This window comes from Protomyctophum bolini (assembly GCF_963924005.1).
Source record: "Protomyctophum bolini genome assembly, chromosome: 6".
NCBI classification, from domain to species: Eukaryota; Metazoa; Chordata; class Actinopteri; order Myctophiformes; family Myctophidae; genus Protomyctophum; species Protomyctophum bolini.
Genome location: NC_137867.1, coordinates 7368750 through 7430136, shown reverse-complemented (window position 1 = coordinate 7430136; position 61387 = coordinate 7368750). Strand labels below are relative to the sequence as shown.

General features: G+C 43.0%; 1 protein-coding gene across 1 annotated transcript; it reads left to right on the top strand.

The window, feature by feature from the left end:
• Positions 1-3915: 3915 nt before the first annotated feature.
• LOC308316864 (disabled homolog 2-interacting protein-like) lies at positions 3916-41274 on the top strand (the record flags this gene model as incomplete). The annotated part of the gene is made up of 18 exons (XM_080765652.1): positions 3916-3996; positions 5802-5974; positions 7308-7585; positions 9182-9390; positions 12270-12414; positions 12672-12816; positions 14639-14875; positions 18096-18285; positions 19099-19412; positions 20210-20301; positions 21922-22317; positions 24737-24862; positions 27633-27949; positions 28851-28958; positions 31236-31358; positions 35570-35649; positions 40651-40738; positions 41104-41274. Exons 1-18 carry the CDS (start codon positions 3931-3933, stop codon positions 41272-41274), a joined length of 3258 nt encoding a protein of 1085 aa, XP_080621778.1. The 5' UTR covers positions 3916-3930.
• Positions 41275-61387: the final 20113 nt, after the last annotated feature.

The window sequence follows — 61387 nt, the reverse complement described above, 5'->3', positions numbered from 1 at the left end:
CATAACGACTGTGCAATTGTACCATATAGCTTTGTAGCGAGCTTCCATGGTATTCGGTGAAGGAGTGAACCTCCATCAAGAACGCAATACTCACTTGCATGATCTCAGATCGCATGCGCTATAGTTGTGGCTTTATCAGCCTTGCGGAAGCCGTTTCTGTCTTCAAAAAGGGCAGGAGGGAAAGGACTGAGCTCGTAAAAAAAAAACACATAACCTCCTCCAATGACAGCTCTCCAGTCTGAAGACAATCGGGAAACGTTGAAACAGAAGTGTATAGAATCAATGGTTCGATCAGGAGCAACCTTGACAGTCCAAGGGTTTAGGGCTTTATCCTTTTCTACTGAATGAGAACGTGAATGCGGGCTGTCCAATCATTGCGTGCATGATGTTGCGTCCAACAAGGTCATAATCATGCACGTTCACTCCGTCCTCAGCGACAACACCAGTAAGAACGTTCCCATAGCTCAAGACTGTGAAAACATAGGCCTAATGAAACTGATTGAGATGGTGAAATCAGTCATCAGAAGGTATTATTGGCCCAGATTTGTATTGTTCTCAACGTTTTTCGCTGGGGACCCCCGAAAATGCTTTGGCCATGTCTCGCGACCCCCATCTCTTGTCGTCCGTTTATTCAGTGCGTTGTCGTTCGAAAATCCTACCCTGAAGCTGGGGTTGTCCAGTGTGAATCGGTGTGATTGCGTCACAGCTGTGGTCGTTCGTAAATAAGGCACACTGAACGCACTATGTGACGTCACCGCCCACCACACTAAAAAAAACTGACTACATTCCCGGTGCGCATAAATTGAGCTATTTTATGCTCCCGGCCGCCATTTCGGCCGCCACCTTGAAAATGACGCCTTTCTGGAAGGTGTATTTTCCTAGATGTTTTTTGTATATGTTCATATAAGCATGTCTAGAGGTACCAGAATCAAGTGAAAAATCGATTTGTATAATGTTTTTCTATTGAGCTATAGCCATTTTTAAGCTTGACCGGCTGCCATTTTGAACGCCATCTTGGAATTGACGCCTTTCCGGAACGTATATATTCATTATCTTTTAGTATGTCCTCAAGCATGTCCAGAGGTACCAAAATCAGTTGACAAATCCTTTGCAACATTTTCTCCAGTTTAGATATAGCCATTTTGGACGCCATCTTGAAAATTGCGGCTTTCTGGTACAGTAGGTAGATGTTGGTAGACTCTTAGGGCTGTATTTAGCGTGTCTTAAGTACCAGGTCTTATTCCCTAACTTGAGTAAACTAAAGACCTGGAGGCGTGATCAATGCCATTTGTCTATTCTGAGTGGCCAAAGAGCATTGATCACGCCTCCAGGTAAGACCTGGTACTTAAGACACGCAAAATACAGCCCTTAGTGTGTTATTTAGCATGCCCAATGCTACCGAAATCCATTGAAAACCCTTTTGTATATATTTTTTTGGGGGTCAAGAGCTTTTTTTCCACTAAATTGACTCACACAATAGGTGAGAGTATAGGAACGAAGATTGCTCGGTAGACAGAGAGCTTTGCCTTCTGGCTCAACTCTCTTTTCGTCACAACAGTGCGGTACAGATTTGGATGATAACACAACCTAAATATGGAATGTCATATTGCTTCTTTAATTAAAACCATGAAAATGAGTGTCCTTTTTGATCCCAATAAATAATATTGCTCTTGTCCTGTAAGCGTTTCAGCTATAGCCCGTTCACTGTCCCAACCCATGACTTATATTTCAGTCGGATACGTAACTCACAAATAGATTTAACCAATATTTATTATAGAATGAGAATACAAGTGTCAAATAATATTTGATCTTGGCATTCGGCTCTGCTACATTCTTCTCCCTGCTCGGCACAATTAAACACCATCATTAAACATTAAGAGCAGGGAGATAGATATACAATAACAACCCCCCCCCCCCCCCCCCCCGCATGGGGAACAGAAATAACAGAGCCCACCGGTGGTGCTGGGGTGGCAGTGGAAGAAAACATCACATAACAACCAGGAACCATGTGCAGAAAGAAGGCAGGAAGAGAGCATGCAGTCTAGGTGAGCTTGAACGCCCCGCCCAATTGGTCAGCTGACTGCCACATGACATGGGGGTTCTTGCAAACACTATTATGCGCCCTTGAGCATAGCATAAAGCCGCTCGAATATACAGTATCTGACTGAACTAACTCCGCAAGCTATACGTATCATCCATGGCACGTTTGGAGCCAATTGTGCTAATGGTGTGCCAACTTAATGACGCCTTCACATTAGTGTAAGTTGTGTTGGCTGGTTGTGAAATCCTTATTGAAACACCTTTTGAAGATTTTGTGTTTTCATCTATTATTGTGCCATGATATAGTTCTTGATAGTGGTTCTCATTTTCTGCGCTGAAGTCGTCTGTCTTTGCGGTTTCCTTTTAATTCTATATGTATTACCTCTTTTTTTAGGCTACTGTTCATCCCTAGACTTTCTAAATTTGCTTAATAAAAAAAAGGCCATTTCTTAGTCTAATGGATTAAAAAAAATGTCTGCATCAGGGTTCTGTTCTAACTTGAATCCTGACAGTTTTTACAGGGTTTTGATGAAGACGAGGAGGTCAAACAGCCTCAGGATTTGTCCACCGTTGCACAGTTAAAAGCAGAGATCTATAGTCAATGTACCTCAATGCTGTAACCAGTGGTGGAAAGTAACTAAGTACATTTACACAAGTACTGTATACTTGCTTTAGTTACAAAACCTATAGTAACCATGCACTTCAGCGCATACATTTTGGGCATATAAAAATAGCCAATCTACAAGCTCACGATGTGTCGCGATGTGACGCATAGTGAGCTTGTAGATCTGCTATATTTTCACAACACATATATAACTTTGAAAACAAAATGAGTACTTTTAATTTAAGTACATTAGCCTGGTTAACCACTCCCCCTTGAATACATTTCATTACCCTCGTATATAGTGTCTGACTAGTGGGTGTCTGACTAGTGGGTGTCTGACTAGTGGTTCTCTGACTAGTGGGTGTCTGACTAGTGGGTGTCTGACTAGTGGTTTTCTGACTAGTGGTTCTCTGACTAGTGGGTGTCTGACTAGTGGGTGTCTGACTAGTGGGTGTCTGACTAGTGGTTTTCTGACTAGTGGTTCTCTGACTAGTGGGTGTCTGACTAGTGGGTGTCTGACTAGTGGGTGTCTGACTAGTGGTTGTCTGACTAGTGGGTGACTGACTAGTGGGTGACTGACTAGTGGGTGTCTGACTAGTGGGTGTCTGACTAGTGGGTGTCTGACTAGTGGTTGTCTGGGTGTCTGACTAGTGGTTGTCTGACTAGTGGTTGTCTGACTAGTGGGTGTCTGACTAGTGGTTATTGTCTGACTAGTGGTTGTCTGACTAGTGGTTGTCTGACTAGTGGTTGTCTGACTAGTGGGTGTCTGACTAGTGGTTGTCTGACTAGTGGTTGTCTGACTAGTGGTTGTCTGACTAGTGGGTGTCTGACTAGTGGGTGTCTGACTAGTGGGTGTCTGACTAGTGGTTGTCTGACTAGTGGTTGTCTGACTAGTGGGTGTCTGACTAGTGGGTGTCTGACTAGTGGGTGTCTGACTAGTGGGTGTCTGACTAGTGGGTGTCTGACTAGTGGGTGTCTGACTAGTGGGTGTCTGTATTGCTTAGCAGGCAACAGTGCAACACTCTCTCTGTTTCTAGGTCAACAGTGCCACTTTAGCACGACAGACACAGGAAAGGACGGACATTGCTGTTCCTTGGAGTGGCTGCACCACTCAGAAAGTTCCTATCACAAAAACATTTGGTGATCCCCCCTGTATTTTTGTATTATTATTAATTTGAATGGTATTATTATTTATGATTATTAGGTGTGTGATGCATCGCTTGCAGTGCGCCAGCCAGGATTCATTGCTAAGCGCTCCGAGTGTGACATCATCATTGGACCTCAGAATGGACCAATCAGTGATCATTAAACCAGTCCATTCATCTCTACTGGGACAGGACTACTGCTTTGAGGTACACGCACGCACTGCACGATTTATTTGCAGTCTTGAATACAATTCCATTTAGTCACAGACTTTGCAATAAAATCTGAAATTGTCTATAAGTATATACTAGTTTTAATCGAATAAATCTACATTTAAATCTACAATCTAAATTTAGTCGACTATACAATGTATTTTTGGCAGGCCTTGATGGCGTCGTAATGTTTAATTTCAACCAGAAATAGCTGATCTATATATATATACAAGCTCATATTTAATCATAGTTTTATATATAGTCATCAATCATAGCTTTCATTTTTATCACATTTCCTGCCGTTGATGGAGATCTACATCAAGTCTAATCCAGATGATGGAGATGTGGTCTTCGTCTTTTCACTGGTTTATGATAGATCGCTCTCTTCGCCACTGTATGAAGGTTATGGGTTGCTATAAGCAACGGATGAACCAGAAGGGGACATTTCGCCTGCTATATCCATATTCCATATCCGCCTCTACGTTATCGGTTTTTAGAAAAATACATTTATCTCGGATTCTTTCCCCCGATTTGTGTTTTTGGTCGAAACAAGCTTTTTACTCAACGGCCCACAATAACCAAAGAACAGATATAATTGCGCTTACAAAATGTATTTTGCGGGTGAAAGAAAATACGATCGTCCGTCACTCAACACAGCGTTTGTTTATTTCCTATTCGCATCTCGGGAGCCATGGGCCTTCAAAATAAGGGTTTTCACTGGAAAAACGCTGGCAGTGGAGGAATAATTAATTAATTAATACCTTAGTTAAAGGACCACTTCACCACTTTTCAACCTATCTTCATAATAGGTCCCCGCTAATAATCATGAACAAATGGCGCTATTTCCTTTGTATACTCTGTCTGTGTCTCATAGAAGGGCTGTGGGCTGTTCAGAAAACCGTCTTCCAGTGACATCATCGATGGGAATACAAGCTAATAAAAAACTGCAGGCTTTCTAGTCCTGAAAAGTTGCGAAAATCGTTCTCACGATAATGAAAATCTAAAACATTTTGTAAAAAGAAAAAAGTTAAATAATAATAATTGTAAAATAATCTGTCACTGGAAGACGGTTTCTAAACCGCCCACAGCCCTCCTATGAGACACAGACTGAGTAGGAAAAAAAATCGTGGCATTTTATCATGATTATCAGTGGGGACCTATTATATGAAGATAGGTTGAAAAGTGGTGGGCAGGTGCTCAAGTGAAAAAAGGGCACCTTGTGCAGCACATTGTGGTGCTTTCGCTATGGAAAAATAGCAGATCTACAAGCTCATAACGAGCTTGTAGGTCTGCTATTTTTAAGTGGTGCAACCACTTCTACATCCAGCTTTGTCCGTGTACCTGTGTACGTATGTACGTGAATGAGCATGAGTGGTGTGTGCGCATGCGTGAAATTGGAACGAGAGAAGTATGTGACATTGCTGCCACCTGCTGGACGCAAATCAACTGCCTGTATAATGGGGGAGGTGGACGGCAGCGCGAATGCTCGATCCATAATAAAGCTAGTAGAAGTGTTTTATCAAGATTTGACCAATGTCACCATGGTCCACACACTACAAATCAAGAGCAAAATCGCCAAAAGGGCAAGTGTCTTATCTGGGGAACTACCCATAGATCCGAAGTCCCGTTAGTCCGAACATGCACTGCTCCCGTGCTTGCGGTTAGGTTTAGGTTTGCTCCCATGCTTGCGGTTAGGTTTAGGTTAGGGTTAGAGATAGGGATAGTAATTTCGGAACAATAAACCTTCTGACTAATGACACGGCACCCTTATCTGTGCACGCCACTGTGACCCTCCTGTACAGGTCACGACGACCACGGGCACCAAGTGTTTCTCATGCCGCTCGGCGGCGGAGCGGGACAAGTGGATGGAGAACCTGAGGCGAGCCGTACACCCCAACCGAGACAACAGCCGCAGGCTGGAGAACGTGCTCACCGTCTGGGTGGTGGAGGGCAAAGACCTGCCCGCCAAGAAAAGGTCTCGCTATATGAAGGCTCATACATATAGTCTGGATTTACGGTGGTGGTGGTGGTGGTGGGGTGACCACCGAACTACAACATGACGTTACTCTACCCTAGATAGCACTTCTATAGACTTAGATAGCATTTGAAACAGACTTATAGCATGTTATGTAGACAGCACTAGAATTGCATTGTATGTAGTATGTAGCAGTATAGCATAGTAGTATATATGTATAGTTTATGTATAAGTTTCATTATATAGATATTCCACTGTTACTTTCTTAGCTTACGCATGTTTCATGATAAATGTTTTTATGTGATGTATTCCCATGCTTTTGTTCTTGCTTAATGTAAGTCGCTCTGGATTAAGAGCGTCTGCTAAATGCCTAAATTGTAAATTGTAAATTGACGTCACGACGAGCCGCGGTGAAGAGAAAACCCCCGCCACCGCTCCCAGGCCTTAATCTCTCTGTTTTTTTTACTCACCACCGCTCTACGTTATATTTCAGCTCCGGGTGGTCAGCTCACCACCGGAGCGGTTGGTGGTCACCTCACCACCGAAAATCCAGACTATATGAATAGGCCTTAAATTTACTCTCTGGCCCCTTTTTCCCCCACCGGTTGGTTCCCAGTGGGAACCGGTTCAGTTCCCAAAAGGTTTTTATAATAGTCCATGAGCCAGCTCTCCAAAATTGAAACGTTAATTATGAATTGAGTATAGGCAAAACCATATACCTATATTAGATTGTTATCACCATGAGACTTCCCCAATTGAGAAGACGATGATTTATTGTATTACAAATTTTACATTTTTAAATAACGGTTCTCGAGTAACGTGGATTACAACATTACACAACTACACACACACACACACAGACTATTTGAAGAATATTTGGCAACGGACCCCCCCCCCCCCCCATCTGAAAATGTTGTGTGCCAGGGAAGAAGACGGGATTAGTGTTAACCCATTTTAGCAGATCTACAAGCTCATAGCGCGCGCTACGAGCTTGTAGTTCTGCTATTTTTGAAAAATCTAAGAACCGACCGCCTTTTTTTTTTTAGAATCTGATCTCAGGTCAGAATGGGTTAATCAGACCAGTGCATGTGTCCAGTGGAAACCTCGTATTAATGAATCTGATCTCGGGTCAGAATGGGTTAATCAGACCAGTGCATGTGTCCTCCAGCGGAAACCTCGTATAATGAATCTGATCTCGGGTCAGAATGGGTTAATCAGACCAGTGCATGTGTCCTCCAGCGGAAACCTCGTATAATGAATCTGATCTCGGGTCAGAACGGGTTATAATAAATACATGTGTGTGTGTGTGTGTATATACACGTTCTCCATATAGGTACTTCTGCGAGCTGTGCCTGGACCACACGCTGTACGCCCGGACCTCGTGCAAGCTGAAGACCGACGTGGTGTTCTGGGGCGAGCGCTTCGAGTTCGCCGGCCTGCCGCCCGTGGGCGCCATGACCTTCCACCTGTACAAGGACACGGACAACAGGAAGCGAAACAAGAAGGACAAGAGCAGCTACGTGGGCCTGGTCAACATCCCCGTCGCCACGGTGACCGGCAGGCAGCTCGTGGAGAAGTGGTACCCAGTAAGCACGCCCAGTACCCTTCGAGGTGTGTTGTGGTGCGCAGTACGTGTGATCGCAGCGCGCAGCACGCCGCTCGCGTGTGTGTGTATGTGTGTAATGTATGTATGTATGTATATATTGTGGAGTCGGAAACAACGGGACAGGAAACATCAGTTGCGTAGAGGAGTTTACTAATCTTTCCACATAAATACAATACAGATACTCTGTAGTGAGAACAACAACAACAACACAGTAACCCGGGCCGGAACCGGAAGCACTGAGTCCTCCATGTTTCCCCCGTGCTCTTTTAAAGGCACCATATACCCCTCGGGTGAATGTCTTTCCCAGTCTCTAGATGTGGGTCACCACAATATCGAGAAATGGGACATATTCAAGTAAAAGTGCCATTTAGTGTTATATAACTATAAAGTATAACGTGTTCCTTGACACTATATGTATATATTCTACAAAATGTCTTCTAAATCCTGAGAGTTTCCTAAAAAGAAAACTAAAAAAAACCTATGTTTCTTCTGTGTCAGAGCTTCTCAAACTATTTCATGTCAAGGATCACCCAGAATTGTATTATATTTGGCCTTGGATCACAATCTCAATTTATCAAGAAGCAAAGATTTGAGTTAAAAATGTTCGCTCTGAAAGAATATATGTTCCAAATTTGCGACACATTTTCACGATTAAGAAAGAAATAGCAGACCTATAAGCTTTGTAGATCTGCTGTTTTTAGCTAAAGTATAACCTAATGCTTAAAGGACAACTTTATTTATTTATTTATTTTCAACCAAGGTTCATGTCTAAGGTTGTAGAGAAAGTATAAGATGAGTGTTAATTGTCGTTCATTTGTTGCTTTCTTTCATTTTAGCGACTAGGACCCCAGAATTTATATCTGGCCAGTGTGGCCACAAAAGATCACGGGATCTATTGAATGTGCACAAACTGACACATTGAGGGCTGTATTTTGCGTGTCTTAGGTACCAGGTCTTATTACCTATCTTGAGTAAACTAAAGACCTGGAGGCGTGGTCAATGCCATTTAGGCTATTCTGAGTGGCCAAAGAGCATTGATCACGCCTCCAGGTCTTTAGTTTACTCAAGTTATATAGGGAATAAGACCTGGTACTTAAGACACGCAAAATACAGCCCTCATGAGAGCCTGCGACACACAGTATGGCATCCCCCTAGTCCTACCCGATCTACCTTCACACTCAGTAGATCCTGTGATCTTTTGTGGCCAGATGTAATTTCCTGGGGTCAAGTAGAACTATAGTAATTATTATTAATAAAGAAATCGTCGTCGAATTTTGTAAATGATTACGTATTTAGCCCCATGTTCAAATGCCCCAGCCCCCCCTGTCAAAAATAGCAAAGAAAAATCGCTAAAAACGAAAGAAAGCAGCAAATGAAAAAAAACAAACAACACTTTTACTTTGTCTAATAACAACCTAAAACATGAATCCCCGGTTGAAAAAAAAACGAAACTAAAGTTGTCCTCAACACCAAAAAGGGGTTCCCGCGGCCTCCGAGAATGGGCCGTTAAAGTAACATTAACCTTTTTTCCAGTAAACTAACTACAGTGATATAATTATACTTTACATTTTTTTACATACTTTATACATACATCTCGGCAGCCAAGTCCTCGGGCCCCACGGTACGCATCAAGAGCCGCTACCAGAGCGTGGTCATCCTGCCCATGGAGCGGTACAAGGAATTCGCCGAGTTCATCAGCGCCAACTACCTGCAGCTGTGCAACACGCTGGAGACGGCCGTCAGCCTGCGAGCCAAGGAGGAGCTGGCCCAGGCGCTGGTGCACATCCTGCACAGCACGGGCAAGGCCAAGGTCACTATATATATTGATGTGTTTATTATCCCATTCTGACCTGAGATCAGTTTCATACGAGGTTTCCGCTGGACACACACTCATGGTCTGATGAACCCATTCTGACCTGAGATCAGATTCTAAAAAAATGTCAGTCGTTCTTCGATTTTTCAAAAATAGCAGACCTGCAAGCTCGTAGCGCGCCACTCGGTGGCGCGCTATGAGCTTGTAGATCTGCTATTTTTCAATAACTAAAGCACAACATGATGCTAACACCAAAAGGGGTTCCCGCCCACTTCCTTCCTGGACTGCGTCAAGGACTGTCTAAAAAGGACGAGACGCCATGGTGCTCCATGGAAGGAAAGAAACATGCACAATGGGCTTTATTGGCGCATGTTTCTTTCCTTCCATGGAGCATCATGTGAGCAACATGGCGTCGCCCTTACGGTCTTCGCATCTCGACCTCTTTAGACAGTCCTTGGACTGCGTGTTGTCTCAGTAGGACAAGGCAAGCCATCCCCCTCTCCACAATGTTGGGTGAGTGCACCAAAGCATTATGGTCATTGTCAGGACCGTGCAGAGAGCACTGGGGGGGGGGGCAGGGGCTCAAACTCCAGAAAATGGCACTAAAGTGGTCTTTTTGTGGAGTCCGTCCCTTGTGCCATTTCATGTCATTGGACAGTAAAATAAGCAATAATATTGCTTATTTTACTGTCCAATGACAGTCTGAAACTAAAACTGACTGATGGCAGATTAAAAGATAATTCATTATGATAGTGGAATTATCCTTACTTGTCAAATGTTTGTCTTGACACACAAGCCCTTATTGCCCCCCACACAAGCCCTTATTGCCCCTCCACACAAGCCCTTATTGGCCCCCACACAAGCCCTTATTGCCCCCCCCACACAAGCCCTCATTGCCCCTCCACACAAGCCCTTATTGCCCCCCCACACAAGCCCTTATTGCCCCTCCACACAAGCCCTTATTGCCCCTCCACACAAGCCCTTATTGCCCCCCACACAAGCCCTTATTGCCCCCCACACAAGCCCTTATTGGCCCCCCACACAAGCCCTTATTGGCCCCCACACAAGCCCTTATTGGCCCCCACACAAGCCCTTATTGCCCCCCCACACAAGCCCTTATTGCCCCTCCACACAAGCCCTTATTGCCCCCCCACACAAGCCCTTATTGCCCCCCACACAAGCCCTTATTGCCCCCCACACAAGCCCTTATTGCCCCCCACACAAGCCCTTATTGGCCCCCACACAAGCCCTTATTGGCCCCCCACACAAGCCCTTATTGCCCCTCCACACAAGCCCTTATTGCCCCCCCACACAAGCCCTTATTGGCCCCCCACACAAGCCCTTATTGGCCCCCACACAAGCCCTTATTGCCCCCCCACACAAGCCCTTATTGCCCCTCCACACAAGCCCTTATTGCCCCCCCCCACACAAGCCCTTATTGCCCCTCCACACAAGCCCTTATTGGCCCCCCATATAAGCCCTTATTTGCCCCCCAAATAAGCCCTTATTTGCCCCCCAAATAAGCCCTTATTTGCCCCCCAAATAAACCCTTTTTGGCCCCCAAATAAGCCCTTATTTGCCCCCCAGATAAACCCTTATTTGCCCCCCATAACCATATAAGCCCTTATTTGCCCCCCAAATAAGCCCTTATTTGCCCCCCAAATAAACCCTTTTTGGCCCCCAAATAAGCCCTTATTTGCCCCCCAGATAAACCCTTATTTGCCCCCCATAACCATATAAGCCCTTATTTGCCCCCCATATAAGCCCTTATTTGCCCCCCAAATAAGCCCTTTTTGCCTCCCCCCCACATCCCCCCCCCCCCTGCACGTGCCTGGTCATTGTAGTATATTCCAGCAATCCAGTCAAACCCTATAGTCAAACTAACACACACTACATAATTTTTCTGGCCACAGGGTGCACATTTTAAACTGTGCTTTGAAGTGATGTGCAGTGCATGTGAGTTTCTACCAGCGGTGAAATGTCCCTAATTAACCATTAACTATGGTTAAGCGGAGTCCAGGGATAATCAATATGTCCGTTAGTCCGTACACGGTCCATTGCAAAGACTTGGCCTTGTCTGTGGCATGAGGAGAACCAATTACTGAATGCCAAGTCTCCAGGTTTTCTTCAGAATATGAATAGGATTTACTATGGCACATTAGGAATCCACTAGTACTTAGGTGTTCTCAGATGTTTTATTTTCCAGGAGTTACAGAACTGTTGTGGTCATTCAGGGCTATATCTCTTTGTGTTTCTTCTAGTAATATTATTGTCAACTCATTGTGTACATCAGTGGCACAACTAAGATGTCCACCACAAGCCAGCAAGGCGCTGATCCCTTGCGGAGTCCCTCAGGGCTCTATACTAATGAACTTTCTGCTATTTTCTGCAAAAGCTTTCCCCACAATATGGACGCTGGGGTTTAATATCACTGGTTTAGATTAGAACATTGGTTCTCCAGACATTTTCATGTCAAGGACCCCCAAATGTATATCTGGCTGTGGACCTCCATCTGAAAATATTGATATAAGCAGCCAGGGGCCCCCCAGACGAGGTTTGTGTTGTTAAAAATAATTATTCGCAAATAAACAGAAAAATCACACTCGTGTGAAGTGAGGGGCGTCCATATTTCTGTGGTTCGATCATGTCCGTAAAAAAAATGAATATATTTATATCAGTGAGATGACGTACGTCTTACCATAATTTGCCCTAAACAAATATTAAAGTCCATAGACTTGGGCTGGGGTTGGGACATGTATAATTACAAACCAGTCCAATTGGGTCCAGAAACTTGGCCGACTTATGCCGTAACTCCGGAAAGCCATGCAAAAAACACCCAAATATTGATTATGTTAATTTGACCCTGGGCTTTTCAGGACTTCCTGACTGACCTGATGATGTCAGAGGTGGATCGCTGTCGTGACAACGACCAGCTGATCTTCAGAGAAAACACGCTGGCGACAAAGAGCGTCGAGGAGTACCTGAAGCTGGTTGGACAGAAATACCTACAAGATGCACTGGGTAAACTGTCTGTCTGTCTGTCTGTCTGTCTGTCTGTCTGTCTGTCTGTCTGTCTGTCTGTCTGTCTGTCTGTCTGTCTGTCTGTCTGTCTGTCGTGAAGATATTGTCTGCAATCACGGTACGTGTATTATCGGATGTAATCAATGCTGTGTGTGTGTGTGTGTGTGTGTGTGTGTGTGTGTGTGTGTGTGTGTGTGTGTGTGTGTGTGTGTGTGCGTGTGTGCGTGTGTGCGCGTGTGCTAATGCCTGCCATATAGGTGAGTTCATCAAGGCGTTGTACGAGTCAGACGAGAACTGTGAGGTGGATCCTGGTCGCTGTTCCTCCTCGGAGCTTCCAGAGCATCAGGAGAACCTGAGAATGTGCTGCGAACTGGCCTTCTGCAAAATACTGGACTCCTACCGGTACCTTTACATAATATACATGACTGGCGCCTTCTGCAAAATACTGGACTCTTACCGTACCTTTACATAATATACATGACTGGCGCCTTCTGCAAAATACTGGACTCTTACCGGTACCTTTACATAATATACATGACTGGCCTTCTGCAAAATACTGGACTCCTACCGGTACCTTTGCATAATATACATGACTGGCCTTCTGCAAAATACTGGACTCCTACCGGTACCTTTACATAATATACATGACTGGCCTTCTGCAAAATACTGGACTCCTACCGGTACCTTTACATATAATATACATGACTGGCGCCTTCTGCAAAATACTGGACTCCTACCGGTACCTTTACATAATATACATGACTGGCCTTCTGTTTCTTTGAATGGTCAAGATCGATTGTGTTCCGTCTCGCATCAATCAATATTTCACATTCCTCAGCTCCGAGTTCTCCGAGACCTTTTGGTGAGATGAGGTACTGTACAACAGTGCCACATTTGCCCCTACTGGTACTCACAGTCACATAGTCATGTATACATATAGGTTAACACGGACATTGCTGTTCCTTGGAGTGGTTGCACCACTCAAAAACTAGAAGCCTCATTGGCCGCTGCAGGTCGCTCATTAGAGCGACCTGTATCGCGAGTCCCAGTGAGATACAGACGCCCCCCGAGCCTACTTTTGGTACTTCTACCTTTCTAGGACTATACAGGCATAGGCCTTGATCAATCCCGCAACAGAGACGCAGCTCTCATGGTAGATCCGCAGTTAGAACCAATGCTACTCAAGGGAGTCTTAGTCGACTACCAATCTCTTAAGTCGATTAATTAGCCGTTTCCGCGCCATTGCCGTCGAAATCCTAATTTTGATACTAACACTTAACGCTTTTATAGTTGCATTCGATCGAGCGACCCATAATGATACTCACGTTAGCCGGTTAGCTAGCTGTGTTGTTAGCACAGCACTGGATCGTTCATCTTAGATCGTCGTCGCCATAAGAATCCATTCTATCCGTTTCTTTCAATCGCCTGTATCTCCTATTCCTTGTCGTCCCAGATGGCATTTTTGGTCAAAACAGCGTTTCTTTGACGGCACATAGCCGGCGATGTGGAGCTCTCCAGTGCTCCGGCATAGATCCATCATGTAAACAAAGGTTGTCTCGGCAACGTCTAGCTGGCAGGGATAATCCACTTCCGGTCAAGTGAATTTGTGGCGTTTCAAAATAAGAGCTCGACTGGAAAAAATGCTGGCGTCTAATTTTTCAATATATGCTAGCGCTAAATGGGTTAATCAATGTTTTTTTTGGGGGTTTTTTTTTTACGATACGACCTAGAGATTGGGCTAATTTGTTGTATTAATTAACAAATAGTTTGAAAAAATATAGATAACATGATTTAGTGAGAGAGACCAGGCAAGTATAGGCTGTATGCTAAATCAGGCATTACGCATCCCCACAAACACAACTAGGCAGAACAGGAAACACTATAGGGCATCACTACATAATAAAAGTACAGAACAGAACAGAAAACATTAACCAAAACTATAGGAACAAGGACCACTACAGTGGGGTTCCTTTCCTTTTCGCCGGCCCAGTACCCATAGTTACCTCTAGGTATTTAAAAGTACCTGGGTACCTATGGAAGTCACACCTCTGATGGGTGTGGTTTAGTCTTAAGGGGTGTTTTCTTTTCACCCACTGTGTAATATAATAAACAGACAGTAGGTGGCAGTAGGGCAGTAGGACAGAGGCCAGTGCAGTATACAGCAGTATACACCACGGATTGTGACAGCATCTCTCCATGTCTTTCTCCTCCTTCCCACAACAAGGGTTTTTCCCAGGGAGCTCAAGGAGGTCTTCGCGTCGTGGCGCCACGAGTGCGGCCAGCGGGGGCGGCCGGACATCAGCGAGCGGCTGATCAGCGCGTCGCTCTTCCTGCGCTTCCTGTGTCCCGCCGTGATGTCGCCGTCGCTGTTCGAGCTGACGCGGGAGTTCCCCGACGACCGGACGGCGAGGACGCTCACGCTCATCGCCAAGGTCACGCAGAACCTCGCCAACTTCACCAAGTAAATTAACCCATTCTGACCTGAGATCAGATTCATACGAGGTTTCCACCGGACACACGCTGGTCTGATTATAACCCATTCTGACCTGAGATCAGATTCTAAAAAAAAATGTCAGTCGTTCTTCGATTTTTCAGACTATACAAGCTCGTAGCGCGCCACTCGGTGGCGCGCTATGAGCTTGTAGATCTGCTATTTTTCAAAAGCTAAAGCATGACATGATGCCGACACCAAAACGGGTTCCCGTTCAGAATGGGTTAAGGAGCAGACTGGTTGAAATTAAAATAACATTAAGCACATTTACTCAAGTACTGTACTTCACCCATTTAGGCCTGACATCGAAGAAAAAAAAACGAAAAAAAAAACGTTCGCTCTGAAAGAATATAATATTCAAAGATTTGTTATTGCCGCATTTTTTACGTTTTTTCAAAAATAGCAGACCTATACAAGCTCGTAGCGCGCCACTCTGTGGCTCGCAACGAGCTTGTAGATCTGCTATTTTTTCAATAGCTAAAGTATAACATGATGCTTTAGTTAAAACAACAAAAGGTGTTCCCGTCCAGAATGTGGTTAAAAGTACAATTTTGAGGTATTTGTATACAATTGTACTTTACTTGTGTATATTTCCAATTTCTAACCCTTTTTTCTTCTACTCCACTACGTCAAGGCAAGGCAAATATTGTACTTTTACTCCACTTACAATTATTTGAAACTAGTTACTTTGATTATTATTACAAAACATACATTAGCCGATCCACAAGCTCACAATTGTCGTAAATCAAGCTTGTAGATCGGCTATTTTCAAAATATTTGTATACGTTTGAAAACTTCAAATGGCACATTCTGCATATTAAACTATACTTCCTACTTTTACAGTACATTTTGATGCGAATCCTTTTGTACTAATTTACCCGAGTACATTTTGAATCCCGCACGTTTACTTGTAATATAACGGAGTATACTTCTACATTGCAGTAGAAGTTACTTTCACTAAAAGTAAAACATTTTAGCACCACTGTCTGGTAAAAGAGGGAGAGGGGGGGCACGCTTTTAGCAGCCTGTAGTAGGTCACGTTCCAAAAGTAGGGCAGCGAGGTATTATCAGTCATAAAACAGGTCTATCAAGCGCACAATGGCTGGGGGGGGGGGGGGGGTTCCCTCTTAAGGGGCGGGCCAGTGGCTACACGGATTAGTCACAGCTTTTAGAGTTATTTGGTAGAATATATTTTTCTCTTTCTTCCATTAGGGGGGGGGAGGAGGGGGGATTACTGAAGGCTGAATACATTAACATTACAAGTCTATTTCCTTTTGGATGCTGTAGTTCTAGTTTGGGGTTTCATTGTTTTTGTTTCACGTTGTTTCTATGCATTTTTGTTTCCGTTAACGAGATTGTGTTAAGGAGGAGTCCATAGAGTATATATGAATAGAGAGACGGCACCCAGAGGGAAACCCCGAGGCGAAATGGACATAGTGGCCGAATTTGGCATTGCAGCTCGAGCCATGCAGCGCTGGTCCGTTGACTATATCATTGCGCACGTTCATGTGATTGGGGCCATGACACGTGAACGAATGTTTCATACGTGCACGCGCACAAACGGCACAATGACAGTCAACGGCAGCGCGTTCATGTGTTTGGGGCAAATCCATCCCAGAATGCACTCTGTTCCTACCAGGAAGGAGGAGTGAAATCGCCTCATGCGCTTTTGAGCAACTTAATGCAAGTGGATGGGAGGAGAACTCGGGTGTCTTCTCTATTCATATATACTCTAAGATATAGTCTCGTGTTTGCCAGACTGTTGCCTCTCGCAATTTCGTCGCTTCCGTCATACAGTCTGGACTGGAGCAACGGGAGCTCTATCATGAGTTAGCCTGGGCACCATTTCATTTCGGGTATATGATGCGGGAGCGGGTGATATCGTTACGTCATGTTGCAGTATTGTTTTGTAGTCGACAGGCAGGAACAACAAACGGCAACTTCCTTTTCCCTCAAACCGACTCTTCTCAATAAAAGCTGCAGGCTACGAGAGCTTTTATTGTTATTCTTCCGGTTTGAGGGGAAAGGAAGTTGCCGTTTGTTGTTCCTGCCTGTCGACTACAAAACAATACTACAACATGACGTGACGATATCATCCGCTCCCGAGCGGATCATATACCCGAAATGAAACAGAGACCAGGCTTTCCTCCGAGGTGGAAAGCCTGGTGAGGCGAGGTTAATCATGAGTAAGCGATAAAGTGGAAGTGAATTAAGCCTCCTCCCCACTTACGTTTCGTCTTTGTAGTGACGCAAATGTATTATTCATTTTAGAAATCATCTAAGCATAATAGCTTGCTGCTTAGCAGAAATGGATATTAAAATATATTTTCATGAACGGAAATGGCAGCTTCCTTATTTTGGAAAATGAAAATGAAATGTAAAGATATTTTTAAAAATATCTTTTCCTGAACGGAAAATGGCAGCTTCCTTATTCGGTTTCGGGAGGCCCAGACTATAATTGCATTCAGACATTGTGGAACAATTGTCTGGCTATACGCAAGACCATGCTGTTCATGAATGCCTTTGTGCAGTGGTGTGCGTGCACAGACATTTAGAGGGGCAGGTGCTCAAATGAAAAAGGGCACCTTGTGCAGCGTGGAACCGGCTGGTTACCCATTTTGGGGCGGGAACCCATTTTGGTGTTAACATTATGATATGCTTTAGCTATATTGAAAAATAGCAGATCTACAAGCTCATAGCGCGCCACTCGGTGGCGCACTATGAGCTTGTAGGTCTGCTATTTTTTCCCCTTTTTTGAGTGGTGCAACCACTCCTACAAGCAGCAATGTCCGTGTACCTGTGTACCTGTTTACCTGTGTTTGTGTGCACGTGAGCACGAGTATGTTACTATTTATACCAGTAGGGGGCACCAGAAACAGAGAGAGGGGTATTGCTGTGGCTGCTAATGAGAGAGAGAGAGAGAGAGAGAGAGAGAGAGAGAGAGAGAGACAGAGAGAGAGGGGGGTGTGGGGGGGGGGGATTGCACCACTCAGTTCACACAGGTGTGATTTTTTAAGAGCACATTGCCAAAAGGGCAGGGGGTGCTCTAGCACCCCCTAGTGTCTATCTGTGCACGCCACTGGCTGCAAGACCATGCTGTTCACGGACAGCCTTTGTGTCTTTTTGAACAGGTTCGGTACCAAGGAGGAGTACATGCTGTTCACGGACGCCTTTGTGTCTTTTTGAACAGGTTCGGTACCAAGGAGGAGTACATGCTGTTCATGAACGACTTCGTGGAGCGCGAGTGGAGCAGCATGCAGCGCTTCCTGCAGGAGATCTCCAACCCGGAGAGCGTGAGCCACACGGCCGGCTTCGACGGCTACATTGACCTGGGCCGAGAGCTGTCCACGCTGCACACGCTGCTCACCGAAGTAGACCAGGTTGGTACAATAAGTGACATTGATCAAATCTTGATAAAAGAAACGCTTCTACTATATTATTTAGGCCCCCCCACAATCTATATATAATAGCTAAAGCATACCATAATGCTAACACCAAAATGGGTTTATAAGGCAACCAGCCGGTTCCACGCTGCACAAGGTGCCCTTTTTTTCATTTGAGCACCTGCCCCTCTAAATGTCTGTGCACGCCACTGACCCGGTACAGTGGTGAGCACTTGATAGTGGCCCCACTGGTACTCCCGTTGGTACCGTCTTTTTTTGTGGTATACCACTTTATTCTATGACTGTCCACGCTAGTGCACGCGCTGCTGACCGAATTAGACCGGGTATTAAGAACCAGTGGTGCAAAGCAGTGGTGTCGAGACCTCAAAAGAGAGATTTGCCCGGGACCCAAACTGCAGTGAAAACAGTCGATCTCTACAAGCTGCACAACCGGGGTTCTAAGCTTGTAGATCGGCTATTTCCCCCCCCTGTTTTCTAAATTATGGAATTTATTGTATTTTCATTTTATTTCTTGGGGAATATCTTTAATAAAATTAAACAAAATGCATGAAACAAAAAAAAATGAAGCGATGCATAACAATGGCCCCACGCGCGGCCCACAAAATGTGAAACTGTGATTTCAAGGTTATGTTTTAGGGTTGTAATTGTTCCTGATTCATATTAGTATGATGACACACACGCACACGCGCATGCGCACGCGCGCACACACACACACACACACACACACACACACACACACACACACACACTGTTAACCGTTGCATGCTCCCGTGTGTGTCGTTTTTCCAGATGTGTCTGTCCAAGCTCGGCCCTCTTCCTCGCGTGCTGCGGGAGGTATCCGCGGCGCTCGCCAACCCCGGGGGCGTGGTGGTGGTGGGCGGCGGCTTCGGCGCTGGGGGAGTGGCCAGTCCAGAGCTGCAGCAGCAGCAGGCCAATCCGATGATGATGATGAGCTCTCCGGAGGCGGCGCAGCATCAGCATCAGCGCTGCAGCAGCATGGCGTCTCCGCCCCCCCTGTCTCCGCCCCTCTCGCCTCCGCTGGTGGCCGCGTGCAGTCTCTCCATGGGCCTGCAGGGCGGCAGCATCATGGGCCTGGACTCCACGTTAGTTCAAAGTGTTCAACGGTTTCTTTTTGACCGTTTTTTTTTTTTTCGTTTTCAAGTTCTTACTGGGCGCGCCAGCCGCCACGTTAGCGTTCATGTCGTGCTGCCCGTACATTATACTGTAGTGATATAGCCCCGAGTGGCTTTAACCCATTCTGACCTGAGATCAGATTCATACGAGGTTTCCACATGGACACACACTGGTCTGATGAACCCATTCTGACCTGAGATCAGATTCTAAAAATGTCAGTCGTTCTTCGATTTTTCAAAAATAGCAGACCTACAAGCTCGTAGCGCGCCACTCGGTGGCGCGCTATGAGCTTGTATTTTTCAATAGCTAAAGCATAACATAATGCTAACACCAAAATGGGTTCCCGTTCAGAAGGTTAAAACGAGTCCTCATTTTCTGTCGACCCCAAAAAAGGGTTATAATGCTCATGCTATATAGCGGGGCAGTGGTGGGAAACACATAGTACTTGCGTGTGTTACTTACGTAAAAAAAAAGAAAGTACCAATACTGCAAATGTTTAAGAATGCTAATTCACTGTTGCTATAGTAAAAGTTTGGAATACAAAATGTACTTGAGTAAAAGCACAAAAGTATTGGTATCAAAATGTACTTGAAGTATACAAAAAACCTACTTAATTATTATCCACAATGTTGTCACATTATTATTATTATTATTATTATTATTCAGCTGCTGTACAGTAAAATCGACTAAATATCCAAAAATGGGTTGCATAATACAACTGCATTACTGTGTATGCGTGCATGTGTGTGTGCGTGCGTGCGTGCAGTTTGGTAGACTTCACCAGACTGCCGTCTCCGACCCCAGAGAACAAGGAGTTGTTCTTCGTCACTAAAGGATCCAGTCTACAGCCTGCAACAGGTAAAGAAATTGATTCACTCAAATATCGTGGATTTTTTTAATGCCGCTATTTTAAAATCTAATCGTGAAGTTAAAGATCGAAAGTTTAAGTGGCAGATGTATGAAAGCGTTTTATTTTATGTTCGTTTTTTCAGAATTATTTCTTTTTTTTTTCTTTTTCATGACAGTACTTATACTGACGTGTTATGGCTGCATTGAAGTGTATATGCTTGAACTTTTCAATTTCAACTTTTCAATTTGGTTTGGAATTGTTTTAAAATGTTGTAGTATTTATAAAGGCAACCAAGTAACTTAAGGGGGGGAAAAACAGAATGCCGGCACCCTATTACAGGGTTCCCCAATAGGCGGGCCGCGGGCCGCAAGCGCCCCCTTGTGGCCCATGGAAGAATTTCAAAAAATAAAAAAAATAAATGTTTTTTTTTTTTTTTTTTTTTTTTTTAAGTGTCCCAGATATAAATGGCATTAAATGGGGGTCAGTAGCCCATGCATGTCAAACTGGGCATCCTTTTCAAATGGGGTCTTGCCCTGAAAATGAATTTTCAGGGCAAGACCTCGACCTCGCGCGTGCGGACTCGGCCCCCAGCCTGGTACCCTATAGTCAAAATATGGCCCTTGAGGAAAATTAATTGGGGAACCCTTCCCTATTATATAGGGTGCCGATATGGGTATCTATAGAGAATCGGGAGGTAAGTGAATCGTACCACCCCTAGTACATTTTACTTAAGTATAGGCCTACTGTATACTTCTGTACAACTTTGAGGTATTTGTACTTTACTTTGGTATTTCCAATTTCCAATACTTTTACTTCTACTCCTACGTCTCGGATCCAAATATTGCACTTTTACTCCTACACTACATACGTTTATGTGAAATCTTTAGTTAGTACTATAGTAACTATTACAAATCATACAGTATCCACTAATACCACTATACATTTCAGCTATTTTCAAAGGAGTTTTATACCTTGATAAAACTTGAAACAATCTGCATGCAAGTACTTTTACTTAGTACAATAGTTGAATTGAATTCTGGACTTTCAGACTTTCACTTGTAATAGAGTATTTCTGTATTGCAATTATTGATACCTTTACTTAAAGATGGAGTGCCACGATTTTTTCCCACCCTAAAACATGATCATCAGGTATTATTACAATATAAGGGGGAAGAACTTTTTCCCAAAAGTGTTTTGTAAAATCATGCTTTTTGCTTTTATGTGGACACACCCACGTGACCCACCAGTTCATTAAGTATGCCTGGTTTGCCTGGTGGGTGGTGATGGGTGGTGATCCACCTGAACTGAAGCCGCACCCACAGCTGTATAGTTGTATGATAAAGGGGGAGGGGTTAGGGGAGGGGCTGATAATGTGATGTCACTATATTACTGTTTATTTCATTGGCCCGTTTGACTGTCAAGGGTTCAGCCTCCAGGAAGAAACCCTAAATACAAAGTGAATACACCATTGCACATAAAAACGACTCCAGGGTGTCTAATGAAGTACTGTCACCTCATAGACACGTGAAAAACTGGAAAAATTGTGGCAGTCCATCTTTAAGAAAAAAAAAACCGTTAACGCTGACCAATGGACATGGCCCGGTTGTCTGTATCCCATGGATCCACAGGCCTCCAGGATTCTCCGGCTCCAAGCTCCTCCTACTCGGAGGCCAACGAGAACGAATCAGAGTTGGCGGGCGGCGGCGGCGGCAGCCGGAGGGAGGGCCCAGTGGAGCTGACCAATGAGGACCTGCTGCAGGACTCCTCCCCTAACGAGGGCCCCGGGGACGACGGCCAATGGCAGCAGCGCAGCAGGACGGGGCTCCTCCCCCTGTCCTTCCAGAACCCCGTCTATCACATGACAGCCACGTCACCGCGGCAGCCCCAGCAGCAGACGCAGGACGCCACGCCCTCCGACGGCTCCGTGGGTAACCATGCCAACGCCGAGGAGAGAAACACCATGGCGGGCAAACCCACGTTCCTCACGCAGATGTCTGTCGCCCTGGGAGCGGGAGAGAGAGCAGGTAAACACCCCCTGGCACTCACCTCTTCGGACTCCACCTCACCCCCCTAGCGCTCACCTCTCCAGACTACACCTCACCCCCCTAGCACTCACCTCTCCGGACTCCACCTCACCCCCCTAGCACTCCCCTCTTCAGACTCCACCTCACCCCCCTAGCACTCACCTCTTTAGACTCCACCTCACCCCCCTAGCACTCACCTCTTCAGACTCCACCTCACCCCCTAGCACTCACCTCTTCAGAAGCCACCTCACCCCCCTAGCACTCACGTCTTCAGACTCCACCTCACCCCCTAGCACTCCCCTCTTCAGACTCCACCTCACCCCCCTAGCACTCACCTCTTTAGACTCCACCTCACCCCCCTAGCACTCACCTCTTCAGACTCCACCTCACCCCCTAGCACTCACCTCTTCAGAAGCCACCTCACCCCCCTAGCACTCACGTCTTCAGACTCCACCTCACCCCCTAGCACTCACCTCTCCAGACTCCACCTCACCCCCTAGCACTCACCTCTTCAGAAGCCACCTCACCCCCCTAGCACTCACGTCTTCAGACTCCACCTCACCCCCTAGCACTCACCTCTTCAGAAGCCACCTCACCCCCCTAGCACTCACGTCTTCAGACTCCACCTCACCCCCTAGCACTCACCTCTTCAGACTCCACCTCACCCCCTTAGCACTCACCTCTTCAGACACCACCTCACCCCCTTAGCACTCACCTCTTCAGACTCCACCTCACTCCCTAGCACTCACCTCTTCAGACTCCACCTCACCCCCCTAGCACTCACCTCTCCGGACTCCACCTCACCCCCCTAGCACTCACCTCTTCAGACTCCACCTCACCCCCCTAGCGCTCACCTCTTCAGACTCCACCTCACCCCCTAGCGCTCACCTCTTCAGACTCCACCTCACCCCCCTAGCACTCACCTCTCCGGACTCCACCTCACCCCCCTAGCACTCACCTCTTCAGACTCCACCTCACCCCCCTAGCACTCACCTCTTCAGACTCCACCTCACCCCCTAGCACAGCTCACCACTCCCTGTTCCCCTGCTTGCCACCTTACCACAGATCTTGGGTCATCTTTTATTTGTATTAGATTTAATCAACCACAAATATACAGAATGTGATTTTCATACCATGTTGCTTAGACATATATAGTTTAATTATTGACCTTGTGTCCTATAGTTTCAAATGCACCACATGCTATTTAGATAACAATGTTTAGACAATTGCTACTTTCATTTCATTTATACCTGTATCCTAGTCTTGTGTACATAGCCAGACAACTATTGCACAATCTCTAAATGCTATATAGAGTCTGGAACTACACCTCCCAAAATCCGAGTAAGGAGGACGCTGCTATTTCCGTTCACGAAAATATATTTTAAATTTTTATTTCCTTTTCTGTTAAGCAACAAAGCTATATATGCGTAGATGACTCCTGTTTAAATTAGGATACATTTGTGCGAAACGGAAGTGGGGAGGAGGCTCGACTTCCGCTTTATATTTGACTCATCGATAGAGCTGTATGACGGAAGCGTTTGGAAATTGTCTTCTCTTATGTCACTATTCCTTGTTGTTTGTTGACAGCTAATTTTGATTTAGTTTTAGCCTGGACTAAACAAATATATATTATATTTATTTATTTAGTTATTTTAGCTATTATGGTAATTATCAGAACATGGAGGCACATTTTTCAGTAAAACTATGGCGGTATTAGCCAGGGTTTGTTTGTTGGTGTTTGTACATTGACGAACTGGGCCGGTAGAGTATCTGCTATCTGGTCAGAGCCACATTTTTTGCCCAGTCCAGCCCTGGTTTTAGTCACAGTCTTTTGAATAACATTTGTTTTAGTGTCAGCCATATTTTAGTAATCTGAAATGTTTTTGTTGTCTAGTTTTTGTTGACTAAAGACCATATTTTAGTCGGCTAAACCTACAGTTGATTTAGTCGACTGAAATGCATTTCGGTGGGCCTAGATGGCGTAGTGTGGCTGATTTTACACATCTAGATCGGCTATTTCCAGAGTGCAACACCTGAGCGCAACCAAACGCATGAAATGACTCATCCTTTTGTTTCTCTTCTCCACTATTCCCTCCCTAATATTTTAGTCCAGTTTTTATTTGTTGACGAAAAATTGACAATATATTTAGTCTTATAGTTTTGGTCACCGTAGTTTTTGTTTTGTTTTTCCGACGGACAAACAAAACAAAAACAGTCAACGGACATTTTTCGTCGTGGTTTGAGTCGAGTTTGTTGACAAGAGTTTCATGTTTACTCATTCCGATTTCGCACTTGTAAGTCGCTCTGGACAAGAGCATCTGCTAAAAGCCTAAATTGTACATTTTAGGAGGAGGAGGAGGAGGAGGAGGAGGAGGAGGAGAGAGAGGAGCAGACAGGGGAGCAGGAGTTGAGAGGGGAGGAGAGAGGGGCGACGGGACCTCAGCCCTGTCCAGCAGCAGCAGCGGGGAGGAATATTCCCGCCGTTCTGGAGAGTTCTCGCGACGACAGTTGTCCCTCACAGACCCCCAGCCCAGCCCTGCCCCAGGTAAACTACAGTATAGTCTAACCCTATAATCCTGTCATATTGGCCTTGAATTGTTTCTTAGATGCCCCCTTGTTTCTTCCTCATCCCTCCACAGTAAAATGCAGCTGTGGTAGAAAGCTATAGTTCTAATGCGGGTATAGCTCCCAACGTACTGACATGCTTCGAGCGTTGTTGTGTGATCACCTTAACGAAAACTGGAATATGAATAGGCCTTTAGTGTTGCTCAGTACAGCTGTCTCTGTAATGTTGTGAACAAATTTAAATCTGGATATTAGTTATTGTATAATAATAATAAACAAGCCACGAGCTTGCAGGTCTGCTATTTTAGAAAAATCGTGAAAATGTGTCGCAAATCTTTGAATATATTCTTTCAGAGCGTTTTTACATATTTTCAGACGGGGGTCGGCGGCCAAATACGGATATATTTTTGGTGGTCGTTGACATGAAAATGTTTGAGAAGCACTGACATAGAAACATGGGGGTTTTAACCCTGTGAGAACCACTGACATAGAAACATGGGGTTTTTAACCCTGTGAGAACCACTGACATAGAAACATGGTTTTTTTTTAACCCTGTGAGAACCACTGACATAGAAACATGGGTTTTTTTAACCCTGTGAGAACCACTGACATAGAAACATGGGGGTTTTTAACCCTGTGAGAACCACTGACATAGAAAAATGGGGGTTTTTAACCCTGTGAGAACCACTGACATAGAAACATGGGTTTTTTTAACCCTGTGAGAACCACTGACATAGAAACATGGGGGTTTTAATCCTGTGAGAACCACTGACATAGAAACATGGGGGTTTTAACCCTGTGAGAACCACTGACATAGAAACATGGGGATTTTAACCCTGTGAGAACCACTGACATAGAGACATGGGGTTTTTTAACCCTGTGAGAACCACTGACATAGAAACATGTTTTTTTTTTAACCCTGTGAGAACCACTGACATAGAAACATGGGGGTTTTTAACCCTGTGAGAACCACTGACATAGAAACATGGGGGGTTTTTAACCCTGTGAGAACCACTGACATAGAAACATGGTTTTTTTTTTAACCCTGTGAGAACCACTGACATAGAAACATGGGGGGGTTTTAACCCTGTGAGAACCACTGACATAGAAACATGGGGTTTTTTAACCCTGTGAGAACCACCGACATAGAAACATGGGGGTTTTTAACCCTGTGAGAACCACTGACATAGAAACATGGGTTTTTTTTAACCCTGTGAGAACCACTGACATAGAAACATGGGGGTTTTAACCCTGTGAGAACCACTGACATAGAAACATGGGAGTTTCTAACCCTGTGAGAACCACTGACATAGAAACATGGGGGTTTTTAACCCTGTGAGAACCACTGACATAGAAACATGTTTTTTTTTTAACCCTGTGAGAACCACTGACATAGAAACATGGGTTTTTTTTAACCCTGTGAGAACCACTGACATAGAAACATGGGGTTTTTTAACCCTGTGAGAACCACTGACATAGAAACATGGGGTTTTTTAACCCTGTGAGAACCACTGACATAGAAACATGGGGGGGTTTTAACCCTGTGAGAACCACTGACATAGAAACATGGGGTTTTTTAACCCTGTGAGAACCACCGACATAGAAACATGGGGGTTTTTAACCCTGTGAGAACCACTGACATAGAAACATGGGGGTTTTTTAACCCTGTGAGAACCACTGACATAGAAACATGGGGGTTTTAACCCTGTGAGAACCACTGACATAGAAACATGGGAGTTTCTAACCCTGTGAGAACCACTGACATAGAAACATGGGGTTTTTTAACCCTGTGAGAACCACTGACATAGAAACATGGGGGTTTTAACCCTGTGAGAACCACTGACATAGAAACATGGGGTTTTTAAACCCTGTGAGAACCACTGACATAGAAACATGGGGGTTTTAACCCTGTGAGAACCACTGACATAGAAACATGGGGGTTTTAACCCTGTGAGAACCACTGACATAGAAACATGAGGGGTTTTAACCCTGTGAGAACCACTGACATAGAAACATGGGGGTTTTTAACCCTGTGAGCACCACTGACATAGAAACATGGGGGTTTTTAACCCTGTGAGAACCACTGACATAGAAACATGGGGGTTTTTAACCCTGTGAGAACCACTGACATAGAAACATGGGGGTTTTTAACCCTGTGAGAACCACTGACATAGAAACATGGGGGTTTTTAACCCTGTGAGAACCACTGACATAGAAACATGGGGGTTTTTAACCCTGTGAGAACCACTGACATAGAAACATGGGGTTTTTTAACCCTGTGAGAACCACTGACATAGAAACATGGGGGTTTTTAACCCTGTGAGAACCACTGACATAGAAACATGTTTTTTTTTAACCCTGTGAGAACCACTGACATAGAAACATGGGTTTTTTTTAACCCTGTGAGAACCACTGACATAGAAACATGTTTTTTTTTAACCCTGTGAGAACCACTGACATAGAAACATGGGGTTTTAACCCTGTGAGAACCACCGACATAGAAACATGGGGGTTTTTAACCCTGTGAGAACCACCGACATAGAAACATGGGGGTTTTTAACCCTGTGAGAACCACTGACATAGAAACACGGGGGTTTTTAACCCTGTGAGAACCACCGACATAGAAACATGGGGGGTTTTTTTCAGAAAACCGTCAGGATTCAGAAGGCATCTTGTATAGAATCGTTCCCATGAGGTCCCCAAGTGCCGTTAATGAACGTGTAACCGCGTGGCATGTTCCCCCCCCGCAGGCGCCGCCCCTCCTCCTCGCCAGAACTCGGCGGGGCCGTCCGTCGGGGGCCCGCCGCAGCGCAGGATCGACCAGCCTCCCCCTCCTCCTCCTCCTCCCCCCACCTCGGCGCTGCCGCCCGTCTGCCCCCCCCCGCGCGGCAGGACGCCTCCCAGCATGCTCAGCGGCGCCTACCCGCCTCGCCCCGCCTCCGGCAGCGCCATGTCGTCCTCGGCCAGTCCCGACTGGCCGAGCAGCGGACAGTCGCGCCTCCGGCAGGCGTCGTCGTCCTCCAAGGGAGACAACAGCCCCGAGAAGCAGCAGCGGCCCGTCGCCAAGGTGACCTAATTAACTCCTGCGTGGTGGAAAAAAGTACTGTTTTAACTTAACCCATTCTGACCTGAGATCAGATTCATACGAGGTTTCCACTAGGACACACACTGGTCTGATTATAACCCATTCTGACCCGAGATCAGATTCTAAAAAAATGTCAGTCGTTCTTCGATTTTTCAAAAAAATAGCAGACCTATACAAGCTCGTAGCGCGCCACTCGGTGGCGCGCTACGAGCTTGTAGATCTGCTATTTTTAAATAGCTAAAGCATAACATGATGCCGACACCGAAATGGGTTCCCGGTCAGAATGGGTTAAAGGAGAATTCCATACTAAAAGTCTTTCTTACCTCTTACCATTTTTGGTGCTGCACTGCGGCGACATGAGGGGCTATACGCTTCATGCGCGGCCCTTTGTCTAAAAAAAAATGTCTTCCTCGGGAGGCAAATAATAATGATCCTTGAACCTTATAAGCCCTCAATGAATTGCATTGAATTGAATGGGGGCTATGGGGTGTTGTGCTAATTCGCTTATTTCCATCGCTCAAAATTATATATTTTTTGTTATATATCCTCTCTTGATAATGTCAATAATACCCCAAGCGGCACACTTTACTACTTATTTTCGATGGAAATAAGCGAATTATCATAGCCCCGTTCAATTCAATGCAATTCATTGAGGGCTTATTGTGGTATCGGGAAATAGCCAATAAGGAGTTTTTGCAAAAAAAAAAAAAACCTAGGCCTCTTTGGTGGGGACGTAACGACTACAAAGAAAGGTATAAGAAAGCCTTCTAGCATGGAATTCTCCTTTAAGTAAAAGTATACAAACACTGCAATATAACAGAACAAATTGGTTATATAAGTACATGTCCGTATAATCATGGATGCATGTGCGCGTGTCCTGCAGGCTCCCTGTGCATTGGACAGGACTGCTGCCTGGCTGCTCAACATGAACTCCAACAGTCAGTACGTGGAGACCGAAGAGGAGCGCCACGACGACGGCCTCACTGAGAAGGTCAGACAATAATAGAACGGCGTGTTTACCAGTGGACTCGCATGACACTTCACCCTTTTTGCAAAAAAATATACGTTAATGACGTTTAGAAGCTTTAGAACACTTTCCTGGGGGTCTTTATGTGTGTAATATGTGGTTTTAGATATTTTAGATTGTAGCAGTGAGCCTGTTGTCTCTGATGTCATGGACACTGGTCTCACTATACTTCCTGGACTACAATTCCCATAATCTTTTGGTGCACTGCTCCTCCTTGTGGATAGGGGGGGAGAGCTGTCTTACTGAGACAACATGTAGTCCAGGAAGGAAGTGAGCCCAGTGTCCATGACATCAGAGACAACAGGCTCACTGCTACAATCTGAAATATCTAAAACCACATATTACACACATAAAGACCCCCAGGAAAGTGTTCTAAAGCTTCTAAACGTCATTAACATATATTCTTTTGCAAAAATGGTGAAGTGTCCCTTTAAAGATGGAGTGCCGTGATTTTTTCCCCCCACCCTAAAACATGATCATCGGGTCTTATCGTTATATATAAGGAGGTATATATATTATTTTTTTTCAAAAAAGTGTACAGTATTAGTTAAAATGTTGTTTTTATGTGGACACGCCCATACCAGTTCATTACGTATTGCCTGGTTTGCCTGGTGGGTGGCGATGGGTGGTGATCAACCTGAACTGAAGCCGCCGCACCCACAGCTGTATAGTTGTATGATAAATAGGGGAGGGGTTAGGGGAGGGGCTGAATATGTGATGTCACTATCTTGCTGTTTATTTCATTGGCCCTAGTTTGACGGGTTTGAAGGGTTCAGCCCTCCAGGAAGAAACCCTAAATGCAAAGGGAAGACATCATTGCACATAAAAACGACTCCAGGGTGTCTAATGAAGTATACTGTCAACACGTGAAAAACTGGAAAAATACAACAATTGTGGCACTCCATCTTTAAGTAAAAGTACCAATACGGCAATGTAGGCTACTGTAGAAGTACTTCCGTTACAAGTGAAAATCCGGAATTAAAATGTTACCTATGTGTAAAGGTACAAACGTATTGGCATCAAAATGTACTTAAAAGTACCAATAAAATCACTCGTTATGCAGAACGTCCCATTTGACGTTTCCAAATGTATAAAGATCTTTTGAAAATAGCCGATCTACAAGCTCACAATGCGTCGCACCCGGCTATTTTCAAATGGCCAAAATGAAATTAGGCCTGAAGTGGTCAATGTATGAAGTTATAGTAAACTAAAGTTCTCTGTAATGGGGTTAAAAATAACAATATTTGGATCCGAGATGCAGTGGACTTTCCACCACTGCTTATTTATCCCATTCAGGCCTGACGTCAAAATTAAAAAATATATGTTTTCTATAAATCATGACAATTTTCTGAAAGATCTGAGGCACATTTTAACGATTTTACAAAAATTGCAGACCTACAAGTTCATAGCGCGCCACTCGGTCATGGCGCGCTATGAGCTTGTAGATCTGCTATTTTTTTAATAGCTAAATTACAACATAATGTTTAAAACACCAAAAGGGGGTTCCCCAAAATGGCTTATTTATGTCCATGTGTGTCTTACTGTATATTTCCTTGCCCTTATACAGAAGTATATGGCTCCAACCTCAATGCTAATATGTACTTTAAACGAAGTGCTCTGTGACGGTAATTTGGTGAGAAATCAATTTTTTCACCCAGTATCAATTGTCTAATATTATAATCCTGGGCCCTACATTCCCTCTTCTAACCTCTTCTAACTCTTCTATGGGAGAGCAACGGCCTGACCTGCATTCTTCCTTCGATGCATGAGGAATCCAAGCCACTTTCTTTCCAACCGACAGTATAGCAACATGGAAGGGAACACGCTATATTCCAACCATTTCCTTTCCCGGCCGTCCTTCAGGCGCTCTGACTGGCTCTGAGACCAGGATTACTGCACGTTTCTTGTGAGGTTATATACCTACACACACTAACTATAGGGGACACGGGGGGCGAACATGCTCCAACTCCACAAAGGCCCTTTTGCCTATACCCCACCTATAGGGTATATGGGCACTGATGACACGGAGGAGAGAACATTCCTCCCATGAAATCACTGTCCTCGTCAAAATGTAATGCTGACGTTGATGTTCTCCCAAGTAATGTACTAAAGTGTGTGTGTGTGTGTGTGTGTGTGTGTGTGTGTGTGTGTGTGTGTGTGTGTGTGTGTGTGTGTGTGCGTGTGCGTGTGCGTGTGCGTGTGCGTGCGCGTGTGTGCGCGTGCGTGCGTGCGTGCGTATAGTATCAACAGGAGATCTCTGTTCTCCAGGAGAGGTTGAGAGTTGCAGCGTTGAGACAAGAGGAATGTGAAACTAGACTGCTGGTTCAAGACCAGCAAAACCAGAGAATGTTGCAGGAATACCAGGTATATATACAACAGAATGCATCGTTCTAGAACAGAGGCTATATGCGTGTGATATCATCATCATGAATGGTACACATGGTGCATTTGTATAGCGCTTTTATATACCCCTGAGCCACTATGGACCCGGACGCTATGCGGGAACGCCTATACTTGCACGGCTAAGAAACCAAACATTATTGTTCTTATATCGAATGTTACTTCACATCTCGCAGGCTTGCAGCATTGGTACAGTAGGTCTTTCTTTCTCTGTAATCTCTATTTGGGATGTGAGACATGCACAAATCACACTCGCGTGAAGTGAGGGGCGCTCTTAACATCACCACAGTACATTGTGCACATTCCGTGCTCTGCCAATCAAATCATCGCATTCCGAGGTACGAACACACAAAGCTATGTGCATATAGGAGGGGATAGCGCCCCTCAAAAGTATAGCACGATGGCCGCCGTGTGGGATCTAACCTTTATTTATGTCTATGGACTTGGCCGCCACATGGCGTCATTTCTGAAGGCCATGGCGTTGTATAGCGCCCCTCAAAGATGACGTTTCTGCCTCACCACAGCGACATGCCATGTCATACAGTATATGTCATATGATTTCATATCATATAGTGGTATACTGTATGTCATGTCAAATACATAATGTGGACGACACGCCGCTCTTCGATCACGTCCCAGGCAGTGTTGTTGTCGTCGAGTTTTTCACAGACAAAAACGAAATTAAAACTAATCTATGATGACTAAAACTAAGACTAAATATACTGACAATTTCGTCAAGAAATAAAAACTATAGACTAAAATGGACTAGTAGACAAGAGATCCAGTATAAGTGAATTTACACTTGGTTGCATGCTGAAAATAGCCGATCCACAAGCTCACAACGCGTCTCAGCGCGACGCGTTGTGAGCTTGTAGATCGGCTATTTTGTAAAAGTGTCAAATCTGTCCTTTCAACGGCATCAAGGCCCGACAAAATACATTTCAGTCGACTAAATCAACTGTAGATTCAGTCGACTAAAGTTCCGTGACATTTTAGTCGACTAAAACTAGACTAACACTAAGACTTTCCAGGTGACTAAAATGTGACTAAAAACGAAATGAAAACTATTCAAAAGACTGAATGACTAAAACTAAAATCAAAATGTGCCGCCAAAAAACCACACTGGTGGTGGTCGGCGACGTCCGGAGGGCCAGTGTTGTTTTTGGCAGCAAACTTTGATTTTATAGTTTTAGTCGTTGTCTCTTGAATAGCTTTCACTGTAGTTTTAGTCACATTTTAGTCACCTGGAATGTTCTAGCGTTTAGTCTAGTTTTAGTCGACTGAATGTCAAACGATTTTAGTCGACTAAATCTACAGCTGATTTAGTCGACTAAAATGTATTTTGGTGGGTATTGATGCCGTCGTAAGGACTGTTTTTACACTGAGACGCGTTGTGAGCTTGTAGATCGGGCTATTTTCAGCATGCGACCAAGTGTAAAATGACTTGTATACCGGATCTCTTGTCCACTATAGTCCCTTCCTAACATTTTAGTCTAGTTTTTATTTGTTGACCGAATTGTCAGTATATTTAGTCTTATAGTTTTAAGTCGTCGTAGCACAGTTGTCATTTAGTTTCCATTTAGTTTCCGTCTGTGGAAAAAGATAGTCGACGAACATTTTTCGTCTTAGTTTTAGTCGACGAAAACAACACTGCGGAGGGAGCAAGCAGCCGGTGGGAGGCTGCCCGGTGTCCATGCACGCTCGCTCTCCTCGGGCAGGACGCTGTGGCACACGTTTTTGAGTGGTGCAACCACTCCTACATCCAGAAATGTCCGTGTACCTGTTTGTTTGTTTGTTTGTTTGTTTGTGATGTAGGTCTATGAGCACGAGTGGTGTGCGCATGCGTGAAATTGGAACGAGAGAAGTATGTGACATTGCTGCCACCTGCTGGACGCAAATCAACTTCTGACTGCCACGGTCTGTGAGGCTGCGCACGCAGCACAGAAACAGATATGTTGTTGCTACATAAATAGCGTCAATGCTAGCGAGCTAAAATATGGCCATCCAAAGCACCAATGTTTCCATCTAGACCACTGGATTATCAGCAAAGACCTCCGAAATTCGCGCTAATTGACCAAACCATGGAGAGCTCCGTAGATTAGGAGTTATTCAGCTTTTAGTCTGCCTGTATAATGGGAGGTGGACGGCAGCGCGCATGCGCGATCCATAATAAAGCTAATCTAACGGAGCAGAAAGAGAGAGAGAGAGAGAGAGAGAGAGAGAGGGGAGTTGCACCACTCGGTTCACACAGGTGTGATTTTTTCTTTTGAAAGCCCTGTTTTGACCCCCAATGTGACTGACCCTTTGAGATCAGAACTGCACATTTACTCGAGTGTCTGGAGTGTGATTTCATTGCACCGTGGAGTATAGTTCCCAGTACAGTCACAACTGATTTCAGTCATGTGATTCCATAGAGGGACTAGCATGTCTTTCTCAGGCCATAGGCCTACTGTATATGCTATATATGTGCCGTGAATGGAAACGGGTGAAGTCCTATAGTTAAAGGTAGAGTAAGTGATTTCACTCAAAAAACCGTAGGTTTCGTTTTTGGCTGTGGGACCTAAGCCTTCGTCCAATCAGGATAGAGAGTCAAAAACGAAACCTAAGGTTTTTTTGACCCCCAGGGGTTAACTGGGGACAGGGAGGAACTCCTTATATGGTCAGCACACTCTATAGTAGAGAGGATTATCACAACAAAACAAAAAAATAAGTGATATTTTAATTAAGTGAAATCACTTACTCTACCTTTAAGTCACCTTTATTTATATACAAAACAAAACTGAACCCAAAGTCCTTTCCATTCAAAATGACATCATAAAGACCTCATAAAATATAGCACAGTATAAAGATTGAGCTGAAGGCAATGGAGAAGAGGTGGGTTTTTACGGTTGGGTTTAACCCATTCTGAACGGGAACCCATTTTGGTTTTGGCATCATGTTATGCTTTAGCTATTGAAAAATAGCAGATCTACAAGCTCATAGCGCGCCACCGAGTGGCGCGCTACGAGCTTGTAGGTCTGCTATTTTTGAAAAATCGAAGAACGACTGACATTTTTAGAATCTGATCTCAGGTCAGAATGGGTTAATCAGACCAGTGTGTGTCCAGTGGAAACCTCGTATGAATCTGATCTCAGGTCAGATATGGGTTAAACCTTTCAACGGTGGAGCTGGACTTGACGTGGAGCGGACTGCTCCAGAGTGTGGGCGGGGCAATAACTGAAAAGTATTCATTGGTCAGCAACTATACTGCACAGTGACGGTGAAAAAACGGGAACTTGGAAAGTCACATCCTCAAATAATAATTTGACTGGATCTTTCCAGCTGACACGTCACTCGAGAAAACAAAAGAAGGAACTGAAATCTATTCTATAGTCTATAAAAGTCACATTACACAAACTGTTTTCATAATGTTCATGTCTTGTGGTTATAGAGTGTCCGCCCTGAGACTGGGAGGTCGGGTATAACGTCTGCCTCGCTGCTTTGCGTTCTGCATCAAGGGGTACTTGTGAAGTGATTATACTAGCAGCGTGTCCTATACTTGTACATTATGGTCGCCTCACGCTACAGGAACAGGAGACAGGCTCCTGCCCTGTGGGCCACATGTGGCTCGGCAAGGCCTACATACACTATTGAGGGGCGCTATATAGCCCCTCCTATGCCCAGCTTTGTGTGTGCGCGCGTGTAGGCTACCCCGTAGCGATGATTTGATTGGCTGAGGGCTACAAAAAGTGAGGACAGAAAAAAATGTCTGTAATTCAGTTGATTTACAACAACCTGTTGGGGGAGTTTGAGAGCAAGAGTGTCTGTCCTGTTGTCTTTGTTTTGTTTGTCTGTTCACATTTGTCACTGTTTTTTGTTTTTTCTTGTTTATCACATTTATATACCTTTTTTTATTATATATTGTATTTGGAACATTTACACTACCTGTCTGTCACTTTTTTTTTTTTTTTCATTTTATATCACTTAATTACTCATTATCTGTCAATGATATTCAGAAGTTATGTCGTATGCAAAATGCCTAATAAAGACAGTATTAAAAAAAAAAAGAAAAAAGAAAAGTGAGGACGGCAAAAGAGATTGGCCGAAATGTGTTGATATATGTTGATGTATGAGTGTATGATGATACAGTATAAGAGCGCCCCTCACTTCACATGGGTGTGATGTTTTTATTTCAGTCCAGGTTGGAGGACACAGACAGTCGACTGAGGAGACTTCAGGATGATAAAGATCTTCAGATGAACAGCATCATCAGCAGGTGAACCTTTCACTCTTTAGCCTCATACTTTAAAGATGGAGTGCCACCATTTTTTTATTTTTCCAGTTTTGCATGTGTCTATGAGGTGACAGTACTTCATTAGACACCCTGGAGTTGTTTTTATGTGCAATGGTGTATTAACTTTGTATTTAGGGTTTCTTCCTGGAGGCTGAACCCTTGACAGTCAAACGGGCCAAAGAAATAAACAGTAATATAGTGACACCACACTATCAGCCCCTCCCCTAACCCCTCCCCCTTTATCATACAACTACAGCTGTGGGTGCGGCTTCAGTTCAGGTGGATCACCACCCATCACCACCCACCAGGCAAACCAGGCATACTTAATTAACTGGTGGGCGTGTCCACATAAAAGCATGGTTTTAACAAATACTGTACACTTTTTGGAAAAAGTTCTTCCCCCTTATATTGTAATAATACCTGATGATCATGTTTTAGGGTGGAAAGAAACCGTGGCACTCCATCTTTAACCTAGACATGGGCAAGGGTACAGGTGGCCACATGCGGCCCCCACCTTCACTTAATGTGGTTAATATATTGGAATCCTGATTTTTATTTCAGCTGTTATAATTCCAATCATGCAAACATGACCCGGCTTTAATTGCTTCAGTCTACTATTAGTATAGCTTAATGAGTAGTATTACAATGTCATTGTCTGTTTTATGTCCAAAACAATGTATTTGTATTTAGTTCACATAAAGTGTACATAATTAAAGGCATTTGAAAATTTGAAATGAAATACAAATGTCACCGGTACACTTTTCAGGACTTTTCTAATTCCAAAATAGCAAAACATAATTCAGGATTTCAATTCAAATATAGCAAAAAAAAATTGATCTTGTAGATCGGGCTATTTTTGCTATACTAATAATAAGAACAACTTGAAAAAATGCTGGGCACAGGATTGTGTGTGTGTGTGTGTGTGTGTGTGTGTGTGTGTGTGTGTGTGTGTGTGAGTGTGTGTGTTTTGTTTGTGTGTGTTGCGACTGTCTGTGCTGGTGGCATTTCTTCCTCAACCTAGTGGGAATATGCATGCACAGTTTCACCGCAATCGGACGCTGCGTTGAGGAGTTGTGGCCTATGTGGCATAATTATGTTGGCCTCCTGGTGGCGCTATAAAGAGCAGATGTGAAAAATTCCAGGCAAAGGTTTTTCCTTGCAGGCCTCTAGGGAGTGTGCATACACAAGTTGTACACAGATCCGTGCAGTTAGAGGTAAAAACACTAATCAGCCAGTTATAAAGCCACCATGAGGCTGAGTTGAAAATATTCAAGTGGCATTTCTTCCTCGGCCTAGTGGGAATGTGCGTGCAAAATGTCACGGAAATCACACAATGTGTTCATGATTTGCGGCATTTTGTTTGAAACTGAGCACTCTTGCGAACTTTGGAAGCCAATATTAGCCAATCAGGATGGAGTCTGAAAAATTCTGAAGGAACCGTTTCGTTTAATGGCTCTAGAGAGACTGTGTACCAATTTGCGTGATGTTTGGACAAACTATGTAGGTGTACTGTCCACATTTTTTTTTTGCACAAAGCCGCCGGCCTCCTGGTGGCGCTATAAGAGGCCAATGTGAAAACATTGGGGCAGAGGTTCAGCTGTGGCATTCAGGGAGTGTGTGTGAAGAGTATGGCTGCGATCAAGCCAACCGTGCCGGAGATTAGCTGTCCACAGACGGACGGACGGACAGACACACACACACACGGACGGTGCAAAACATACTCTCTCCCCCCAGGCCTTCGGCCTGGTGGAGACAATAAGACAAACATTAGTGGGCAAGTCAGGGCATGCATGCATATCTGCAACTGCAATCTGTACAAATCTGTTGCATGCAACGCTTTGTGTTTGTATGACATCACACCAGATGACGTGAAAATACCTTTAGTCTTCCACTCTTAGATATAGCACTGCTCAGGCTCACTGACACAGGATACTTACAGCATACTCTGTCCCGAGCGACGGAGAGAGAGAGATAGAGAGACAGACAGAGGGAAAGAGAGAGAGAGAGAGACAGAGAAAGAGAGAACACGACAAGACAGGCATTATTGTCCGTCTCCATGCATACCGGCGGCTTTGGCGACGAACCGCCGCCGCGACGCGCGGAAGGTGTGACGTCCCGATCTTCCTCCCAGACTCCGGTTTCAGGTCCCGAGTGTCTGTACGCGATCAAGCCTCAGGTCCGCCCGCCGCTCCACAGACACCTGCAGGGCGGCCGGATTCCCGAGGAATGTTCAAACCTTGTGGTCGGTGGCCTGTCGGCGAATACCGACAGGCCCGAAGCAACGAGGAGACGCGAACGGACCGGGATCTCGCAGCGTCGTCGGCCGCTCGCCGAGACCTCGACTCGGTCGGGAGAGGAGGCGAAGGAGAGCTGCCGGTGGACAAAGAAGAGGTCCCACGTCTGCGAACAGTGCGGCAAGAGCTTCAGGCATCTGTGTCACCTCAATACGCATCGACGCGTCCACACCGGGGAGCGACCGTACCGCTGCGAGAAGTGCGACAGGAGCTTCAGCCGGATGTATGGCCTGAAGACCCACGCGCGCCTGCACACCGGGGAGAAGCCCTTCCGCTGCGCGCAGTGCGACAAGAGCTTCGGCGAGGTGGGCAACCTGAGGACGCACCAGCGCCTGCACAGCGGGGAGAAGCCGTACCGGTGCCAGCAGTGCGACCGGGCCTTCAGTCAGATGTGCAACCTCAAGACGCACCGCCGCGTGCACACGGGGGAGAAGCCCTTCCACTGTCGACAGTGTGGAAAGAGCTTCACCGTGCTGGGCGCCCTGACGACGCACCGGCGCGTCCACACGGGGGAGAGGCCCTTCTACTGCACGCAGTGCGACAAGAGCTTCAGCGTGCTGGCCGCCCTGAAGACGCACCTGCGCGTGCACACGGGAGAGAAGCCCTTCTATTGTACGCTGTGCGACAAGAGCTTCACCGACGTGGGCAGCCTCAGGAGGCACCAGCGCGTTCACACGGCCGACAAGCACTACTGTCAGCAGTGTGACAAGAGCTTCCGCAACCCGGGGAATTTCAGGAGACACAAGCACAAGCCGCCCCGGGACACGGCGCGCCTCTGCAAACAGTTTGGAGTGACTTTCAGAGTGTGTTCTCAGCCTTTTCAGGCCGTGTTGACCCCCCAAAGTAATCCTATTATTTGAACTGGGGATCCCCTCACCCCCATGCTGTTATGTTTTTGCTCTTTGACCAGTTTTTGATCGGTACTTGTGGTATTAGTGTGTCCACTCCTTGGATATTAGGGCATTAACCATATAAGTCGACTTTTCAACAAGTTGAAAGTCGAACAATAAATAAATGATATTAATAATAATTAAAAATATATAAACAAGTTTGTTTATATATATATATATATATATATATATATATATATATATATATATATATATATATATATATATATATATATGTTTGCTCTATGTGTTTGCGCTTTTGACTGTTTTTTTAGAATGTGTCACAATGTGCGCCTTTGATCAATAATTGCTTAGCAACAGAACTGTTGCAGCCTAATATAGCTGCAACAAGCAGCGACATACCCGAGGCCAAGCAATGTGTGTGATTCACCAGTGACAGCAGGCTCTCAATCAGCTCCTCCGTGTTTGTTCACAAACATCGCGTGCCCTGCCATCACTGTAAGACGCGCGAGGACAAAATTGGCATATATGCTAATAATAATAATAACGGCACAAGGCCATATTCAGACGATGGTATACAGGAAGCAGGGTGCAATTTCCCCTCCACTGTTTCTATAGTTAAACGGCACATTATTAAGTCAGGCACACCGTTCTTAACGCATTCTGGACGGGAACCCCCTTTTGTTGTTTTAACTATAAGCATTATGTTATACTTTAGCTATTGAAAAATATAGCGGATCTACAAGCTCATAGCGCGCCACTGGGTGGCGCCACTGGGTGGCGCGCTACTGTACGTGGTCCCTGGAACTACATATTTTGAGATGGGGGTCCGTGGGCCCAATAGAGATAATTCTGGGGGTCCCTGACGTGAAAAAGGTTGAGCACCACTGACGTAGAAACATGTTTTTTCGGAAAGATGTTAGGATTTAGAAGCCTTTTTTTTTTTTTTATCGACCTCAGTTCCAAAATGGGGTTAAGCTCCCAGTATTTTATTAGGAATCAATGGTCAGAGGAATCAGTGTTTCGACCCCTCCGGGTCTTCATCAAGAACTGGCCCTGGATTTAGACTCAGTGGATCTGTCACAAATGTGTTGAGGTCATTATAGTGTAGAATCCCAATCCGTGTACAAGTTTGTTGAACCTTTATCCAAATATCCAACCCCACTTTTTGTTTTTGTTTAAACGGCAAATTGAACAAGTTGGAGGAGTGATGCAAAATACATTTCTGCTGAGGGTATAATTGCATTTTAACCATCTATGTGGTAGCAGCATTAACACTGTGATATATATTTTTTTGTATTATTCTTATAGAGACCTATTTTCCACACCCATGGTTACATTTGGCTACACTGCCATTTGATATGCAGATATGCAATGATGCAAATTATATAAGTTAATGGCACGTACAGTATGCACGTGAAGAAACGCAACACAAGTCATCATATTTGGCCCCCAGAAACCCGTAAATGACCTCAAAAGTTCCCTATAGGCCCCCTTTCTGCAAATATCCACAACACAGTCTCCCACTGCATATAAACCATCCCAACCGTCGAAAGTTTCAATTCCTCCCTAAAAACTCACCTTCTCTTCATTGTTTTCAGCTCCTCTATAGTTCCGTCGAACGTTTTAAACCTCTTTGTAATTGTAATCAGTAGGCTATTTGTCGTTTCATGTTCCTTAAAATGTTGTGATATTGTATTGCTAAACGTTTACTTTAATGTTGTATTTTATGATGTCATTTCTTTTTTACATGGAAAGCACTTTGGGTCAACTTCTGTTGTTTTTAAATGTGCTATATAAATGAAGGTGACTTGACAATAACGCCGTTGTTTGTTCAGGTTGATGTCGGTGGAAGAGGAGCTGAAGAAAGATCACTGTGACATGCAGGCAGTGGTCGACTCCAAGCAGAAGATCATTGAAGCTCAGGTCTGTGGCGGGCTCATCTTTACTGTCATTCACAGGGGGCACGGGCTCACAAAGCGTATGCTATATAGAACACATGTTGACTATATACCATTGATTCACTATAGCAAGAGACCATACACCTTCTGCTCAAGTTGTCTGTCTGTCTCTGTATACTGTCCATCTGTCTCACTGTCTGTCTGTCTGTATGTCTCTGTATACTGTCCATCTGTCTGTCTGTCTGTCTCTGTATACTGTCTGTCTGTCTGTCTGTCTGTCTGTCTGTCTGTCTGTCTGTCTGTCTGTCTGTCTGTCTGTCTGTCTGTCTGTCTGTCTGTCTGTCTGTCTGTGTATACTGTCCATCTGTCTCACTGTCTGTCTACATGCAGGAGAAGAGGATAGCTAGCCTGGACGCGGCCAACAGCAGGCTAATGGCGGCGCTGACTCAGCTAAAGGAACGCTATGCGGTGACGTCACAACGCAACGGCCTGTCGCCGAGCAACACGTCCTCTCTGCAGATCACGGAGAACGGAGAGTTCCGCAACTCCAGCAACTGCTGAACACTGAGCGATCTGATTGGACGCCTGCAGCAACTGCTGAACACTGAGCGATCTGATTGGACTACTGCAGCAACTGCTGAACACTCAGTCATCTGATTGGACGCCTGCAGCAACTGCCGAACATTGACCAATCTTGATTGGACTATACTGCAGCAACTGCTGAACACTGAGCGATCTGATTGGACTACTGCAGCAACTGTTGAACCTTGATCCCAATCTGACAAGTCAACTTTCAGCAACTGTCGGACAATGATATGCGACCGATTGGACGATTCCAGCCAAATGTTGGATGACGAGCAAACTGATTGGGCAAATTCCAGTTGAACAATGAGCAGAGTATATTGCCGTTTATACGAGGATACAGTGGATACAGTGAAATAATTATTTTGTGTCCGTTTGACATAGGAATGTGCTGGGCTGACACGAGCGGGGGAGGAATGCGATGGAAACAAAAGGGACTGTCCGTCCCGGATGACATCAACCTGTTACCGTTTTCGCCTGCGAATCGCTGTCTGAACCACCCCGGAGTCCCTCAGGGCTCTAGACTGGTGTATTTTCTGTTTTCGCTCGACATTACATAATCATTATCTTTGCTGAAAATAGCCGCTCGACAAGCTCACATGAGCGCCTTGCGACCTTGTCATTCGGCTATATCCAGTTTCCCCAGAATACTGGGAGGCTGCAGGGTTTTAAGTGGTTTCTCCTCACTGGTTTCCCAGACCTCGGGGCTTATTATCGCCACCTCCTGAGCATGCAGGGTGCATTCGGTTCTGAGGACCTTGTTTGGAACACGAGCCGTATATAGCGCCATGGAAACAAACCCACAACCTGTGAAATACGTTTTAACACAGCATGGGGCCCGTTCACTTTGGGTGTACTTTCACCGTAATCTAAAACGTATCTAGAGAACTGAAATATACTACGTGAGGAAACTCTCTCTCTCTCTCTCTCTCTCTCTCTCTCTCGCTCTCAATAGCCTACATTTACATGCACACCAAAAACCATGCTACTGTGAGAAATCTGGCTAAAGCGTAAGACTTGGCCCCCCGGCTGTCCGGCTGCATGCAGCCACAGATCTTTCAACGATATATATATATAGCCCTGGACACCGGCCGAGTCAGCGGACAAATTATACGGTATTTGCTCATGCAGAATTATACAAATAATAGCCCGCGGCTTTGCAGTGAGTTTAAGTCATGGACACATATAGGTTTGGGGATGTGATGATACTCGCGTCTCCGCCACTTGACGAAAGAATGTCAAGAAAGCGTTCGGCTGTTGATGGGTGTGAGGCAGGATCATGGTAATTTAGTTGGCGATTTATTTGCGAATGAAACACTTGGAATTGCGATTTGTTTTGCCATTTAGGCTTTGTAAACAAAACAATTGCACAGCTGGGCAGATATGACAAACTATACAGAGGAATGACTGACAATGACCAGTACAAATAATCACCTGTTATACTTTAAACTTATTTCAAAACCAATGGAAATAGGCAATCTAAAAGCTCACCGTTTTTTTTTATGTAACAGATACAATTATACACGGATTACAATGATCATGGAAACGATGGAAGCGATTATGTAATAATTGTGACATGTGCTAAAGAGAGTATATATTCATGACTAGTGGTAGGTTAACAATATTGTGTCAGACATTTAAAACGATGTGTGTGAAGCTATAAGAGAGAAGTGAAGTGAATTTGACTTAGCATAGCGGGGTTAGAACCACCTTAGACGCAGCCTATAAACATAACTGCAAAAGCATTTGCAGTTCAGCAAAGCACACTGAAATAATTGTATTAATGTTGCCTAGCTACGCAAGCTAAAATAACACAAATATTATATATATATATACATATATATATACACACACACACAGAGTTTCAAAAAGTTTAAAATTGTTTCCCAGATGTTCACAAATAGATGATCTATTCTACAAGCTTTGATTGTTTCTTTAATGCTCCCATTTCCATGTAGATAATTAGATTAAACGGCATTAGGTGGACTCAGAGACATCTGACATCTAAAGACGGGGTCACACATGCGTGTCATATAACGCACACGCCTATATATGGAGCACGTGTGTGACCGTGGGCACATAGTGTGGATGATCTAAACGAGCTGAACGATCACAATCAGAATATCACATCTTTATTGTCACAGATCATAATATGAGTACAGTGGGTGAAATTGTTATTAGTAGGCCTACAGGGTTGTCAGTGTTAAAAAGAAATTAGAGCATTGTAGAAAAGAGGGGGAACATATACCGTGCATAACGTGTAGCTAATTTAAAGACGTGTGGATTGAGAGTCATACAATGTATGTATAAAGGAGCGTCAATATTGTATATGAATGAAGGGATGTGAACCATGATGGATGCCACCCTTTAGGTACCCTACATATCAGAATTACTTCATTGCAGTTGCTCTCAAAGTGGGGTCCCCCAGCTAATGGATTGATAGCCATAGTCAGGAGTCAAAATGCACCCTTACGCAGTTAGTTACGGGTCTGTATCCGAGTACCTCTGAGAGTTCACAAATGGAACCGTTTGAACATGAACACGATTTGTATACACTTTCAGATTGAGTGTGTCCGACTGTGGCCTATAATGGTTCTCATCAAAGTGGGTTTTCCGGTATAACTCCCAGGGGTCCTTGAGGGGGATCCATGGCGGTCCCCAGCCAAATTATTGGTAACTCTGACTCTCTTGAGTGTACAAAGGCAATCATTGGTATTGGTTTTGGTTCCATTTGTACACTCTGAGCTACGGGGGTCCGTGGCCTATAGTGCATAGTAAACCGGGGGTCCTTGAAATGACCTTGTTTGCTAATCACTAGCCATTTGCATATAGTATAATGAAGCAGGGGACCACTGCTTTACTGAACACAACAGGCTAAATGTGTGAATATCCCCTGCAAGGACTTTGTACTGCATCTGTGCTTCCGTCCGGTTCTGCAGAAACCCTGGATGATGGATGTGTGTGGAATACGGAGTAGACGGTAGAGCATAAACGCACACTTACTAAGTCCCCATAAGGAACCATGCATGCAGGGCAAGGGCTGTGGCAGATACCAGGTTTTGTCCGGAAGAAATCTACAGCTAGCTGTGTTAACTGGATTTCTATCAATCCCTTTACCTGGACCACATGAGCCAGGTTTTCATGTTTACACAATGTTTCTGAAATAAGAGTACTGCCAGTTTATACATCTCTCTCTCTCTTTCTCTCTCTCTCTATGTCACTCTGTCACTCTGTGTCTCTCTCTCTCTCTCTCTCTCTCTCTCTCTCTCTCTCTCTCTGTATGTCTGTCTGACTGTCCCCCTCTCTCTCCTCTCTCTTTCTATATTTCTCTCAGACTCTCTTTCGCTGTCTCTCTCTCTCTCTCTCTCTCTCTCTGAGAACAGGAGTTGCTATGGTTACCACCAGTGTGTTTTCATAATGATTGAAGGTGCATTTTCTTTCAGCATGTCTGTCATCGATCTGTTTCCTTGGTAATTGGTTCTCAGCGCTGGGTCCGGGGACAACCAGGGGTCCAAAATATGGAGACCTTGGGAGTCTGTATAAGGTTATTCCCAGACAGAATCGTCAAGAGGCGGCAAGAAAACGCCTATAGGGCAGGCGTTTCTTCCTGGTTTTTATACAGCTGGTAGATGGAAATGGCACTATAGTGCGCGACTTCAACTTGTAGCGTTGGCCAAAAAAAAAACGAAACGTGTGACACTACAAGTTGAAGTCGCGCACTAGCGTCATTTCCATCCACCAGCTGTGTAAAAGCCAGGAAGAGACGCCTGCTCTATAGGCGCTTCCTGGTCATATCTCAGAGGTATATAGGTATATAGGCCTACCTCTGAGAGTATAATTGTTGGTTAACTGCTGAACCATGCACCTGGTCTGAGCTGTCACTTATCCAATGAGTGGACAGGATGCGGAGCAGCTCGTCTGACTCTCATCCAATGAGTGAACAGGATGCGGAGCAACATCCTGTTCACTCATTGGATGAGAGACAGTGAGTGATCAGGATATTGTGCTGTGGATAAAACCTCATGACCTTGGTGGTGTCCGCTCTTTTCTCCCCATCCATATTATTCACATTTTTCATGTACAATATCTGCAAGGCCTATAGGATAATTCATATCTATATGTTATACAGTACAAGAGATTTTCTGCCGTTCTGCCTGAATTCAGTCGGCAATTTGGCAGTGTATATGAACTTCACATTCTAATGACATCGTTTTATATATATTTCAATTTAATCTTCCACTTAATTTTATTGTAAATGGAAGCAGAGTTATTTCTATATCTGACTGCCTGACTTCACAGTTGGTTGTTTACAGTAGTAGGACTTAATCTGGTTGGTGAAAACAGGCCGGTCGAACACATGATAGTGTGTCCTGGGTTATTGAGGCTACAGTGTGTTCACACTGTCTGTCTAATTAAGTATAGATTAGTCTCTGTATCGGCTAAGAACGAGGGCATCTATCCCCTAGGCCCCTGGGAGATGGATTGCAGCGCAACACCTACCATCAGTTCACACTACTTACAACAACACCTACCATCAGCTCCAAGTCCTTACAACAACACTACTATCAGCTCCCACTACTTAGGCCTCACTCACACTGCTGCAACATGCATACAACATTTGTCTTGTGTCTTGTCCCCCCCCCCCATCAGTTCACACTACTTACAACAACACCTACCATCAGCTCCAAGTCCTTACAACAACACTACTATCAGCTCCCACTACTTAGGCCTCACTCACACTGCTGCAACATGCATACAACATTTGTCTTGTGTCTTGTCCCCCCCCCCCAATGCATTTCCAATGGAAGTCACATGGTTTGACAAAACATTTTTGTTTGATGTTTTGTCAAACCATGTGACTTCCATTGGAAATGCATTGGGGCGGCCATTAAACACAGACAAGACACAAGACAAATGTCGTATGCATGTTGCAACAGTGTGAGGCCTTACAGCAACGCCTACCATCATCTCCAAGTCCTTACAACAACACGACTATCAGCTCCAGTCCTTACACCCACACTTACCATCAGCTCCCACTATCTACAACAACAGCTACCAATTTTGGCAATATTGCTCTATACCGACTGAGCTATGCTACCCGGACACAGGCGTGTTGATTGATGGCAGTCTGAACAGGGCCTCAATAACCAGTGATTTTTATCTACTAACTATAGCTTATCCGTAGAATGTTGTCCATGTTACCAGTGAGATGTTATGGAGGACATACTATAGTATGACAAAATGTTTACTACCATCTCTGTGGTTCATTTTTAGACCAATGGTCGTCGACGTGGGGTCTGGGGACCCCCAGGGGTCCTTGAGGGTGTTGCAGGGTGTCCTATAAATGTTTGATATAGCTATAGGAAATCAAATGGACCCTTACAGTTGTGGATATAGCTATAGGAAATCAAATGGACCCTTACAGTTGTGGATATAGCTATAGGAAATCAAATGGACCCTTACAGTTGTGTAAACACCTCCGAGAGTGTGCAAACGGAACTATACATTGACCGTTGAACGTACGGGGTCCATTTGGTTACGTTCGTATACACTCTGAATTATTGGTGGGGGGGGAGTCTGTGGCCTATAATAGCACAACTGGGGGTCCCAAACAGTTTGAGAACCATTGATTTAGACTGATGGCCTGCCGGGCTATATATAGACACTGTATTTTACTGTATTATCTAATCGTTTTGTTTGAGAAAAACAATGACGTTATTGCAATCAGTTCACTTTGGAACGGTAGATGTTTGTGTCATTGACGCATCAGAGAAACCCCCTAGAAACTCATTGTAAAACTGGTCAATTTATTATAAACAACCGGATCTCTGTGCGCTTTAGAAAAGCTTCATTCTGTAAAAGAGAGACACCTTGTGGGCAAATTTGTGCACTTCACAAAGGAGTTTTTTTTTTTTTTTTTTTGCTGTGTACTGTACCACAACCTGTGTTCTTCTGTATACTTGTCAACATGAAACTATGGGATGTTATTTATCAAGTTTAATGTTATAATTTATAAGGCTGATCTAATAAAGCATCATGCCGTTCAATAGCCTTTTTTAATGTTCATCATCATTCAATGTCCCAGTGAATATGTCGATGTGGTTAAAGGAGAAATCCACACCCAAACACATGAATCAGCCTACTGTATAATACTGTCCCAACATACATGTTGGCCTGGCTTAATTGTATTGATCCATAAATGCCCCCCTGTTCTCCATTTTCCTCACCACTCCCAGCCAGTGTTGTTTCCGTCGACTAAAACTAAGACGAAAAATGTTCGTCGACTACCGTTTTTTCACGGACAAAAACTAAATAGAAACAAAATGAAAACTAAGCTATGATGACTAAAACTAAGACTAAATATACTGACAATTTCGTCAATAAATAAAAACCAGTATAAGTGAATTTACACTTGGTTGCAAAATAGCCGATCTACAAGCTCACAGCGCGTTGTGCGCTTGTAGATCGACTATTTTCAGCAAGTGTAAAATCTGTCATTTCGACGGCATCAAGGCCCACCAGAATACATTTCAGTCGACTAAATCAACTGTAGATTCAGTCGACTAAAATTGCGTGACATTTAGTCGGCTAAAACTAGACTAAACACTAAGACATTCCAGGTGACTAAAAATGTGACTAAAACTAAATGAAAACTATTCAAAAGACTATAAGACTAAAACTAAAATCAAAATGTGCCGCCAAAAACAACACTGCGTCCCAGTGGCCCAGTCAAATGCAAACAGATCGTCTAGTGTCCTGCATGGTGTTCACACCATCGTTTTTTTCATTTTTTTCAACTCCTCAAAAATGATGAAAAACAGCGTGCTATAGTATGCCGTACGATATGGGCTATAGCCCATGGTCCAAAATGATGAGAAACGAGGATAACTTTTTTTTTTTTTTAAACATGGGATATAACCCATCGTTTTTTTCAAATCCTCAGAAATGATGAAAAACGGCGTGCTATAGTATGCCGTACGATATGGGCTATTTTTTTTTAATTTGAGTATTGCGGAAAAATTGCGGAGGAATTGCGGAAAATTGCGGAAAATTGCGGAAAAAATGATGGGTTATATTCCATGTTTTTTGAAAAATTGCGGAATATTGCGGAGTGTTGCGGAGGAATTGCGGAAAATTGCGGAAAAAACGATGGGTTATAGCCCATGTTTTTTTTTAAATTGCGGAGTATTGCGGAGTGTTGCGGAAAATGGCGGAAAATTGCGGAAAAAACGATGGGTTATATATAGCCCATGTTTTTTGATGAGAAAACGAGGATAACTTTTTTTTTCAAAATTTCAAAAAACATGGGCTATAACCCATCGTTTTTTTCATTTTTTTCAACTCCTCAAAAATGATGAAAAACAGCGTGCTATAGGATGCCGTACGATATGGGCTATAGCCCATGGTCCAAAATGATGAGAAACGAGGATAACTTTTTTTTTCAAAATTTCAAAAAACATGGGCTATAACCCATAGTTTTTTTCAAATCCTCAGAAATGATGAAAAACGGCGTGCTATAGTATGCCGTACGATATGGGCTATTTTTTTTTATTTCAGAGTATTGCGGAAAAATTGCGGAGGAATTGCGGAAAATTGCGGAAAATTGCGGAAAAAACGATGGGTTATAGCCCATGTTTTTTTTAATGAGAAAACGAGGATAATTTTTTTTTTTCAAAATTTCAAAAAACATGGGCTATAACCCATCGTTTTTTTATTTTTTCATTTTTTTCAAATCCTCCAAAATGATGAAAAACGGCGTGCTATAGTATGCCGTACGATAGGGGCTATAGCCCATGGTCCAAAATGATGAGAAACGAGCCTAACTTTTTTTTTCAAAATTTCAAAAAACATGGGCTATAACCCATCGTTTTTTAATTTTTTAATTTTTTTCAAATCCTCCAAAATGATGAAAAACGGCGTGCTATAGTATGCCGTACGATAGGGGCTATAGCCCATGGTCCAAAATGATGAGAAACGAGGCTAACTTTTTTTTTCAAAATTTCAAAAAACATGGGCTATAACCCATCGTTTTTTAATTTTTTAATTTTTTTCAAATCCTCCAAAATGATGAAAAACGGCGTGCTATAGTATGCCGTACGATAGGGGCTATAGCCCATGGTCCAAAATGATGAGAAACGAGGATAACTTTTTTTTTCAAAATTTCAAAAAACATGGGCTATAACCCATAGTTTTTTTCAAATCCTCAGAAATGATGAAAAACGGCGTGCTATAGTATGCCGTACGATATGGGCTATTTTTTTTTATTTCAGAGTATTGCGGAAAAATTGCGGAGGAATTGCGGAAAATTGCGGAAAATTGCGGAAAAAACGATGGGTTATAGCCCATGTTTTTTTTAATGAGAAAACGAGGATAATTTTTTTTTTTCAAAATTTCAAAAAACATGGGCTATAACCCATCGTTTTTTTATTTTTTCATTTTTTTCAAATCCTCCAAAATGATGAAAAACGGCGTGCTATAGTATGCCGTACGATAGGGGCTATAGCCCATGGTCCAAAATGATGAGAAACGAGCCTAACTTTTTTTTTCAAAATTTCAAAAAACATGGGCTATAACCCATCGTTTTTTCATTTTTTAATTTTTTTCAAATCCTCCAAAATGATGAAAAACGGCGTGCTATAGTATGCCGTACGATAGGGGCTATAGCCCATGGTCCAAAATGATGAGAAACGAGGCTAACTTTTTTTTTCAAAATTTCAAAAAACGATGGGCTATAACCCATGTTTTTTTTTTTTTTTCATTTTTTTCAAATCCTCCAAAATGATGAAAAACGGCGTGCTATAGTATGCCGTACGATAGGGGCTATAGCCCATGGTCCAAAATGATGAGAAACGAGGCTAACTTTTTTTTTCAAAATTTCAAAAAACATGGGCTATAACCCATCGTTTTTTTTTTTTTTTCATTTTTTTCAAATCCTCCAAAATGATGAAAAACGGCGTGCTATAGTATGCCGTACGATAGGGGCTATAGCCCATGGTCCAAAATGATGAGAAACGAGGCTAACTTTTGTTTTCAAAATTTCAAAAAACATGGGCTATAACCCATCGTTTTTTTTTTTTCGTTTTTTTCAAATCCTCCAAAATGAAAGAAAAACGGCGTGCTATAGTATGCCGTACGATAGGGGCTATAGCCCATGGTCCAAAATGATGAGAAACGAGGCTACCTTTTTTTTTCAAAATTTCAAAAAACGATGGGCTATAACCCATGTTTTTTTTTTTCTTTCATTTTTTTCAAATCCTCCAAAATGATGAAAAACGGCGTGCTATAGTATGCCGTACGATAGGGGCTATAGCCCATGGTCCAAAATGATGAGAAACGAGGCTAACTTTTTTTTTCAAAATTTCAAAAAACATGGGCTATAACCCATCGTTTGTTTTTTTTTCATTTTTTTCAAATCCTCCAAAATGATTTTTTTGTTTTTTTTTCAAATCCTCCAAAATGATGAAAAACGGCGTGCTATAGTATGCCGTACGATAGGGGCTAGAGCCCATGGTCCAAAATGATGAGAAACGAGGCTAATTTTTTTTTTTCAAAATTTCAAAAAACATGGGCTATAACCCATCGTTTTTTTATTTTTTCATTTTTTTCAAATCCTCCAAAATGATGAAAAACGGCGTGCTATAGTATGCCGTACGATAGGGGCTATAGCCCATGGTCCAAAATGATGAGAAACGAGCCTAACTTTTTTTTTCAAAATTTCAAAAAACATGGGCTATAACCCATCGTTTTTTCATTTTTTAATTTTTTTCAAATCCTCCAAAATGATGAAAAACGGCGTGCTATAGTATGCCGTACGATAGGGGCTATAGCCCATGGTCCAAAATGATGAGAAACGAGGCTAACTTTTCTTTTCAAAATTTCAAAAAACGATGGGCTATAACCCATGTTTTTTTTTTTTTTTCATTTTTTTCAAATCCTCCAAAATGATGAAAAACGGCGTGCTATAGTATGCCGTACGATAGGGGCTATAGCCCATGGTCCAAAATGATGAGAAACGAGGCTAACTTTTTTTTTCAAAATTTCAAAAAACGATGGGCTATAACCCATGTTTTTTTTTTTCTTTCATTTTTTTCAAATCCTCCAAAATGATGAAAAACGGCGTGCTATAGTATGCCGTACGATAGGGGCTATAGCCCATGGTCCAAAATGATGAGAAACGAGGCTAACTTTTTTTTTCAAAATTTCAAAAAACATGGGCTATAACCCATCGTTTTTTTTTTTTTTTCATTTTTTTCAAATCCTCCAAAATGATGAAAAACGGCGTGCTATAGTATGCCGTACGATAGGGGCTATAGCCCATGGTCCAAAATGATGAGAAACGAGGCTAACTTTTGTTTTCAAAATTTCAAAAAACATGGGCTATAACCCATCGTTTTTTTTTTTTCGTTTTTTTCAAATCCTCCAAAATGAAAGAAAAACGGCGTGCTATAGTATGCCGTACGATAGGGGCTATAGCCCATGGTCCAAAATGATGAGAAACGAGGCTACCTTTTTTTTTCAAAATTTCAAAAAACGATGGGCTATAACCCATGTTTTTTTTTTTCTTTCATTTTTTTCAAATCCTCCAAAATGATGAAAAACGGCGTGCTATAGTATGCCGTACGATAGGGGCTATAGCCCATGGTCCAAAATGATGAGAAACGAGGCTAACTTTTTTTTTCAAAATTTCAAAAAACATGGGCTATAACCCATCGTTTGTTTTTTTTTCATTTTTTTCAAATCCTCCAAAATGATTTTTTTGTTTTTTTTTCAAATCCTCCAAAATGATGAAAAACGGCGTGCTATAGTATGCCGTACGATAGGGGCTAGAGCCCATGGTCCAAAATGATGAGAAACGAGGCTAACTTTTTTTTTTCAAAATTTCAAAAAACATGGGCTATAACCCATCGTTTTTTTTTTTTCCATTTTTTTCAAATCCTCCAAAATGATGAAAAACGGCGTGCTATAGTATGCCGTACGATAGGGGCTATAGCCCATGGTCCAAAATGATGAGAAACGAGGCTAACTTTTTTTTTCAAAATTTCAAAAAACATGGGCTATAACCCATCGTTTTTCTTTTTTTTTTTTTTTTTCAAATCCTCCAAAATGATGAAAAACGGCGTGCTATAGTATGCCGTACGATAGGGGCTATAGCCCATGGTCCAAAATGATGAGAAACGAGGCTAACTTTTTTTTTCAAAATTTCAAAAAACGATGGGCTATAACCCATGTTTTTTTTTTTCTTTCATTTTTTTCAAATCCTCCAAGATGATGAAAAACGGCGTGCTATAGTATGCCGTACGATAGGGGCTATAGCCCATGGTCCAAAATGATGAGAAACGAGGCTAACTTTTTTTTTCAAAATTTCAAAAAACATGGGCTATAACCCATCGTGTTTTTTTTTTTCATTTTTTTCAAATCCTCCAAAATGATGAAAAACGGCGTGCTATAGTATGCCGTACGATAGGGGCTATAGCCCATGGTCCAAAATGATGAGAAACGAGGCTAACTTCTTTTTTCAAAATTTCAAAAAACATGGGCTATAACCCATCGTTTTTTTTTTTTTTAGTTTTTTCAAATCCTCCAAAATGATGAAAAACGGCGTGCTATAGTATGCCGTACGATAGGGGCTATAGCCCTGCCCATGGTCCAAAATGATGAGAAACGAGGCTAACTTTTTTTTCAAAATAAAAAAAAACGATGGGCTATAACCCATGTTTTTTTTTTTCTTTCATTTTTTTCAAATCCTCCAAAATGATGAAAAACGGCGTGCTATAGTATGCCGTACGATAGGGGCTATAGCCCATGGTCCAAAATGATGAGAAACGAGGCTAACTTTTTTTTTCAAAATTTAAAAAAACATGGGCTATAACCCATCGTTTTTCTTTTTTTTTTTTTTTTTCAAATCCTCCAAAATGATGAAAAACGGCGTGCTATAGTATGCCGTACGATAGGGGCTATAGCCCATGGTCCAAAATGATGAGAAACGAGGCTAACTTTTTTTTTCAAAATTTCAAAAAACGATGGGCTATAACCCATGTTTTTTTTTTCTTTCATTTTTTTCAAATCCTCCAAAATGATGAAAAACGGCGTGCTATAGTATGCCGTACGATAGGGGCTATAGCCCATGGTCCAAAATGATGAGAAACGAGGCTAACTTTTTTTTTCAAAATTTCAAAAAACGATGGGCTATAACCCATGTTTTTTTTTTTCTTTCATTTTTTTCAAATCCTCCAAAATGATGAAAAACGGCGTGCTATAGTATGCCGTACGATAGGGGCTATAGCCCATGGTCCAAAATGATGAGAAACGAGGCTAACTTTTTTTTTCAAAATTTCAAAAAACATGGGCTATAACCCATCGTGTTTTTTTTTTTCATTTTTTTCAAATCCTCCAAAATGATGAAAAACGGCGTGCTATAGTATGCCGTACGATAGGGGCTATAGCCCATGGTCCAAAATGATGAGAAACGAGGCTAACTTCTTTTTTCAAAATTTCAAAAAACATGGGCTATAACCCATCGTTTTTTTTTTTTTCAGTTTTTTCAAATCCTCCAAAATGATGAAAAACGGCGTGCTATAGTATGCCGTACGATAGGGGCTATAGCCCATGGTCCAAAATGATGAGAAACGAGGCTAACTTTTTTTTCAAAATAAAAAAAAACGATGGGCTATAACCCATGTTTTTTTTTTTCTTTCATTTTTTTCAAATCCTCCAAAATGATGAAAAACGGCGTGCTATAGTATGCCGTACGATAGGGGCTATAGCCCATGGTCCAAAATGATGAGAAACGAGGCTAACTTTTTTTTTCAAAATTTAAAAAAACGATGGGCTATACCCATGTTTTTTTTTTTCTTTCATTTTTTTTAAATCCTCCAAAATGATGAAAAACGGCGTGCTATAGTATGCCGTACGATAGGGGCTATAGCCCATGGTCCAAAATGATGAGAAACGAGGCTAACTTTTTTTTCAAATTTTCAAAAAACATGGGCTATAACCCATCGGTTTTTTTTTTTCATTTTTTTCAAATCCTCCAAAATGATGAAAAACGGCGTGCTATAGTATGCCGTACGATATGGGCTATAGCCCATGGTCCAAAATGATGAGAAACGAGGATAAGTTTTTTTTTCAAAATTTCAAAAAACATGGGCTGTACTGTTCTCAGGGTGTCGTCCGTGACACAAATCAACAGCCAGCCAAACTCAGTCCAATAAAAGTCAGGATTCATCTCAGTTTGCCTTTATTGAGATGCCGGTGGTCAACTTTCATAAACAATGAGTGAAACTGTAAAAATAGAAACATAAAATACACAATCAGCTCAATAACATGCTGCACATGCTAGGCTAAGCATTCAGTAGTTTGAAATTAAATTAACACTCTACCTCACATATTTTAAGCTAAGCAATCAATTATTAAACATATTAGCATCCCATGTAATAAAACAAAACAACTCAGATTAAGCTTACAAAACATGAATCAAGGCAATTGTACACAAACAAACTTACAAGAAATGGTTTCAAGCCAAAAACAAAGAATGATAGTAGCAGCTTCTGTGTGTGTGCTTGCTCCTAGGCTGCTGGAGAACAACTGACTTCTGCTGTCCTGCACACCTGAAATTACTGAACCTCAATTGGCTGCACAATTGGCTCCTGATTACACATCAAGCTAGGCTAAATGCATGCACATAGGGGGGAGTCAGACCTATCTGATAAACTGAATAACTGGGACAGCACACTCCCCGCCTGGCATCTATAAGATACCAGAACACATTAATTATCTATCTTTTCTTGATAGCAGAAGGACGACCTCCGTGATTGGTCTGTAGGTCTGTGATCCATCTTTGGAAATCTCGACTAGTATGTCGCACACCTTCCCATCTGGGCTTTAAGGTCATCAGAGACCAGCGGCTGTCCACACCGGTGCCAACCAGTGCATTTGTGTGAAGGAGTGACAGGGTCCCATGTGGAGAAACGCTCGAAGCATTCGGAACCAAGTTGTCTGTCTTTCACGGTGGTGGAAGATGTGGTGACTTGAGTCTGAGGGCGAATGTCAGTGTCTACTTCTGGACTCACCAGTTGACAGGAAGCTTGTGTTGTAGGGTGACATGTGTTTGGTTTATAGAGGAAATCTGGCTCTGTAAGCCAACTTGTGCTCTGAAGTTGAGAAGCAGGAACCGATCTTGAGGCGTGGTCTGCTGGATTGAGCCCAGAGGACACATAATGCCTTTGCTCAGGCCTTGTTGACTGTTGCAATCTTCTCTGTTTCTCTTTGAGATAGATGTGGTTTTCATGTCGTGTGAAGGTTGAAGGCCTGCTCTTTCCTAATTTGCTGGTTTTGAAGCATTTTATCTTTGAAGTAGGAGAGCTGTCCACATCGCCTACTAGAACCCACCCCAGGTCAAGCTTGAGGGCAAAGGGGGCATTGTGAGGTCCATTTACTCGTTTCCTCACCTTGTGTGCTCTCAAGATGTCACGACCTAGCAGCAAAAGGATTTGAGCTTTCTCATCCAGTTTTGGGATCTCTCGGGCAATGTGCTTCAGGTGTGGATGGTGGAAGGCTGCCTCAGGTGTAGCGATCTCGGATCGGTCATCCGGTATTTCATTACATTCAATCAGTGTTGGGAGTGACAAACTGACTCCTCCATGTACAGGCTCTATAGTGAAACCATCAGCCCTTCTCCCAGTTGTGTTTGTAATGCCAGCGCAGGTCTTCAGTGAGTAAGGAGATGCATAGCCGTTGATGTGAAACTGCTCAAAGAACTCCGACTTCGCTAGCGATCGGTTGCTCTGATCGTCGAGCATTGCGTACATCTTCACTGATTTCTCCTGCTCACCATGTGGATAGACTTGGACCAAACAAATCTTTGAACAGGACTTGGCTTTAAGTCCTTTGCCACAGACCACTGTACAAGCACTGTTTACCATTGGTGATGAGGATGAGGCTTCTTCCTCCCCGCCATCACCTACTGAGGGGCTGGATGCTTGAAAGGTTGAAGGGGGTGGACCTGGATGAAGGGCAGTGCAGTGGTTTTGACTGTCACATTCTGTACACTTAACTGCCACACTGCAATTTCGTGCCAGATGAGAGGAGGATGCACAGCACTTGAAACAGATTCCATTGTCCTTCAAATAAGCTTTTCGCTCCTCTAGTGTCTTCATCCTGAAGCCTCGACATTTTCTCAAGGGATGAGGCTTGTTATGAATAGGACAGCATTTTCCTGGGTCATTTTCTTTGGGAGATTGTTCTTCATCTGAGGAAGAGACATCAGTTTTGTTGACAGCAACAGGCATTCTCTGATTGTTTTGTGAAAATCTGTCACCTTTTGTGGGGTTACTGCTGAGGAAATTGAAGCTAGGGTCGTTCCTTGCCTTTGCCTCTTGACAGATGAAACTGGTGAAATACCAGAATGGGGGAAAGCGGAATTGCGGAGTGTTGCGGAGGAATTGCGGAAAATGGCGGAAAATTGCGGAAAAAACGATGGGTTATAGCCCATGTTTTTTTATGAGAAAACGAGGATAATATTTTTTTTCAAAATTTCAAAAAACAGGATATAACCCATCGTTTTTTTTTCAGTTTTTTCAAATCCTCCAAAATTATGAAAAACGGCGTGCTATAGTATGCCGTACGATAGGGGCTATAGCCCTGCCCATGGTCCAAAATGATGAGAAACGAGGCTAACTTTTTTTTCAAAATAAAAAAAAACGATGGGCTATAACCCATGTTTTTTTTTCTTTCATTTTTTTCAAATCCTCCAAAATGATGAAAAACGGCGTGCTATAGTATGCCGTACGATAGGGGCTATAGCCCATGGTCCAAAATGATGAGAAACGAGGCTAACTTTTTTTTTCAAAATTTAAAAAAACGATGGGCTATAACCCATGTTTTTTTTTTTCTTTCATTTTTTTTAAATCCTCCAAAATGATGAAAAACGGCGTGCTATAGTATGCCGTACGATAGGGGCTATAGCCCATGGTCCAAAATGATGAGAAACGAGGCTAACTTTTTTTTCCAAAATTTCAAAAAACATGGGCTATAACCCATCGTTTTTTTTTTCTCATTTTTTTCAAATCCTCCAAAATGATGAAAAACGGCGTGCTATAGTATGCCGTACGATATGGGCTATAGCCCATGGTCCAAAATGATGAGAAACGAGGATAAGTTTTTTTTTCAAAATTTCAAAAAACATGGGCTATAACCCATCGTTTTTTTTTTCTCATTTTTTTCAAATCCTCCAAAATGATGAAAAACGGCGTGCTATAGTATGCCGTACGATATGGGCTATAGCCCATGGTCCAAAATGATGAGAAACGAGGATAAGTTTTTTTTTCAAAATTTCAAAAAACATGGGCTATAACCCATCGTTTTTTTCATTTTTTTCAACTCCTCAAAAATGATGAAAAACAGCGTGCTATAGTATGCCGTACGATATGGGCTATAGCCCATGGTCCAAAATGATGAGAAACGAGGATAACTTTTTTTTTCAAAATTTCAAAAAACATGGGCTATAACCCATCGTTTTTTTCATTTTTTCATTTTTTTCAAATCCTCAAAAATGATGAAAAACGGCGTGCTATAGTATGCCGTACGATATGGGCTATAGCCCATGGTCCAAAATGATGAGAAACGAGGATAAGTTTTTTTTTCAAAATTTCAAAAAACATGGCCTATAACCCATCGTTTTTTTCAAATCCTCCAAAATGATGAAAAACGGCGTGCTATAGTATGCCGTACGATATGGGCTATAGCCCATGGTCCAAAATGATGAGAAACGAGGATAAGTTTTTTTTTCAAAATTTCAAAAAACATGGGCTATAACCCATCGTTTTTTTCATTTTTTTCAACTCCTCAAAAATGATGAAAAACAGCGTGCTATAGTATGCCGTACGATATGGGCTATAGCCCATGGTCCAAAATGATGAGAAACGAGGATAACTTTTTTTTTCAAAATTTCAAAAAACATGGGCTATAACCCATCGTTTTTTTCATTTTTTCATTTTTTTCAAATCCTCAAAAATGATGAAAAACGGCGTGCTATAGTATGCCGTACGATATGGGCTATAGCCCATGGTCCAAAATGATGAGAAACGAGGATAAGTTTTTTTTTCAAAATTTCAAAAAACATGGCCTATAACCCATCGTTTTTTTTAAATCCTCAGAAATGATGAAAAACGGCGTGTTATAGTATGCCGTACGATATGGGCTATTTTTTTTAATTTCAGAGTATTGCGGAAAAATTGCGGAGGAATTGCGGAGTGTTGCGGAGGAATTGCGGAAAATGGCGGAAAATTTCAAAAAACATGGGCTATAACCCATCGTTTTTTTTTTTTCGTTTTTTTCAAATCCTCCAAAATGATGAAAAACGGCGTGCTATAGTATGCCGTACGATAGGGGCTATAGCCCTGCCCATGGTCCAAAATGATGAGAAACGAGGCTAACTTTTTTTTCAAAATTTAAAAAAACGATGGGCTATAACCCATGTTTTTTTTTTTCTTTCATTTTTTTCAAATCCTCCAAAATGATGAAAAACGGCGTGCTATAGTATGCCGTACGATAGGGGCTATAGCCCACGGTCCAAAATGATGAGAAACGAGGCTAACTTTTTTTTTCAAAATTTAAAAAAACGATGGGCTATAACCCATGTTTTTTTTTTTCTTTCATTTTTTTAAAATCCTCCAAAATGATGAAAAACGGCGTGCTATAGTATGCCGTACGATAGGGGCTATAGCCCATGGTCCAAAATGATGAGAAACGAGGCTAACTTTTTTTTTCAAAATTTCAAAAAACATGGGCTATAACCCATCGTTTTTTTTTTTTTAATTTTTTTCAAATCCTCTTAAATGATGAAAAACGGCGTGCTATAGTATGCCGTACGATATGGGCTATAGCCCATGGTCCAAAATGATGAGAAACGAGGATACGTTTTTTTTTTCAAAATTTCAAAAAACATGGGCTATAACCCATCGTTTTTTTCATTTTTTTCAACTCCTCAAAAATGATGAAAAACAGCGTGATATAGTATGCCGTACGATATGGGCTATAGCCCATGGTCCAAAATGATGAGAAACGAGGATACGTTTTTTTTTTCAAAATTTCAAAAAACATGGGCTATAACCCATCGTTTTTTTCATTTTTTTCAACTCCTCAAAAATGATGAAAAACAGCGTGATATAGTATGCCGTACGATATGGGCTATAGCCCATGGTCCAAAATGATGAGAAACGAGGATAACTTTTTTTTTCAAAATTTCAAAAAACATGGGCTATAACCCATCGTTTTTTTCATTTTTTCATTTTTTTCAAATCCTCAAAAATGATGAAAAACGGCGTGCTATAGTATGCCGTACGATATGGGCTATATCCCATGGTCCAAAATGATGAGAAACGAGGATACGTTTTTTTTTCAAAATTTCAAAAAACATGGCCTATAACCCATAGTTTTTTTCAAATCCTCAGAAATGATGAAAAACGGCGTGCTATAGTATGCCGTACGATATGGGCTATTTTTTTTAATTTCAGAGTATTGCGGAAAAATTGCGGAGGAATTGCGGAAAATTGCGGAAAATTGCGGAAAAGATTATGGGTTATAGCCCATGTTTTTTGAAATATTGCGGAGTGTTGCGGAGGAATTGCGGAAAATTGCGGAAAAAACGATGGGTTATAGCCCATGTTTTTTTTTTGTTTTTTTTTAAATTGCGGAGTATTGCGGAGTGTTGCGGAGGAATTGCGGAAAATGGCGGAAAATTGCGGAAAAAACGATGGGTTATAGCCCATGTTTTTTGATGAGAAAACGAGGATAATTTTTTTTTTTCAAAATTTCAAAAAACATGGGCTATAACCCATCGTTTTTTGAAACCTTGGAACCTAACCCTAACCCCAACCCTAACCCGGCTATAATGCATGGTCAAAAATGATGAAGTGATTTTTTCTTTTTTACAAATCCCCGTTTTTCTAGGCCATGGGCTATATATAGTCCATGGTCTCGGAGTGATTTTCGTCTTTTTTTCAAATCCTCAAAAACGATGAAAAACGAGGATTTGAAAAAAAAAAGACAAAATCACTTCCAGACCATGGGCTATAGTCCATGGAGTCGGAGTGATTTTCGTCATTTTTTTCAAATCCTCAAAAAGGATGAAAAACGGCATGCTACAGTACCCTAACCGTAACCCTTGATCGTAGGAGATAGTAATGTAGGACTCTACAGATCAAGTGCTATCCAGTCATAAAGTTTGAACACTTGAAGAAACTACTACAGAAAACTGGAAACACTGCATCCTATCCGTAGGAATGAACAATCGACAGCAGGGGACAACAGAAACAGGACGGAAGACAATGAGGGCGGACACAAGTGTGGCCTACATGGGTCACATATAATTCGCCCAGCTGGTACCCACTTAAGGCCCAATCAGATCCCAGTTCAAACCCATTTAGGCAAACACAGGTGGCGCACACATGGTTCTGAAATAAAATGGCCCATTTGGATACCATCTAAGACCCAGTTATAAACCCACGTAAGCCCATATGGGCTAACACGGGTGGGCCTTTTGTGAAAACTGGGTGCACGGCCCACTTGGAACCCATGCCCATAGCCCATGTCAAAACCCAAGTGGTTAGCTGGGTTGCGATGTAACTTCTTGCAAGCTTGTAGATCTGTTCTCACAAAATCTTGAACATCTTTTAAACATTTTGGAGAGTTTAGCGTTTATTCCATAACCAACAGTCAAAGGAAGCTTAGAACTGAATCCAGTCATATAATAAACATTTAAAATATATACGGTATATATATTTCTTTTTTTGCATTAATTGTGCAGTACTCTCAGACACGTAATGGTTAATGCAACATAATACTGTTGGAGTGCTTCTGTTGCTTTACATCACCATCAATACAGTGTTCATGTGAAATATGTCAAGTAAAATATAAAATAGGCCTAATTACATTAAATAAACACAATATACAACCATTCTTAAAGTACAAAATGACTAATTCAAACTATTTGTCTATCATACCTATAAATGCCCCACATCTTTGCGTTTTATTTTAATTTGCAATTTAAAAAAAGAAAATACATAGAATAATGTATCCTGCCCATAGCTGCACT